General features: G+C 34.1%; 5 protein-coding genes and 2 non-coding genes across 11 annotated transcripts in view; 3 read left to right on the forward strand and 4 right to left on the reverse strand.

Moving 5' to 3' along the window:
• Positions 1–11,315: 11,315 nt before the first annotated feature.
• Positions 11,316–12,656, reverse strand: LOC144555808 (uncharacterized). The gene has a single exon (XM_078304236.1). It carries the CDS (start codon positions 12,560–12,562, stop codon positions 11,423–11,425), a length of 1,140 nt encoding a protein of 379 aa, XP_078160362.1. The 5' UTR covers positions 12,563–12,656; the 3' UTR covers positions 11,316–11,422.
• Positions 12,657–23,019: 10,363 nt separating this feature from the next.
• LOC144555755 (7-dehydrocholesterol reductase-like protein) lies at positions 23,020–25,157 on the forward strand. 2 transcript variants are annotated; one of them, XM_078304176.1, is made up of 4 exons: positions 23,020–23,176; positions 23,864–24,021; positions 24,610–24,662; positions 24,717–25,157. In XM_078304176.1, exons 2-4 carry the CDS (start codon positions 23,868–23,870, stop codon positions 24,945–24,947), a joined length of 438 nt encoding a protein of 145 aa, XP_078160302.1. In that variant the 5' UTR covers positions 23,020–23,176; positions 23,864–23,867; the 3' UTR covers positions 24,948–25,157. The 2 variants fall into 2 exon arrangements, with proteins under 2 accessions (XP_078160302.1, XP_078160301.1); XM_078304175.1 differs by having other exon boundaries at positions 24,610–25,157.
• A 12,826-nt stretch (positions 25,158–37,983) lies between these two features.
• LOC144556204 (small nucleolar RNA R160) lies at positions 37,984–38,066 on the reverse strand. The gene has a single exon (XR_013512229.1). It is a non-coding gene; the product is annotated as a small nucleolar RNA R160 (small nucleolar RNA).
• A 99-nt stretch (positions 38,067–38,165) lies between these two features.
• LOC144556347 (small nucleolar RNA R160) lies at positions 38,166–38,243 on the reverse strand. Its single transcript, XR_013512354.1, has one exon. It is a non-coding gene; the product is annotated as a small nucleolar RNA R160 (small nucleolar RNA).
• Positions 38,244–46,578: 8,335 nt separating this feature from the next.
• Positions 46,579–50,358, forward strand: LOC144555659 (transcription factor bHLH49-like). The gene is made up of 7 exons (XM_078304061.1): positions 46,579–47,708; positions 48,359–48,565; positions 48,654–48,719; positions 49,001–49,069; positions 49,158–49,229; positions 49,635–49,826; positions 49,920–50,358. The coding sequence occupies exons 1-7, from the start codon at positions 47,241–47,243 to the stop codon at positions 50,028–50,030; spliced, it is 1,185 nt and encodes a 394-aa protein (XP_078160187.1). The 5' UTR covers positions 46,579–47,240; the 3' UTR covers positions 50,031–50,358.
• Positions 50,359–52,038: 1,680 nt separating this feature from the next.
• LOC144555660 (putative U-box domain-containing protein 42) lies at positions 52,039–58,172 on the reverse strand. Of its 4 annotated transcripts, none has more exons than XM_078304064.1 (9): positions 58,093–58,172; positions 57,084–57,502; positions 56,377–56,768; positions 55,908–56,113; positions 55,462–55,771; positions 54,347–54,762; positions 53,587–54,077; positions 52,706–53,213; positions 52,039–52,453 (listed from the first exon to the last, which is right to left on the reverse strand). In XM_078304064.1, exons 2-9 carry the CDS (start codon positions 57,500–57,502, stop codon positions 52,172–52,174), a joined length of 3,024 nt encoding a protein of 1,007 aa, XP_078160190.1. In that variant the 5' UTR covers positions 58,093–58,172; the 3' UTR covers positions 52,039–52,171. The 4 variants fall into 4 exon arrangements, with proteins under 4 accessions (XP_078160190.1, XP_078160191.1, XP_078160188.1 ...); XM_078304065.1 differs by lacking the exon at positions 58,093–58,172 and adding an exon at positions 57,650–57,997 and having other exon boundaries at positions 52,706–53,198; XM_078304062.1 differs by lacking the exon at positions 58,093–58,172 and adding an exon at positions 57,650–57,997.
• A 12,349-nt stretch (positions 58,173–70,521) lies between these two features.
• The window catches only part of LOC144555662 (amino acid transporter AVT6A-like), a 3,245-nt gene continuing 1,677 nt past the window's right edge, over positions 70,522–72,089 (forward strand). The window contains exons 1-3 of the mRNA XM_078304066.1: positions 70,522–71,328; positions 71,691–71,843; positions 72,063–72,089. The exon at positions 72,063–72,089 is cut by the window's right edge and continues 177 nt beyond it. Coding sequence (XP_078160192.1) covers positions 70,899–71,328; positions 71,691–71,843; positions 72,063–72,089 — 610 coding nt within the window. The 5' untranslated portion in view covers positions 70,522–70,898. The remainder of the gene's footprint in view (positions 71,329–71,690; positions 71,844–72,062) is intronic.

The following is a 72,089-nucleotide window of genomic DNA, read 5'->3' on the forward strand; positions in this document are numbered from 1 at the left end:
CATAAATATGAATTGAGGTAATTAGAATGATTTTATCTAAAACCCTAGAGGCTCTCTAAACGTGGCTTGCAGCAATTAGCATCTCCACTTATACCTTCGCCAGAGTAAACTTTAAAATCACCATTTTATTATTATTATTATTATTATTATTATTATTATTATTATTATTATTATTATTATTATTATTATTATTAATTTATTTATTTATTTAGTATATACACACTATCAAACAAATCCGAAGAACCTAGATTAGTGCTAGCATTGTTAAACTACTTAAGATCTATCCCTGTGAATCGACATCCAACACTACTACATGGTAGGATTATGCGTTTGTAATAGCATTAGGGTAACTAAGTATATATTTATATATACTAAAAGTTAGTAGTCTCATTTAGAGTCATCAACAATATGGGTATGGGTCGAGAAACAAATAAACAAATGCCATTGAATAGGGATATATGATTCATGAATAAAACTATATTACATCATCTATCATTTCATATATATAAATATATATCTATCTATATAATTTTATATCTTATATTTTTAATTATTACTGTATATGATAACGCTTAAGAAACAGTATTTATTGGTACCTCTATCCATTAACATAACAAAAAATCTTACTCTTAACTATATCCAATAAGCTAAATGAAAATTTACCCGTACTATCAAATATGGTACAGGTCGGTTGAACAGGTAAAAAGGTGTGCATTGACACCTCTATTGGTAAATTAATGATGGCGATGATTAGCAAAAGTCATCATCTTCTAATTAGGTTGGTCCTCTGTCCTGGATGTTCTCCTTAATACCATATGATAACTATTATTTTATTAAACTAATAATAGTATTTAACGGTCATAGTTTCGTGCTTAGTTAAATTTGTAGCATGTGATCGATCATGAAGAACGGTACTGTCTTGGCATACAGCATCGGGGATCATGGATTTTTCACATTTGACTTCATAATTTCACCTCAAGCAATTTAAGTTTGTGGTAGAGCTAATTATATAATATTTATCTATTGATAATAGTTTCTATGTATTAAGTAAAATTCCGTACTTGTTCGCTATTATTTCTTAAAGTAAGTACTGCTTACTAACATCTTTATATCGTTAAAAAATATATATATATATTTATATTGAGATTTTAAAAGAAGTTTTAACAACATTTAACATAGTGGTGTTATTTAACAATTTAATCAATTAAAACACTTTTTAAAACTTCACGTTATAACAACGATGTGTCTATATATAGAGGATTTTAACATGATAGGAGCTCCATTAAGCGGTTCAACAATTAATAAGCTTAATTATGTTTTTTTTTTTTAAATTCATACCTGATTTTTTGCACTTAACAAATTGATAGCCATTTTAACAGATAGGATGTAAAAAGGATAGATATATGCATCTAGACCTTCATGCTATTGTACGTAGTACGTACTTCGCACTTAGGTTTTGTAAATAATAAAAAAGGCATTTTACATTAGCACAACAATTTTCCACTCTCATATTCAATTTATACAATTTGTTAAGTGAAATGGCTTAAATCTATACAATTAATTTATATTACTAAATATCTTAGTCGTGGTAAATAAAGTAAAAGGTATCACATATTTTGAACAGAAAAAATTGACTAAAAGCAATGTTTCAAAATAACAGTATGCATTCATTGGATAGGCGGATTACTTTCAAGTAATTAATCGGTATGTAATTGATAACCGATAATACATATCGGCTAATTCGACACTTGAGGTAACATTTTCTCCTCTGAAGTTTTTGAAATAATTGACTAAACGGACTAATTAGTCCAATAAATGATAGACTAAACGAACTAAATGGAAGTTTAAATAGAAATCTGATGATTAATCGAGACAAATCAATTAATTAATTTGATGTTGTCATACGCAAGCAACCTTAATTTGACTCCCTCTGTTCGTGACAATATAATTATAATTTAATCACTGCTATCGAGTAAATGAACAATTAATTAGTAGAGCGACCTGACCGTTGTTTACCACCCTGCAGGTTAAAAGTACTCTCACATAGTCATCGTACAAAATCAGTCACATTAATTAATGTTGGGTGTGAAGACAACTTGTTCACCAAGTAATGCGATAGGTTACTTGGTCACAAAGCAAGGTGATAGACTACTTAGCTGCCACTCTTCTTTGGTTTAGGAATGTTTGGTAGAGGAAATATCTTGTAATAAATATTTGCATTAATTAGATTTTTTTTACCTCCAAGTTGTTCTAGGCTATATAAAGAAGTCTAGACTCTCTCTTGTAATTATCACTTACATAATAGCTTTCTTAAGATTCTAATTTATTTCTCCTCTATAAACAATATTAGGCCAGCGAGGTTTGTGGTTTTTCACCACCCGTCTGATTTTTCACAATTCTAGTGTTCTATTATCTCTCTCTCTCTCTTGCTCATCTCGGTATCGTGTTGTGTTATTGTACGGCTACCTCAAGTTTACAATTAATTGTTGAATGACAAAAAAAATAATTGTTGCACTTTTATTGATTTATCGCATATGCATGTAAGAACGCAAGTTGGAGACTTGGAGTGGCATTACATGCCAAAGGTAAAAGGAAATGATCCACTAACTCAGAGTTATTGGGTAGGAGGGGGAAAGAAAAGAAAAAAAATATAAAAAAAGAAAATGCATTAGAGATATAAAAAGGAAACACTTGGGGAAAAATTAAAGGGAGAATGAATTAGAAAATGGACATGAAAGAAAGAACCAATGGAATTTGAAGAAAAGAGATGCGGTGGGTTTGTCGCACACGCGTCACCTTTCAGCTTTTAGGTGCACGGCCACCTTTCTTTTCTCTGCTAATGCGGTGTCGAGTCTGGGACAGACGACTCTTCTTCTTCTTTTTTATTAGACTTAATTTCTTTTCTTTTTAATTTGAGAGAATTTCATATATATACCGCTCAAAAACGGTAAAATTACATATTTACCATCTAAATTTCTGTAATTACATATCATCTAAAAATCTAATAACTCGCATATTTACTCAATTAATCAAAAAATAAGATTAATCAAGTTTAATATTATATAAAAAAAAGGTTTATTTAGTCTCTTCCCTTTCTCTACGCCTTCCTCTTTTGCACATATATTTGCCTCCCATTTTTTTTGGCGTTACTTTTCCTTTTCCGCTGAAATTCACTCATCATCTCGTTTCTCCCGCTCAAACTCAGAGAGAAGAGAGCAACAGACTCAAAGATTACGATTTTAGCTCTAGCTTAATCGTTTAAAAACAATATAATCGCTCCACCTTTTCCAACATAATTAACAACTCTAACTGAATTCGATGTTGATATTGCAACTCGTTATCAAAGTAGTAATTGAGTTTGAGAATCTATGTTTTGTTAGTGTCTCAGTTTAGATTATCTGTTTTTAATCTATTATATTGGGTATAAAGGAGAACAGATCTAAGAAAAAATATAGGCTGTTAAGTTAATCATTGATTAATTATAGTTTTAAGAATATTAAACATAATTAATCTGAGTTTTGAGTATATTTGATATATACTAAAGTTATATTTGTTAAATATGTGAGTTATTAGATTTTTAGATGGTAAATATGTAATTATAGAAATTTAGATGGTAAATACGTAATTTCACAGTTTTTGAGTGGTATATATGAACTTCTCTCCTTTGATTTGCATTCAATTTTGCTTGTGGTTTTCTGTGGTGGTTTACGATTACGTGCATGGTGTGGCGAATGTCTGGCATGTATTGTATGTGAGGCCTTAATTGTATACGATTTTCCAATCTTTTGGAGCGCTTTTGTGCCTTAGTTTCTGATATTATTTCGAATTTGAATCACATAATTATATATTTTAGTTCATATCATCTAATTGAGGCATACTTTCAAACTATGAGGGAGTCAAATACACATAGTGGACCAATCATATAATTTTTTTTAATCTAAATATAAATGTTAATTTTATAGTAACCATAACAGTTTAATCTAAACTGTATATAAAGTTATGTATAAATACAAACAATTTGAAATAAATAGAGGAAATTGAACCTTGTTCTCTTTTATTGAATCTGTACCTGCTAATATTGCCAAAAATATCATTTCAAATAACACACTGACATATAGATTTGTGCATACATTTTAGATCAGTCCGGTCTGATAAAACAGAATTAATCCTACAATTCGAGTTTGAAATAACTATAGACATGAATATTGCACGAGTGGTAATGGAATGCCTATAGCTACCACTTAATTATATGCAACATATATATGTACTTGGCGCACAATATTTTTTTTGTTTTAGTTTGTCAAGTTTTTGAAGGCTCTAGAGATGGTGGTACATGCAGTAGATCCATAATAGTTTTTGGGAAATCATGAATCTATGAGATTTTTATGACTACATATGTGTGTGCATTTGATATATACATATATAGTCTTGTGAAGTTTGTGGGCTAAGGATTGAACACCTGTCAAGACCATATATAATATATATAGCTTAATTAGTTTCAATTAACCATTATATATATAAGATAATAATTAAGAAGACGTGAAAATGATCATGGATTTGATATCTAATTGATTATTCTAGCTAGCTAGTATATATCTAGACTTAGGTTCAGTTGTAGCATATATAAATATACTACTAAATACTAATGAATGAGAGTACTTATTCTTAAAAAATTAGGGCATGGTGGATAGCCATTAGCGACCCTAGGAGGCACCTAGGGACACCCACTTTAATTAGTTTGTGATCCGTAGTCTAGTTGCACCAGTTTATTTTTATTTTTATTTTTATTTTTATTTTTATTTTTATGAGGTTTGAAGACAAATGCTAGATCCAGTATGGTACTAGTCAACTTGTTATAGTTCTTCATTGTCAAAAGGAAGGAGAATATATATGCTTTTGACAAACAAACAAAAGTGTGTGCAAACACAACGAGTTTATGCATATTGTCTCCGTCAAGAATATATATATTCAGACCAGTTAGATCCGGATTGTTTAACTTATTTTAAGTTTGTACGAAATTTTGAAGCATGTCTTCTTATATTTCAAATAGACTACAAAAGAACTTTGGTTCGGCTGAGAGTATTCTATTCTGTATATATAGTACTGTAGAAATACTCACTCCTCCGATCGACAAAAGAAGGATAAAATAATATTGACGAAAGTTCAAATGCTTGTATCCACTTTTTAATTTTCTAATAATAAATTTTAAAACTTATATGTCAAAATAAAATCATTAGATCTAATTTATATTATTTTTCTTTAAATGCATATAAAAAATTTATTCCTTTTTCATTTTATTTTTATATGAATTTAAAAAATTAATGTCCAGAATTTATCAATTTCAATGTATTTTTGCAAACACTTGATACCGATTAAAACAAAATTAAAATATCATACATTTTTATATATGAATAGAGAAAATGATATAGATCAAATTATTTAGTCTTATATTTGAGTTTTCAATTTAAGTTATTAATGTTTAAAAAATAAAAATCTTTGAACCCTCCTAAAAAAAATAAGGCGCAGTTTAAACAGAAATGGTACAATGCACTTGCCAAATGATAACTGTACCGGGGATGGAGCTTTTTCATGGGCCAAACTGGGCTATAACCTCTCCAATAAAAAAATATAAGAGGAAATAGTTTAAGCCCATTTATTAAAGAGAAAAGAGAAACCCAGTCCAAGTCTCTGCATCTCAAATTCTCAATACGTATACTGGTAAATACAAACCATGCCTGATCTAAGTCCATATCCACTGAGGTAACAGAATATTTCTGTTTAGATCCGGACCGTTAGATTAGAATTCAGGCCAATTCGGCATGTGGATTCTGATCGGAAGGTTCGGATCTTTAGAAAAAAATTATGTTCGCCTGATCTTATCTTATAGCTAGGTGTGAGATGGAGACAAGTCTGGTATGAAACGATGACATGTAAATTAAGCACATAGAATTAGCAAAGCTAATGGACTTTGCAAAGGAGCCGGAATTGATTTTTTTTTCTAAAAGTAATAGGTTTCTCCATGAAACATAGCAGTGAAGTAGAAAAACACAAAATATTATGAAACTTTTGCTTTTCATACTCCATGAGAAAACACAACGGCATTGCAACATGGTTAATGTTTTTTTTTTCATAATTTGTTGTTGTTGTTCTTATTATTATTATCTAATTGTACAAGGGCATATTATTTTTGGAGTGAGTTTGTCCTGTTCTATCAAATTCATTATCAGATTCTGCAAGTACTTTTGCAAAATAGTATTTTCAAATCTCATTTATATTATCATCTGATTTCTGCACCTTACTCTCTTAACTTATCAGTAATTGTAATATTGTCTCCTTCCCCTGGGAGTCTTGATCATATGAGATGAATGCATCAAGAAAAAAGAAAAACAAATCCACCTTATGAGCTGTGGATTCGGAAAGTGTGATTCTAAAAAGATAAAAAAATGTGATCACATGCAACAATATTGTGAAACATTTTTAATATTTAGATGTTGAAGATCTATGATTTTTACGAGTTATTTATAATTACATGACTTCTCAACAAAAAATACATTGCTAGAATCCTTTAGTATATTATTAATAAAATAAAGAAATTACCGTGTTTTTCTCATATATGATGTTGGAGAAAATAGAAAAATATTTTCATTGTAAGTCATATTATTATCCATTGTTTGTATATGTTTTTGGAAAATATTCCAATTTTATACAAAAAAAAGCGTTTACAAAAAGAAATTTGTAACCGTTTGAGATCGACTTACAAAACGCTCATAATTACTTAATTTGTTCGATTCAGATTTGAGCTGCTGACGAGTCTATTGTCCAACTTGTTTTGTTAATGTTCTCAGTTTGAGCTTGCCTTAGCTCGGCTCGTAATAGCCCAATTCATTAACGAGATGATCTGAACCATCAAAATAGTTATTTAATTAATCACAACCGTTGAACTTGACATGTTAATGATTGTAGTCCCTTCCTTCCTAGTCCATATCTCCCTCTTCTCTCTCGTCTTGTGTGATATTGTCACAATGACATTTTTACACAATTTTTAATGCGTAAACTAGACATCAATTTATCTTGAGACAAACTCTCTACTTTTGTTTAATTTTTCTAAGATGTTTTTTTATATGAAAATTCTACATTTATTCAATTTTTTTAGGATATTATTGATATGATTTTTCATATCTCAATAATTATACAAAAAGTATAGAATTTTAGCATCTAATTTTTAACATATTTGATTTTAATTTTTTTTCAGATGGGCAAATAAAAGACTTCAAGTCTGTAAGCAACTTTGTTTTTCATTAATTTGAGAATTTTTATTACCATTACAGTATTCAAATTTGACTTATTGTGTAGCATCTCAACAATTATTTATTGTCATTTTTGTGGTTTGCATGGGAAGCGTTGATATTATGAGCTGAATGACCGTTGATTTTATGAGCCAAATGTAATGACAAATAATATATATTTTTTTTAATTCTACTAGTTATTGTTTTGAAACTTATTAAAAAGGTAGATAATGTAGTATACAACAATCATGTAAAAATTTCCAATATTTAGAGTATAAACTTGGGGAATTATTTATAATTAATATTTTTTATGTTAAAAAAAGAAGTAATTATTATTATTTATTATGAATAAAAAAGTATGAGTAAATCGTATATATGATTATTGATATATTTAGTGCTTAATAAAATAAAGTAATATTTACATTTAAATCGTTAAGAACATCTGTACATATTTCCATTGTAAGTTCAAACGAGTCAAGTCGAAATGTGGTAACTTAGTCGTTTTCATTGCCCGGACTGTTATGTTAATCATAGACCATAATTAGACCTAATTAATATATATTAGGATAGCATTCATGTACTCAGTTTTAGGGATGGCAAAAAAGCCCATTACCCGGTCGGCCTGACATTGTAGCAGGTCAGGTAGGGCCGGGCCTACAACCAGGTCAGGTCAGGTGTGGGATTCAGCTAAAACCCACATGCTACCTGTTGGGCCTAACTTTTAGGTTATAATTTGGCCTGTCTCAGATTTTCGAAAATTCTCACTAGGTTTAACCAGCATCCAGATCCAGCCGCTCTCTTTCATTCTCTCCTTCTCCCTTTCTTGTTTGCGCCTCCACACAACTACACGAGATCTCCCATCTCTGAGTCTCTCTACTCTCTAGCCTCCACACGACTCAGAGATCCGCTTGAGGACTGACCGCCGGATCTTCCTAGTGGGCTCCTCCACGCCTCCACGCTAGCACGAGAGAGGAGAGACAGACGACACGCCGGATCTTCCTAGTATGGATATATATCCCTCTCTGCATCCTTATTTGGATAATTACATGTATAAAAAATAGTTGTACTCGTAATTATTAAATATATTATCCATTCTTTAAAAAATGCAGAAATCAAAATTATTTAATTATTATGCAAAGTTCATCATGCATGGTTGCTTAATAGAGCAATGTTTAACTCATAGTTTCCTTAACATAATGCAATTTGAGAACATATTTGCATTGAGTCTTCAACCTTCTTTTTTTATATGAATATTGACTATGAGGTGTTCGACAAAATGCAGGTAGAGAATAAGCTTGTTTGAAGAATTCTTTAAAGCTAAAGAATGGGGATCGAGCTGATTATGTTTGATGTTTTTTATTTGTTGTTAAGTATACTTTGATTGTCTTCTATATTTTAACCCAATTGTTTGTATTATTATTTTGCTGTAAGTATACTATGTGTGATGTTAAGTATACTATGTGTTGTTAAGTATATTATGTTTGCAAATTTTGTTTGTATTTGCTTAAGAGTTAAGATGTGATTATTGTTTGTGTTTGCCGTTAAAATGTTGTTTTGTACTGTTTGTATTTGCTGTTAAAATGCTGTTAAAATATGTGAAGAATGCTGTTAAAATGAGACCAGACATAGTTGGGCCAGGCCGGGTAAGGCAGCCCATGGGCTGTGGTAGGCAGGCACAGGTAGGCGCAGGTTTGTAGAAATTGCCCACAGGCAGGCCGGGTATCAATTTCTAGGCCCGTTATAATGGGCCAGGCAGGTCAGGCATAAATTTTCATCAGGCAGGCCGGGTATGGGATTGGTAAAATACCTGTGGGCTCGGCCCATTGCCATCCCTACTCAGTTTAGGAGTAGAACTTGTTATGTTAATCATAGACCATAATTAGACCTAATTAATATATATTAGGATAGCATTCATGTACTCAGTTTAGGAGTAGAACTTGTTATGTTAATCATAGACCATAATTAGACCTAATTAATATATATTAGGATAGCATTCATGTACTCAGTTTAGGAGTAGAACTAGGGTGTTCTTAAGCTCACCAAAGTTTTGGTGAGCTTAACTCTAAAACTCATAAAATCGATTTCAAATGACGAATCCGAACCGTTGAAATCCGCCTACCTTACGTGTGATGCATCTACATGTGAAATTTTTAAATATTCGAATTAATTTAGTATAAAGTCAAGCGGTCAAAATTAGAAGGTTAATAAATTAATTTTAGTGCATTCATTTTTGAATGTTTTTTGACCGCTTGACTTTATACTAAATTAATTTTTCGTCTACTTGTGAATTTTTCGTCTCCATCACACATAAAAATGAAAATAAATCCAATTGTAAAAACTAATGAGGAAGCCATGTAGTATTGAAGATAAAAGGCTTTATGTTCTGCAAAACGAGATAATTCCAGTTTTGAAATTGTTGAAACCTCTTGTCAATACGGTTTAAGCAAATTAGTCATAAGTGTCATGTTGATGAAAACATTAATGAAGAATTCCATGCTATGTTAGATTTAAATATATATTTTTATTTAAATGCAAGTCTGAGTATGTAGAATTAAATTATAAAAATACATGATTAAATTGATACTGGATTTTGTTACTTTATTTTTATTTGAGGATGTATCTATTCTTAATTTAGATGTTCATTAATTCTGTCCAAGAATTTTAAAGGATAATTCACATAATTCTTTGATTTTTATACGTTGTCGTCGGTTTAATGCTAATATATTAAACGGTAAAAATGGTATAAAATGCTAATATATATAGATTCCTCTGCACTAAATATAGAATTTTAAAACCTAAATATAGCACCCTCCAAATTTATACACGCGTAACTGCTTCAAACAAAAATAAAAGATATTTAACAACGGTAAAGTTAAAGTCTCATTTGCACTGAATATATCATTTTAAAACCTGAAAATAGCATCCTCGTTTTATTTATTATCATTGAGTAACCTGAACGTAAAATTTTATTTCTAAATTTTCTCAATGTTCAGCCAGAGCTAGATTTACATAGTTAGATAAAGGTTGACTTTGAAACAGGAATAAACATTTTTCACCAGATATTCACTACGCAGCAGCATCGACTAGACTAGACTTCCCGATGGGCTCTGGAAGACTGGAACTGCCTCCTGCGTCATAGACTGATAGGCAAGGCAGGCAACAATACAAGTGCACCCAGACAGCATTAACCATACCAAAAATTTATTCAGTGTAGCGTGTTGTGGAGGTACCAGCTAACCATGCCAACTGCCAAGGAAAAACAAGGTCCAATGTTGTGGACAAAACTGACTTTCCAAAGAACACACTTAATTTTTGTGTTTAGCACGACAAAACAAAATTTTAACCAAAATATTTGCTTTTATACCGATCCTTACTAATTTCCATAAAATCAACACACAACATTTGTTAAACAGCTTGTAGACCAAAATGCAAGATTGCAATCGACCATGTTTCTCTTGTTTCTTTAATTTCTTCTACTCTTTCTTTCTCCTTTATCTTTTGTTTTTAGTCATTTTTCCACGCTGCTTAAAATTTTGTATTTGCAAAGAAGAGTAAGGGAAAAAGAAAAATTCTTTTTGACAACCACAAGCCAGAAATTTTGATTTGATTGCAAAGAGGACTATTATGAAACTGGTCAAGTAATTCAAGTTCATACTAGCTTTAACTAATTAAGGTAATTATCAAATTATAATTCTTAGAACAAGGAAACCACTAGACAATAAACCATTTCTTTTTCGTTAGACATACAAGACAATCACTGATAACTGCAATCAATGTTGGCACAATTCAGCAATACAGAGGCCTAAATTTTTTCTAATCTTGAAAGAACAAACTGGTCCCAAATCAAGTTTGCTTAACTTCTTGATTGCTTGATAAAATAATTGTAATTTTCATTAATCACACCAAATACCATGCCTCTTTTGCTTTGTTTAAAAAACATAACAATCCTGCTTGGCCATTAAAATTGCTGGCACTAAATTGAACTTCAAACAACCATCTAAATCCTTAAAAAGAACCAAGATATTTGGATAAAGAGCAACAACCAAACCAACAAAAGATACTTCATTTATATTCACAAAGTCTACATAATTTCAGGCTAAAACTATAACCTTTTCATACATGAAAACAAACCAAAATCAAACCTGATTTTCCTGCCTAGTCCTCAAGCTCTCATAATTTGGGTCATCAGTTGGCAATTCAAATCGGCACAATGGGCATGTGTTTCTAATCCCTAGCCATGGCAATATACAATTTGCATGATAATCATGCGAACAAGGCAACCTTCTTACGGATTCACCGACCAAGACCAAATCTTTGCAGATAGCGCACTGTAAATCCACCATGCTATCATCTACTGTAATACTCAGGAGGCTCTCTACCACAGATTTCGAGGCACCTGGACCCCCTTTGACAGCACTGTCTTGCTCCATATACTGCCTGAAGAAAGCCATTTCAGGATCACCTTCATATATGTTGTTCATGGCTAGGAGCACTTCCCATTCCATATTTCTCACCGTTTCTTCTAGGTCAGGGATACTACTGTCAGTGGATACTGCCTCCCAATCTGGCTCAAGTTCTGTATTGAGGTGTTGGTTTAGATCCGGTATGGGTAAGCGATTAAAGGGTTCCCGGGGTAAATTGTCTAAAGTAAACTGGGTGTCAGGCGATAAGGGCCGTTGAACCTGACGTACATCCGTAACCATTTCTTGAAAGATGGGGAATTCCAGTGTGTCAACCCAAAACGGATCCGGGGCTCGACCCACTCCTATCTCATGCGGCGCCTCAAAGGCCATCCTGAGAAGTTCACCGGTGGTGACCGTCTCTGCCAAATCGGATTCTTCTTCAAAGCTTGAAATTCCAAACTCGTTTAAATCGGGTAACCCGTCAGAACCTGGAGGGTCCCTACCAGTATTCAGGTCATCTCCTTGCTCAGACACCACCTCCATAGAAAAACGAGTCTCCCTTTCAGTCTCAGTCCATTCACCCAAATCGGGGTTACAGTGCGACTCCAACTCGTCATGAGACACATCGGTCTCCATGGGGCACGAATCGAAGAAATCCTCGGAAGAATTGCACCGAAACGGATCGAATTGAAGCGGCGGAGATGCCATGGGAGATGGAGGGAGGGAGTGGTAGTCGTCCTCGTCTGAGACTGAGAGGATGGAGAGATTGGTGCCGGTTTCGGATTCGGGTTCGGAGTCGTAGAGAGGGCAGAAGAGAAATCGCAAGAGATCAAGTTCTTCGACGGTGAAAGGAGGGGTTTCAATTTCATCCATTAGAGGTACTGTAAGGAGAGGAGAGGAGAGGAGAGGAGAGGAGAGGAGAAGAGGGACGGTGCTGCGTCGGTTTCGTAAAATGCGAGGCTATGTCAGTGGGGAATATTTATAATTTCAACAGGTTCTAGTAGAGCAATTCTAATTGACAGCTGGCACATGGTATTTTCCCTATACAGTTATATACACCGCTCTCTGGTGTATGTGAACCTAGACTATGTTCGAAATTTTACATTACAAGAGGCCGCGGGAACCTAGACTATGTACCGCGACCAGTCATTTCACGTGTACCTGGGAGGATGTGAATTCCCATAAAAAGGAATCCATATCCTGCGAGGTAATAGAATATTTATGTCTAGATCTAGACCGTCCGATCGGCAGCCAGGAACAATCCGGCCCAAATGGAAGGCACGGGAACTCTTTAATATTCACGTGGAATCTAATCGAACGGTTAAGATCTAAAAATAAATATTGTGTTACCTCAGGTGATGTTAATTCCATAAAAAGGACCAGGTCGTGGGCCGCCACAGGGATCGCAAAATTGAAAACTGGACAAAAATAGTGCCTCAAAATCTCAAATGCGTCCGGTGTTTTGTGGAAGATTTTTATCACAGCCAGTTTTTGTTCGGTTCTTACATTTGTAAATTATAATGCAAATATGTTTATGACCCATGAGGTTCAACGTTATTTATCTTCATCAAAATTTAAAAAAAAAAAACTAAAATTCATCTTTCTCTTTATAAAAGATCACAATTACAGAAATAATTTTTAAATCAGAATTAAGTGAATAATTACATTTAAATGGTGCTGGAGATGAACCATAATTAAGTGAAGAATAACAGCTTTTATGAACGTGTTTTCCGTTTGACTGAGGGCCTGTTCGGATGTCAAGGAATTATACGGGATGGGATTTGATGGGGATGGGAATCCATTTTTGAAAAAGCGGGAACCCATGAGTGCGGGAACGCACAGGATTAATTATAGGAATGTGTTGAAATAGGTGTTCGGTTGTACCATAGAATTAATTGTGGGAAGTCTTATGTTATTTCTAAAATGCTTGATATTTTATAATTATTTTTGTTAATAGCATTATTAGTAATGTAATTAAATAATATAGATTAAAAATTAACATAACACTACTTATTACTTATTATTTTATAAAATATAAATATTTTTATAATTAAATAAAATAAGAATATAAGAAGACGGTACAAATAAATTATAAAATATTTATAAACAAATAAAAAATAAGATATTAATAATTTAAAAAAAAAATTCTTATATATATATATGAGGAGGGTTCAAATGCCTCCATGTTTTTGTGCCTCCATTATGCCTCCATCTTTCTCTATTATTTTCAAAGTTCAAACAGTCGATCCGAACCACTCAACCTAATCTCCATACTAAAATATGTTTGGAGACCAAATTTTATATTTTTAGGAATTTTTTTACTATTTTTTTAGATAGGTACAAAAATATTGTTTTTAGATGGTTCAGATTTACTGATTTTGTACCTATCTAAAAAAATAGTAAAAAAATTCCTAAAAATATAAAATTTGGTCTCCAAACATATTTTAGTATGGAGTTTAGGTTGAGCGGTTCGGATCGACTGTTTGAACTTTGAAAATGATGGAGGGAGATGGAGGCATGATGGAGGCACAAAAACATGGAGGCATTTGAACCCTCCTCTATATATATATATATATATATATATATTATGTGCTAAAATTTGAAACTATTAGTTAAATCTAGTTTAATATTATTAATAATTATAATAAAATAATATAATCACATTAAGCAACAGTTAAGCCAATTGAAAAAAAAATATGAACTCCAACTCAATTTGTTCTTTCCCATGAGAACAGTGCTATTAGAAGACAAAAAGCAAATCCATCGGAAACCCATACTGTACAATCCTAAGATGCCGAACACATATAGGAACAAATAAGAAAATATTGACTTTTCCTACCTAAACCCAAGCTAACGAACACGCCCTGATTGTGCATTTGTGCTGCTCTTCGTTCAAAATGGTGGGATGAACCTGCAGGATCACTTCTTGATTCCAGTGTACATTAGTTTTGCCTAAGTTCGTGTAGCGGGTCCAAATGTATGAAACAAAAAAGAAAGCACATTTTTGTTACAGAGTAATCGACCATAAACGTAAAAAAAAAAAAAAAAAAAAAAAGAAAAGGAGAGAGTGGGGTGTCACCGTGTCAGTATACGGTCGTTAGGGTTCCGCCCAAGCATTGATTCGATATTCAATCCTCTCTGGTTGCATATTGAAGAAATCCTCAAACAACTTATTTAAATCGAATGGTGGCAGTAGGAAATCATATTTATGCATACACCAAACATTGGAGAAGATCACGCCGGAATTGAGTTTCTGTAGTAATCCCTCGAGTGCGTATCCTCTGTGATATCTCATATTTTGCGTGACCGACGTGGCCGGTGCCTATTCGGGGGGTGACGTAGGGGGCCAGTATTATTTGAGCTTTGAGATTCGTGCAGAACGTATTGCAACGGTTGAGATTTTCCAAAAAGTCACGCAAAATATGAGATATCTCAGAGGACGCGAATTCAATTCCCTCTTTATTGTTAAATTGCAAAATATTTGTAATATTTATTGCGTATCTGCGTTTACAAATTTGAGGAGAATTAGAGTAGTCTTGAGCTCATCAAGTCTTTTCTGAGTTTAACTCTAAAAATTATCAGCATAATTTCAAACAATAAATTTAAATTATTGAAACTAATATTCTTTACGAATACTGAATTACATGTCAAATTATAAAATTTCGACTTAATTTAGTACAAAGTCAAACGGTCTAAAAAGTAAGACTTATAAATTAATTTTAATTATATTTTTAACTGCTTGATTTTCTACTAAATTAGTTTGAAACTTATAATTTGACATTAAACACATCACTCAAGAAACAAATCGATTTCATTCTTAGTGAACTGCTTTTAAGTGTTGTTCAGCTGTTTGAATAATATGGTCAAAAAGATAACATTGACAATAATGTTGTAAAACCAGAATTGAGAATAGAAATTCAGAATAGACGGCTAGAGAGTAGAGAAGGTGAAAATCCGTCAAACCGAGTAAAGCCTGACTGCAGGTGGGGCCTACATGCATTAGCTTTTGACTGATCCTGGTGCAAAGAAATTTTGTTTAGGAAACGGAAAAAATAAGTCCAGAGAAGAATTGATGTGATGTCTGATAACGACCTATTGGCTCTTTTCCAAACGTTCTTCATAATCATGGGTAACCAATTCATGTTATTTGCAAATTTTTAAAACCAAAGTAAATCACACGGACTTTTCAAATCAAGAAAAATATTAACTATATATTGTCATCATAAGTAAAATAACCATTAAATCGGAATATTTATGGGACATCACTTTTATAGTTTGTTTTCTATATGAATATATTATAATGCAAAAAAAAAAATATATAAATGAATATATTGACTGTATATATATTTTTGCCCACTCGTGGCCTCAGTCTACACCATCCCATAATATAATCATGCGAATAATAATTGAAAATAAAAATGTACGAATAGTCTATTGCTTGCTGGAGAATTTATTGGAATATACTTTTGTGCTGTTTGCCTCAAAATTAGGAGAACCATTCATCTTTTGTTTTCAAACAAGTAACATACTACGGATTCAAAGTACGTAGTTTAATTATCAAACCTATTTTTTTAGCATTTTATTTTTAGTTAGAAAATGCAGTCATCAGTCAAAACTATATATTTTTCGTGATCACATGTTCTTGATTAAAATAATAAAAACTTGATCAATAAATTTTATCTTTGCTGCCCTTCTTTTTTATTCCTAGTTTCTCATAAAAAATATATCTAAGCTAACATAAAACCCCAATTATACCAAATACAGAGAAAGATATAATTTATTTTTAATAATGTCATAAAAATTCAAATGAATAATAATGTACCCCAGGTCCTTACCCTTCAAAAACGTGACACTGTTTTTATATTTATTTTTAATTTATGGATAAAATGCACTATTTTTATTTTTATTTTTGCATATCATATGAGTATCCATGGTTGGGTCACCGCGTGGCACATAGCTAGCTAGGCTGTTCAACAACTTCAACGGTGACAGTAGACTATTCAAGTAGATGAGGTTCCATTATAAATGCTGCAACCTTTCTTGTTCTTAATTTCACAAGTTCCTCGGTAAACTCATGTCTAAAATCCGTCAAATGGATTTTAAATGACGAATTCGAACCGTTGAAACCTGCATACTTTACGAGTGATGCATCTGTTAGTTTTGTGTTCTAAAAGTTATTTTATGTTGATTACTTTTATACGTTATGTTTATGAATTGGATGTTATATGCATTTTGTTCCATGAAATTTATATTTATCTTTAGAAGTGTTCAAGAAGATGCTCTTGGTCTTGAACCATAGAACTCTATCTATATGTGAAAATTTTAAACATTCAAATTAATTTAGTATAAAATCAAGCAGTCAAAAAATATTCAAAAAATAAATGCATTAAAATTAATTTATTAACCTTCTAATTTTGACCGATTGACTTTATACTAAATTAATTTGAATGTTTAAAATTTTCACAGGTAGACGCATCACTTGTAAGGTAGGCGGTTTTCAACAGTTCGGATTCGTCATTTGAAGCCTATTTGACCGATTTTAGAATTGAGTGAACTTAAGAACACCCTAGTTCTATTCCTTGTATAGAGTATATATATATAGTTCAAAATTTATAATTTAAATGTCAAATTGTAATCATTAGTCTGTTCTTTTACAGGAGAAGATACATTCACGTAAAATTTTAGAATTTATTTTAATTGTTTCAAACAAGATGAGAAATTTATAAGATCAACAACCAAAATTAATTACGGTGGATTAATTTTAATAGCAGGATTAAAATATACCATTAGTTTGTGCTCCAATCATGTTTCTCATTTTTTCTCCGTTTTCAAATTAAAATGTATTCAGAGACAAAATTTATATTTTTTTTGAACTTTTTTTACTATTTTTTAGATAGATACAAAATTATTGTTTTGACTGGTTCCCTTATATTTTAAGTTTTTATGGAGATTTATATGTTCGGACAAACTCCCTCCCCCCTTTCTGGAATTTTCTTTGCCCTTTTTTGTAGTTTTGATTTGTTATTCGGATTAAACTTAAGAGTTCAAATTAGAATATATTTTTTAAATTATGATTAGAAGTTAATTAAAGCATTGAAAATTAGAGATCATAGCAGTGCAAATTTATAAGTCAGAGCATTGTTTTTTATTTAGCACCCGATTAGCTATTTAAATCTGATCCTCTATTTTTTTGCCCCTCTCCTCCGAAAATCCCGGATCCGTCCGTCTCCAAGCACATTTTAATACAAAGGTCATGTTGAGGTGTTCAATTTGACTGTTCGGACTTTGAAAACGGAGATAAAAATGTAGAGCATGATTGGAGTTCAAAACTAATGGTGCATTTTAACTCTGAAATTATAAACTCTAAAAAGTTATAAAATTTTGCATATATATTCCTTATGAAGGAAAATAAAACCAATCGTTAACATTTAGTATTCAAATTCTAGATACTGAAGTACAATTTTAAATGAGATGTTGTGTGTTTTGTGCATAAAATTTTTGTGGCATCAAACCCCGCTGATAGATATTTAAGTTGAATTTACATCATGTTTGAATGGACACATTTCATAAAAAATTGATGCATACGATAGGTAAGAATTTAGTAGACCTTGAAATAAAAATAAAATAAAATGAAGGAAGCAGTCGTGTATAATAATCTAAGTAAATTAGTGGGGAAAATGCTACGATAGTTCCAATAATATCTCTTAGATTGATAGTAGAAAATTGGTTATAGAAGGCCAGCTGTAAACTTTTTTTTTTTTTTAATGTATGTTCCTAATTAACTCGTTGGCCTAATTATATGGTAGTTGAAATTTATTAAAAACTGGTTCAATGTCACAGGGATATTAAAGCATCCAGACAGTATACTCTGTACATTTGACAAAAGGACCATCTATTATTTTGTAATATTTGCAAAATGACAAAAAATTGATTTGAATATGTTGGATGTACAAAAACATAAATATACATAAACTTGCACCATTCACATTTTTGTTATCCATCTTATCTTGAAAGAAAGGAAAAAAAATTGATGGTAGGACATCACATTTTTGTTATCCATCTTATCTTGAAAGAAAGGAAAAAAAATTGATGGTAGGACATCACATTTTTCAATTTTACTTGCCATACCATTGATCCATGGGTCTCTCTTGTGGAAGCAAGGAGGCTTCTGACTCCGGACATAGGGCTGCTAATGAGTTGAGTGGTTCAATATTTTATAACGAATTAGACTCGAAATTGAAAAAAAATCCAAACTCAACTCGGTTCGCTTTTGAAAGAAAAAAGCTCGAGTCATTTTGTCTTTTATGTGTAATTAATTAATTTATTGCTATTGTTGACGTTATTGACCAACGTATATTTTAAAATTATAATCCAGTTAATTAACCCATGATCCATCTCAATTCCGCTTCCCTTCTCCACCTCATTTATATTTTATTTTATGAGTCAGTGTTTCTGTTTGATGGATATAGTTATCTTTTTAGTGTTTTCGTCTAGTGGATCTAGCCACTGCTTATTTCTCCATTGTCGTTCAACTATTTTTTTGTTCTTCCGCTTCATGAATTTGGTCATCGTCCTTCTAGATATTTTATTCTCCAATACCAGCGGTTTTTTTTTTTTTTTTTTTACCTCTTCTTAAGTTCTTATTCTCCTCTTTGACAATAGAAGAGTGGGTGGAACGAATGGTACATATAGTTACTTACTATGTAGTGAAATAAATGTTCAGTTAGATAATAAAATGTTCAATTTTTGTGTCACACCCCAAATCCACCGGGTCTGACAGCCTGCCGCGTGTATAAATCAAGCGTCACATATACACGCAAGGCAGTGGATCTTTTATATGCATTACCAGTATCCTCATTTGCTTCAAGATCCGAAATAAACCTGAAAATAATCGGGAGGGTGGGGGTGAGAATAAATTCTCAGTGCGAATTTGCCACAGTTGAATTATTGGACTTGCAATCAAACTCTATATTCAAAAATGAAACCCAAACCAATAACAGTTCAAACAGATATATATTCGTAAACATAAATAACATAATGCCAATGCACGACAACAGTTAAATCAACCTGCAACACAGTTTACGGAATTTCCAAGATGAATTTCAAACACAACATATATTTTGGCTTAACTCGATTCATAACTCAGTTCATTAGGGCTTGTAGCAATTACAGATGTTCTTTCGAGCTGAACCTTTATCAAACCCACATCTGTAGGGTTACTGACACCTACAGATGGCCAACCGCTGGACCCTTTATCTGACACCCATCTGCAATCGCTTGGCTTAACAGTTTATTAAGGTCTGGTTCGAATCATATAAAGAAAATCCACTTTGGAATCATTCCAATAGTCGTAACATTCAATTGACCTTTCCAAATGCATTAACACGTAGGAAAATGCCACCGAGCCATAGACGTTACACATGTCACCCACGATTTCCAATCACACATCTCATAACATAATCACCCTCCCTCGTCCCAACCGGTACTGGGAATATCGAGGGCCGTTCACCTAAGGCCATTTAGGATCCTGGGAATCCAAGTCAGCATACAGCCCGACTTGGCAAATTCATTGGATCCAAGTGCTTAACTTCGTAAATCCATTCACATACATTCACATATTCAATCCAATCGTGGTGACTTTCAATCAAGATCAGATCACAATAGATCAACATAACCTATAACCATACCAGCATGCAAATCATTCAATTCAGATCAATTCCAGTTAAATTTGATTGGGCTATGCAAATGCTTTACACAATTCAATGATGCAATCAATGATATTCAACATGACAAACGAATAACAGTTTAATTCCTGAAAATAAAGTATCAAACAAGTCCAAGAATCCCGCACCTTATTATGACGAGCGTACCGCTTAATTTAAAGATCAGGCGTCTCGAATTGCCTCGCGAAATCTGGCTCGACTGAGCCTACACCTATATTATACGATTTCTTGGTTTAGTTCGGTTACATTCTCAAAACTTAAATTCCAAAAGCCGTCTTTCAATTCGTCAATTCTTTTATACCTTTCGGCTCATTTATAATTATTTTAATTCAAGTCCAATTTAATAAGGCCCTTATATAAACTTTCACCTTATTACACTTTGGTCCATTGGACGTATCAATTATTTTATTCCAATTCAATTTAATTAAAGACCCATAATTTAGTAAAGGTTTAAGCCTCCTATTTAAAATTTACAATTCATTTCAGATTCATTATAACTATTTTCACTTTCAAGGCCCATGTATAAAATTCTTATGCATGTCATACATTTTAATACAATGGCTTACTTATTTAATTTAGTCCAATGCATACATAAACAAAGGCCCCCAATTCATTTAATCAATTCATCCACAAGCCAACAGTAACGGTCACGGCCTAATTTATCATATATACCAATTTGGTCTTAAATTACACAATTTCATTTCATTTATGCCGTATTCTTTTTTTTTTATCACTTAACCTCCACAAAAATTCACACACTTGCACCTTAGTCATATAAACCATACACCTTTCCGTATATAGACACAATTTGCAAAATTTACCAATTTAGTCCTTGTTCAACCCAAGGCCGAAAATATAAAAGAGATGAACAAGAGTTATCAAATATACACATCTAATCAATTTATTCTCATACTAATTTGGTGGTTGTACGTATAAAAGATTTAAGAGGCACCCAATAATTTTCCCCAATTACACAAACCATAAATCAATTAAAACCAAATAAATTTCAGATTTTACAATATAACCCCTTATACTTAATTTATTCGAACAAATCGATCGAGTCGGGAAAATCAACAACCCGTACTCGAAACTTAACCAATTCACATCCTACGACATTAATCAATTCATCAATACACACAATTCACGAATTTTAGAAATTAACCGCAAGAGAGGATGTCAAGAAAAGTGATCGGTTCCGAGGGTTTCGCCTCGCCTCGCGGTCGTCTAAAATCAGCGAGCACCACATGAAATGAGCACTTCCAAGTACCGGGACAGCACCAATCGAACCGAGGCACCACCAATCCTAAACCCTAGTTTCTAGGGTTTCAAGGAAGGGGAAGGGGGCAGAAACCGAGAGAGAGGATGGGGGCGGGCTGGGGTCTTCCGAACCGAGAAAGAGAGAGAGAGGAGAGCAGTGGGGCGGCAGCGGCGCTGCTGGCCGTGGCAGCGGCGGAATGGGAGGGGGCGGCCCTGTTTTTGGCGGAGAAAGGAGGAGAGGGGGCGGGTGGTGGTGGGGCTCACGGGTAGAGAAAGAGGAGAGAGCGGGGTGAGGGGCTGGTGGGCGGGTTCGCCGGCGACGGGAGGGGGCAGGGGCGGAACCCTCTTGGGTTTTGGCGTAGACAGAGGGAGGGAACGGGGCTGGGGTGGGGGTTCTGTTTTGTCACGTAGAGGGAGAGGAGAGAAAGAGAGAAGGAGAGGGATTAAAGGGACAGCATCAAGATTCGTGCTGGGTTGAAATCCAAAGGTTCAAACAAATCAGAATTTCATTATGGTCTCCTTTAATTGATTTCAACTCCGTTTCTTTTATAAATTCGAATCGAAAATTCATAATATTTTTGGAACTATATTTGTACATAAAATTCGTATATTTATTTCTCAATTTAATATTCGAATCATTTGATTTCCTTTTATATAATTATGTATATTCAATTAATTATCTAAAAGTTCTAAATGAACGAGCTTTATAAATTCTATATTTTATTTGCACGAATATTTTCGTATAATTATAATTTTATTCCTAGTGCTATATTTTATTTTATTTCTAAATCTCTAAATTTTATTATACATTATTTTATACATTATTTATATTACGAAATTTTTGTTTCGTTTTAGTCGGTCAGAAAGTTTCTGAACGATCGTTAAGTAAATTAAACTTTTCATTTAAGCAATTTGATCGATTTATCAATTTAATCAAGTTTTAAAAATTTCGGAATGTAACATTTTGTGATGCTGATGTTATGTGTTGTTTTCTGCTGCTTTCTGCCTCTTTTTCTTCTCTTTCTATTTCGAGGTGACTGTCCTAAACTGGTTGATTTAGTTCCCAGTCTGATTTTATTCAGTGCCTTTTCAGCTGATAGGTGACTGTCTTGGTCCGGTCGATTAAGTTCCCAGTCCGGTTTGAATTCAGTGCCTTCTCAGCTGATGGGTGACTCTCTAGTGATGCTTTGTATCTACTGAACTATTGTAATTATGTAAAATACCGGGTGCCTTTTCTGCAAAATCAAATTTTAAAGGCCGCAAAAATAAATCCTTGTGAAGCTGATGTCGGGCTTTGAGGCCCATATATATTCGGGCCTCCAATTTCCAGCTCTGATTTCTTCACTTAACGCAATGATTGATTTTTAATCTCCTCCTATCTCACAATGCCCCCCTCTCCCTCCGTCGCACGCCCGTTTGGAACTGGGGACTCGGGAGTGCTGCATCTCTAATTCTCGACTCTTCATCTAAATATTTTGTTGATTGGAGAATAGATCTTCCGAATCAGGTACTTGATCCATCGGAGGTTTCGATAGGGGTTTCTTGTAAAATAATGATCTATTCTTTGTTTGAGTTTGATGCGAGGCTTCAATTATGAAATTAGGGTTTTCTTGTTTTCTTTGTTCTCCCCGATCGGTAGTTTTTCATTACTTGCTAGCTATTTTTTAGTCCGAGGAATATTAATGAAAACCAAATCAAATATGTTGCTGCGAAATTTGAAGGTAATTTTGTTTTTGGGAAAGAGAAAAGGTAGTATTTTTTATGTTTGTTCAAGATTTCTGTATCATAATTGAGGTTGAATTGGGCCAGTATTTCCATTTCTGTAACATATTCCATTGTACTTGACCTGCATACTGGATTATCAGTGTTTCCGTTCAGGTATTTAACTGAATTAATCCTACTCATAGATCAATGAAGATCAATTGAAAACCTTAACCCAATTCATTATCAATTTTCGCCCAATTTCCTGGGCCTCAATTACAGAATTAGTCATTAATTTACGGACACTTTAGTAACAAAAGAGAGAAAAGTTATAGTATGGCAAACCAGTTGTATACTGGTAGGTATGTTGATTCTGATCTCAACCCCATTATCTTTAATTGTTGTGAGAAATTCCTTGATAGTACATGAATTGCTTATAGACTGTTTGTTTTTGGTATTTGGTGATATTAATTCGTCTCTTTTCCTTTTGTAGAGAAATGTCTTCTTACCAAAATGTAGTTGTGGGAAAGCTGAAGCTAAAGGGAAAAGCACTAGATGTAAAGTCTGGTGGGGTTAAAAAGAAAAAGAAACCAAAGCATCATAGTCGCATTGAAGAAGATGTACCAACTGGAAAGAATGATCTTGTAGAAGGTTTGTGCATAAATGCCATGTCTTTCTTTTCTCATGGCCTATTTCTGTGGTTTTTTTGTTGTCTAATTCTATGAATTGGACTAAGACATAATTGATTTTATCTGCTGTTTCTAGTTGACCTGGTATTCTGCGAGCAGTGAAGTCTGGACCTGTCACTAGTATGCATAGGAAACGATTGGGGCTTAATGAATTGATAATATAATTTCACTAAATTTAGGTTTAATTGTGCACTTGAGGGTAAACTGAACCTTGATTAGCTAAAGTAGGGTTTGTTTGATCAGAGTCAGAGGGGAAATTGGATGCCTTGATCTGTGCCTTTTTAGTCCTAATTTAATAGTGCAAATACTTGCCAACTTTTTTATTTGTTCGGTGATTAACTGGAAAATAAACTGTAAATTACGGCTTTGTTGAGGACTAATTGGGAAAGATATGAAGCTGCATGTGCATAGATCAAGTCCGAATTGATATTTTGGATGAAAGAGTACTCTGTAGTCATTAATGAATTCCTAATTCTGGTAGGATGTATCATGCTGAATACATAATGTGACACGTATGAAGATAAATTTACTGATTTGTTTCTACCCATAGGAGGGAGCTCTGACCTAGCAACTGAGTTGGAAAAGCAAGAGAGGGAGGGCGACCTGACAGAGTTGGAAAAGCAAGGAGACTTGTCAGAGTTGGAAAGGCAAGGAGACTTGACAGAGTTGGAAAAGCAAGAGAGGGAAGGGGAGGAAGGGGAGCAACGGCCAATCGACGACTTCCTAACACCGGCCGAGAGAAGGTATCTGGAGCAGAAGGAGAGGATTGAGTCACACCGCCTGGCAAAGACTGCTGACAAGTCGCACCGTGATAGGATTTCTAAATTTAACCAGTACCTCGCCAACCTTAGTGAGCACTATGACATCCCCAAAGTCGGCCCTGGCTAATCAATCATGCTTTTTGTGTGTGTAGCAGCGGGAAAGGGATTGGTGGGCTAAGTTAAGTTGTCTAGAAATGATGTTTGATGTCGTCATATTTGGGATTCCGATGTTTTTCTGCTGTATTAGAAATTTAGTATGTTTTGGGACATAATTATGATTCTAGTGGTTTTGTTGCTTTGTCATTGACGCATAATGTACCATGATTTGTCATTATCCCACCCAGTGTTATCAGAACCGGACCGGACCGGCGGTTTGACCGGAAAAAAACCGGACCCGGTCAGCTGTCCGGTCTGGTCCAGTGGATAGATCGCTAATGTTATTGGACCAGTCAGAACCGGTTTAACCGACCGAGTTTTATTAAAACCGCTGAACCATTTCAAGAAACGAACCCGGTTTAAAACATATTTTTTAAGCTTCAGATTTTCGAACTTTTCAAGCTTGGTGTCGCGAGGAGATGTCTGTGGGGATCAGCCATGGTAAGAGAATACACTTGATAAGTCATAACCACGACGAGGGGTTGTGCTCGGAGCCGAGGCCAGCAAAAGCACACAAGACAAGATCCTCTCCAGAACCCCACAGCCTATAGATCAAAGTTCACCAGCTATCGTCTTGATGAAAGAGTGTTAGATTGTGCTGCTCAGCGATCCTTTCTTCACGATTTGAAAGTTGCAACTTGATTTCGAGAACCCTCGCCTGAGGTTTGTTCAGTATGTGCGATGAAGTGTTTCTAATAAGGTGGCTGACGTCGTGCATGACACAGCTTGACTGAACAAAGATGGTGCGAGAGAAGAGAGGAGCCAAGCGCGTATGAGCTGGTGTTAACGGTGCCAGTGGTTTACATCCGAATTAGCCTCAAGGCAACAAGACAAACCATCAAGAAAGTAAAGAAGACCTTGACCTCGTAAAAACAGGAACAATTTGGGATTTCTATATGAAAATTGAGCTGATTTAATTATTTGAGAGGGGGATTGGTGACAATCAGGATAGGAATAATAGTCTATTATCAGTAAACATGAGGCTAATACAATTGATTGCTTGAATCAAAGTTCAATCAAAGGATCTGAGGTGTTGATTTGGATTTGGGGAGCTTTTGGAGCTGAATTCGAGGATGCCTCATTATTTCTGTTGTTGATAAAGAATCTGATTCGAGATCAAATTTGTCGATTCTTGTAGACACAAATTTGCCTGATCTTTTTAGGTTCAAGTTAAGTTTTTAAATTTTGCTGGATTCGTGATCTTTTTTTCCTGGTGATTTTCCTGTTCTTGAATTTAAGGCTGAAAATTAGAATCAGAGTCTAACGGTTTTGATATCAGATGAATTTGAAACAAAAATAGTCAACATGATTAACAATATCCCAAATCAGCATTCTTCTTCTGTTATGTATCTACACATAAAAATCTGTCCAATATTATATAGTTTATCTCTAAACAACAATATAATTACCTTGATTAAGTCAAATATACTAAACAACCCTATTTCCGGTGAAATTGGAGCAGTTAAGTTTAGGCTTTAGGTTGTTGGGTTTTGAAGCTATAATTGTTTTAAAAAATCAACAGTTGAACCGGTTGACCCACCGGTCCGACTAGTAAACCGTTGACCCGAAGGTTTTCCGAGTCGATGTCCAGTCCGGTTCTGATAACATTGATCCCACCCACTACGTCACCGCCAAGGAAATACCGATAAAAAGGGAAATTTATTAAAAAAAAATATTAACCTTTCTAAAAGAAACAATGAGACAAAAATAACCCTTCTAGATTTTCTGAAATTCCCAGAATTTAGTGGTCCTTTTTTTTTTTATGAGGGTATTTTATAATTTTCGGCTTTTGTCCAGTCCGTGCCTCTCTGCTGGTCAGTTCTTGCTGCTATTTTGACGCCTCTTAAACTTAGGCTTATTCAAAAGCAAACTTAAAATGTTAACTAAACTAATTGAAGTAAGAACGGAGCAGGAACCATATGGTCATGGAAAATTACAACTCATAAAATTACGGTTAAGCTCATTCACAATCTATAAAACATAAATAAAATTAAGCCTTCAAATTCTGTACTCCTGTTATATATATATATATACGCTCTTATCCGTTAGATTTTGGCCATCTTCTTATTTATCTTAATCTTATGCTCATAACTCATGCTTTTTACTCCTCATTTTATAAAAATATATGTGTTTGACGTAATGCAGCTCTTAAAAATAATACAACCATCCATGCTTTGTGATTAAATGTTATTCAAAAGATTTTGGCCATCTTCTTATCTTAATCTTATGCTCATAACATCTAATCGATCACAACCATCCAATTCTTTTACTTTTTTTGAAAACCATGCAGAAGCTACACAGTAATTACAGAAATATTAAAGCCCTATTTCCTTGCATTCTAGCAATATGATAGCCATAGGAGACCCTCATGTAGCACCTTCTCCGGCAGCTTCTCCGGCGGCAGAGCAAGCCCCCTGAAAATTTTCTCATTTCTTTGCTTCCAAATCCCCCAGCATACACTCAAAAAATACCAAGTCCATGAATGTTTAGACATGGTTCCATGTTGCCCTTGTGTGGTCCCATGTTGCCATCCAAGTATGAGTAACAGTCTCCTTTCAAATAAGCTTGAGCAACTTTAATCTCTGATGTACCATCTGCCATACCTGTATTGCAAATGGACATTCAAAAAGTAAGTGTCTAACTGTTTCAAAAGGGCATGAGCAGAGCACACAACTAAGATCACAATACATGTTTCTCTCCCACATGTTATCATGCGTTAAGATTTTATTAGTGAGCACAAAATATCCAAACATCTTGACTTTTAGTGGGGCTTTACACTTCCAGATCTCTAGATTGAGGTAAGAGATGTATTTGTTGGTCATGAAGACCAAGCTGCAACGCCTCCTGCACATAAGCTTTTGCATGTTTCGGTTTAGGAGGGGGGGTCTAGTTGACTCTTTAGTGGTAATACCATCCAGGAGTTGTACCAGTAAGATATCGTTGACCCGTCCCCTATGATTAAGAAACAGCTCCAAATGAAACCAGACCTGTATAGACAAAAGAAGGAACCTTGCTTCATCCAAATTTTGAGTTTGTTGTCCTGGCCTCTTAGTTTCGAAGCATACATAGTCCATAGTGAATTGGGGTTCTGATATAAGAGCCACCACCATCTCAGTAGAAGAAATAGGTTCTGTGTTTCCAAATCCCGGAGCCCCATACCTCGCTCCACTGTGCCTAGGCAATGTTACCGTTGGCCAATTAACCAAATGTACTCCACTTGAGTCTGAAGTTCGAAGCATGATCTTAAAGGATATATATGAGGGTCTCATTGCTACCTTGTATGATAAAGGCCGTATCGTCTGCATATTGAGGAGCTATGATCACATCTTTCAATTTGGTTCAGATTGGGTGCTGCAGGACCTCATTCAAACCCTTGACCATGATCTGTATTACATCTACGGCAAGGATAAAGAGCATTGGGGAGGACCCCTCTCTTATGTAAGAAAAATCCGAGATGTAGAAGATTTAAAAATTGTTGCAATCCACTCGCACCATATGTTTGAGAATCCTCTAGCTCCAATCACATGGTCCAGGAAGGTCCAGTCAGTCTAGGGAGTCAAACGCCTTAGAAAAATCCACCTTGACCAGAACTGTCGGTTTTTTTTTTACTCGGTTATAGACGACAATTTCTCTAGTTGCAATGAAATTTTCTGAGATGTATCGACCCTGTACAAATGTTGTTTGATGGGTTGAGATCAGTTCCGGCAGCCTACATCTTAGCTGATTTGCCAAGAGCTTGGAAATAATTTTTGGCATCAAATTAATGGCGCTTATCGGCCTATAGTCAGTCACCAATATTGGAGCTTCCTTTTTTGGTATGACTACTATGTTTTCCTTGTTGAAAGGTTGCATGTCAACCTGCTGGATATGAAATTTTTGTACCATGGTCCCAGTATCATGGATTATGAAATTTTTGTACCAAGGTTTCACAACCATCCATTTCTATAGTACTGTTTTTGCATTATCATGGATTCTAAGAATTGGATTATCTTATATATTTTATTGTTTCTACACCAATCAACGGACAACGGAGCATTCTAATCAGATTTCAAAATTCCAATCATTTGTTCCAATCGCTCATTTACAATTTTAAGTACTTTTGTCTTTGATTAATATATGTTAAATTTATCTCTCTAAGTACTGTTCGTTTCTTTCTTTCACTGTGCTAAACAAGAGAATTAAGAGAGAACTAACTTGAGCCCTCAAGAGATTATTCTTCGTTTTCCCTTTCTCTATGTTAGAAATGTTTGCTAATATGTTACAGGAGGAATTTACTGTGGCAGCAATCAAATGCACTGGCATTGTGCTTGGCAACTTTCATGTCAAGCAGGGACGAATGTATATGTTAGGTAGGGGGTCAATTGACCCGCATTAATTTTCAAAATTCATATACTAATACATAATTTTCTATATAGTTTAGAATAAAATATTATGGATAATGTAAAAATAACTCCCATTCATGACAAGAATATTTTATATAATTGATTTTCATTCACTTTTGACTCTCATAGCTTGAAAGTTTAACTCCGCCTCTGATATCAAGTATACTTCTTTGTTATTTTCTAGTTTCTCATATGCACTTTTAATTTCAAGAAGAACTTACGTACGTGTATGACAGCTTAAACAAAAGTAATTATACCAGAAAAATCATGCATTTTTCTTAAAGAAAAAGAACTTTCATACGCTCATCTAAAACATGGGGCATATTTCTGATAAAGTTTTATATCTATTAATATACCAGAAACAAGACTAAGATAATTGTGAGGGAGGTTCAGTGATATTTTGAAGGGTAGATGTGATATTTCTTATATTCTTTTGGGGATATGTATGACATTTCTTGTTTTGTAGGGATAAACACTACTAGAGAAAACACTTCACTATCGGTTGAAATCGTGTTCCGCTATCGGGTTCTGGACCGTTGCTTATCGCCCCGATAGAAAATGTACACATATGCTATCGACTCAAATCAATGGCGTTCAGCTCCAACACCATCGGTTGAAATTTTAGGGACCGATGAGAATAATAGTTTTTCGGTTGTTAAATAAGCCGTTAATGTAGAAACACCATCGGGTTTGCTTTGGTAATAAACCGATGACGATCCTACATACGGTGTTTGATATTTGACGCCGTTGATCCTTTAATGCCATCTCCTGCATTGTTCAACCAATGACAGATGTCACTTACACCATTTGTTTTACTGCATTTGGCATTTGGCATTTGGCATTTGGCAGGTCTCTTAATTATTTTAGCTATGCCATATGTTATAAACTAATTTTGAGCCGTTAGTAATTTATGTGAATATTTTTTTTAATTATGCTTTTATTAGGATCTAGCCCCCGTATGTGTGTATATATATTATATATCCATCCATTTATATTAAAAAACACTCAATAGTAGGTAATAACAAAAATATAAAACCATGCAAGCTAATATAAATAGAAAATTAACATAAACAAAAATAACTAATTGTATCATATATATAACTAATACATGCAAGTTGTATTCAACTCATACAAGAGTAGTTACAAAATTAAGGACCCCCTAGACACTGATAACAAAAATCCAAAACGGGGTTGTTGTTCCTAAACAGACACATATTAATCATCATCACTGATAACAAAATCCAAAACAATGTTGTTTTTCCTAGCTAAACAGATAGATTAATTAATCATCATCAGAAGGAGAATAATCTCTGCCCTGAGGTGCTGCAATGTTCAATTTTGTTAGTAGCATATATATGAGTGAAATAGATGTTACTATTTAAGTTATGTATTAATCGTAAGATTGTACCTAGCAAGTTGTAAAATTGGGTTGTACCATGCTAGTAAGCTTGCTCCTCTTGTACCTCTTGTGCCTTCTCCACATCTTGTGCCTTCTCCAGCTCTTGTGCTTGCTCCTCTCGTATCTCTTGAGTGTTTAAATCATCAATACATTTATCAAGAATTTAAATTATAAAATTGTAAACTTGGTTAAGTGTTTTTGATGTTGTTACAGGGAGAAACGTTGGTAACATTTGATTAAACATTATAACAATTATATCAGTAAAAAAGCACTGAGAAATCAATTGGTCAAAGTTAAAAGAAATTACAAACGTTGGTAAAGTTTGTGAAAAAAGTTGTAACGTTTTAAATAAATCCAAATCTCAGAAATTCATGTTTTTGATCAAGTGGTTCCAAGGACCAATCGTTGGTAACGTTTATCATAAGCTACACAGAAAAAAGAAAACTCTAATTTGTGATCTGAACTTACCGTTCAATGTTTATGACAAACGTTGTAACATTTTAATGCAAGTAGCTCATTTTGAAGCTGCCACTATAAATAAACATCTGGGCTTCTCCCCAAAATAATTTTTAGTCGCCCTTAACTTTCAAAAAGTTATTTTTTTGTGAGCTTGAGTTTCTCCATTGTTGTGAAAGCTTAGAACATCAAATCCCTCAAACAATCTCAAATTCACTTCACTAATTTTGAGTTAGATTTGATTAGAGTAGTCATTAGAGTGAGCTTTTGAGTGTTTCTCTTGCGAAATTGACTTAGAGACTTCATTCTCTTCTTGAATTGGCTGTGTGACTTCCCGTTGGTTATAAGGGCTCACCGGTTCACAAGTTGTAAACCTTTCTCACTGGGTAATAGAAAGCACATCTAGAAGAGGTTGCGACGCCCCGAAGACATAGGCCTTTTTGCCGAACTCCGTTAACACCCAGCGTATCAAATTTCTCCAAATTTATCTATTTACTTTTAATTGCAATTATTTTTTATTTTAAGTATTAATGGTGCATTAAGTATAACAAAAAGGAGATATACATTGGAGAAATGAAGCAATTCACGTTGAAGTTCTCCATTCTCCAGTCTCGGGTTTTTCATCCAATATCACGTTGAAGTTCTCCATATCAGACACTAAAGATCATTAATTAACAAGCATTACCATTATGTTATAATTTAGATAACCGTGAAAATGAGATATACATTGGAGCAATTAAGCAATTCACGTGTCAAGCTCTGACTCAAGGAGCTCGAGAAGGTAGCTTATGATGCCGAAGATGTGCTTAGCGAGTACTGATACGAGGTCCCACGTCTTCAAGTAGAGACAAGAAAGACTTCTCATGCTTCTAGTTCTCACAAGGCAAAACAGATGAAGGTTAGTGCCTTGTGTTGTGCATAAAGATGTAATTGTAAAAAAGTTATATAGTGACCGAATACGTCACAATACGTACACTGGTCACGTACCGTGACTCACGTGTCACGTTGATAGGGCCATGTTCCACGGCCCATATTGTCACACCCCGGAACAGGGGGTCGCGCAGTTTTCGCCAGTGTTTTAAAATGCGGTTTTGTTCATGTAGATTTATATATATATATATATTGTTATGTTTATGTATGTGGGCCCGCTTCTAGGAGTATGCGGGGGGTGGCAGGGGGGCGGCAACCCCCTGTGAGCGTTGTCTGAGGTTACGAAGCACCACTCAAAAGAGCCCGGAAAATTTTATTTCGGAGAACTCAAATTGCATTAAAATCCTTTAACCGACGGCCCAGATTAGTCAAATTACCGATCAAGATGGACGGTCCAGATTAGTCCTTTTTCACATAAATTTTAATTAAAATACAATCATACTATCATATGATTTGATTTAAAACAAGTTTGGTTCAAATCCGATTTAATTTGGCTAAGTTATACCCAAAACAGCATTTTTCAGAACCCCATTGCGGCCCGCAATAGGGCTGTTGCGGCCCGCAACAAATTCCAAAATTTCCAGCCTCTGCAAATTGCCTCTGCCTCCATTCATTGCGGCCCGCAATGAATTTATTGCGGCCCGCAATGAATTTATTGCGGCCCGCAATGAATTTATTGCGGCCCGCAATGACCTGGTTGGATTTTAATCTGCGAATTTCCCTCTGTCTACTCTCATTGCGGCCCGCAATAAGGGTACTGTTTTTCATTCCTTTGCCCATTTTCGTGAGATTTCACCCTGTTTTCAAACCCGATCAAATCCCCGTATAATTAAACAATTATTCCCCATTCACTAGAAATTTTAATGACATTTAACATGCAATTTCAACATTTAAGTCATAACAACAATTTAAAACATACCGTTAGGGTTTTATAACATAATACGTTTCGATAATAACCTATACATCAAAATAACCGACTACGGGTTCAACTACACATTCAAAATGGGCATAACAGGGTTTGGCATAACCTATTAGCTCGGCCTATACTCACGTGTCGAGCCCGAGTCCCACTTCACTCGCGTTTACCTGCACATATCAATTTCAAGGGAAAAATTCCCCGAGGGGAGGGGGTGAGAAAAATCTGTCATCCGTTTTCTCAGTGCGGAATTTAAAGGGCTATTGGATTTGTGAGAAATCCATCACCAGAACTAAATACACTAGCAAAAGGGTATCTATTTATTTATTCACCAATAATAATAAATGCACATGTACCGGGAATAGATTCAAACGGATTTCAATTCACATCTCATCAACATCAATCAACGAATTTCCAGAAAGGTTTGGTTTCACAGATATAATATATATATAAGTCTGGTTATGAGGTACAGATATCAACTATCGATCACCTCCGGCTTAACAGTTCTATTTTCTGGTTTCAAGTCATACAATCTCATCAATTCATCACTTAAAATATATACGGGCATATTCCACGAATATGCAACAGAATATCACTTTTCTCAAAAAGAAATCACTGACACTTTCACTGAATCACCGAACCACAGTTCTACCTAAAATTACATTGCACTTCCCTTACCCAACCGGTACTGGGTTCACTAGGGCCATTCTCCAGATGCGCATAAGGGTCCTGGATGAAAGTCTAGTAGCTAGCTAGACTTTCCACTATGATACACTGTTCACTTCACACAATCAATCCAAGTCATACTGTGGTTCCACTCACTTATTCAAAACGACAGATCAACAATCGATAAACCGTACCAACATGAGAATCATAACAGTTATACAATTCAATTACACTAATATCACAATTAATGCAATGCGGCAACAAATGCTTTCAATCAGAGATTCAACATGCTATGCACAGTTTATTTAAATCAAGCAATCAACATAAATATAATAATATGCACCGTTATTTAGTTCTACGAATAAACCCCAAAACAGATCCCGTGAACCCCCGCACCTGGTTACGTAGGGCACGTAGAGGGTCCGCGATCTCGCGACTCGGTAAGCTCGTCAATCCCGCTAGCCGTGCTCGTTAGGATCTATACATAGGTCAATTTATTAAATTCCGGTACTTTTACAATTTAAACCCTAATCAATTCTTTTGGGAAATCCGTAAATTGGAAATTTGGTTGCACTTTGGAACACGGAATCAATCAATTTACACTATAGAAACAACAAAGGCACGGAATAATCAGTTTGGTACGATTCTACGGGTTTTCACCGAAACCCTAAAAACACGGAATCAAGAAATGAGAGAGAAATAGAAATGGGAATTACCAATGGAACGGATGGATGTGTGAGGTTTGAGCTCCTCTTCCTAAATCTCCGTTTTCGGGCAATACGGTCACCGGGGGAGGGTTTAGGGTTGTCTCTCTCTCACTCTCTCGTTGTCTTTCTCTCTTGGCGGAAACAAAGGAAAAGAGAGAAGAGATTGGGGGCGCAGGAAAGGAAAGGGAGGAGGGAAAGAGGAAGGAATGACAAGGGCCCCCACTTGTAAGTGGTCTTTTTGCAAAATAAATCCTCCACTTGTTCGATATTGATTAAATGATTTATATAACACCTATTGCTCCTCTTTCTTAACACAATTAATCGTATAATTATTGTTCACCATCCACGTCACTAATTTCGTATATACGTATATATATATATTATTCGATTTAACCACTTATTATTTTAATTAAATCTGAATTTTAAAAGTTCACAGTGTTACACATATAGCTTCAATCTGGACCACAAATAAGGCCAGGATTAGGACCTCGTTTTACGGGGCCAACCCGGGATACAATGGATGGTCCATGATTGAAGCCCATGATAAGTTGGCCCAATTGCGACGAAACAGCCTACGCATGGGGCTGTAAGGCCCAAAGTCGATCCCGAGTCATTAACCGCTCGTAACCGGCAACCACGTCGATTACCGACTTCGTTCACACGATTGAACGAGACACGTGTTATATCCATTTGTGTGGTGTGATTTTTCTTTGAAAAAAATGACATGACATGATACGACATGCGATCTAGCATGATTACGATACGGCATCGGGGCATGACACATGATCACGTTTAATATTATATTTCTTTTAATTTTTTCACATTTTTCTGATTTTTTTTTTACCTTCCACAAAAGAACATAAAGTTAAAAAAAGTAGTTAAATGTAACTAAAGTGATTATGGTGGCCAGTCATAACATGTGTGGGGCATGCAGTGGTGGAATTACATTGAATCAGGGGTAAGTAAACTATCTACCTTTGAATTTTGAAAATTAAATATAGGTCTATATATAATTATTGGGTTGTTGCCTATCTTTGAAGAAAATTTTGTCTATTTTTGGACAATCCAATGTATGAATTAGTTAATTCATGGCAATTCGCAATCTGTTAGTCATACCAGTAATTTTTCTTTGCCTACACACGATAAAAATTCTAACTATGTCATAGGAACGTAACTAATGTGCCTTGATAATTTGTGTGCAGTGATCGTTCCTCACAATTAATCACGACATAATATGTGAAAAATTGACTTAATCACAATATGACACATGAATTCAGCAACAATCACTGGTCACGAATTTACATTTCTACTTGAATTTTTGTTTCTTTAGCTGGACTGGCATCCACTGGTGATCAATTGTTTTATAACCAACTTTCAAAATTTAACATCATAGTATTTTGATCGGAATAGGGAAAAGGTTCGAATCAGTTACGCACAGTGACAAATGAATTATTCGGGTTCGGTTTGGCAAGATTAAAAATTTGTGATTCAGAAATAATTCAAGTATAATTTGGAAATGATACATAATTATTTGGATCAGAGATCTCTGTCCTGCAAGAGAGAAAAAACAAAAAACAAAAATTATGGAAAAAATTTCAGGAAAAATTCGCGAATAATTTGTAAAATTCAGGAAAAATTCGTAAAATTCACAAATTATTCGAGTTTAATTCGGTCAAAGTTTGGTTAACTGAATAATTCAGCGTTCGGTTCGGCATCACAAAAAAATGAATTATTCGGATTTAATTCGCATATAATTTGCAAATAATTCGTGAATCTTGTGACTATGGTTGTATGTACCCAACGAAAACTATCGTTGTTGTCTGGACTGCGCGTATTGAGTATAAAAGCAAAAGTATTTTTAAATTAATATGTTCTTTGAGCATGAGAATATCAGTAAATTGATCTTTTAAAATATAAATATACTTTTAGAGTTTCTTCTTCGACTGTATTTGTTTAACGAAATTACAGGGGTGAGTTTAGAAATATTTGTATTTTGAGAACTAAAATACAAATATAACCATCCCATCCGAACTTCCTGGTCATTAGCAATTTTCATTTTAATCCATCATTAATATGAAAAATACATCTGAAGTTGAACACATTAATTGTTTACATTATATATGATACATTAATGATCAATATGTAGTCCAAACCTTAGTGATCACTTTTTTAATTGATCAACAAATTAATTAGGCAGTTAATGGACTTATTTGTATAATTGCAGCATAGCATGTATAATATTGAAACCACTATATGATGGTTATTCTATGTTTTTACATTTGTACGTGTAATATATACAAATAACAATACATTAAACTACAGCAATTATTTTTATTGAAAAAGAAAGGAACTAGATCGAGTAGCTTATCTTCGAACAAATTTGGTTTTTGTATGCATGAAACACATTAATGATTAAAAAGTGAAATTTGGGAGGTTAATTTGCCACATGACGATGTAGTTGCTCACAATTGTAGGCTTGATCCCTTAATTATAGATTTGCCATGCTTATGAAATACATTTCTTTGGTGGACAATGTATTGTTTTAATTCATGATGGCATGTTGGATCATTAACAAAATCAGAAGTCGATTTGATGAAATAATGAATTATCACAACGCTTTTCAATTAAGGGAGAATGATGGATGAGGCGTCCAAACAACAAAATTTGCCGACCTCTAACAGGTCCCATGGTGGATAAGAAGAGCATTTTCGAAAGAGATGTCGAAAAGTAGGAGGTCATCAGTTTTTTACTATCTAAAAAAAAAAGTCATTTTCGATCATTTCAATTGTTGGCAAAGTGGCCTCAGTGAAACCATTATTGCCCAACTCATCTTCAAAGATTGAAGGGTTTCACGGTGCTTTGATTTATTTGAGTGGATATGTGTCTCTGAAGAATTTGATGTCATGAGACTCATCAAAGCAACCATTGAATCAGTCTTTAAAATTAATTACGATGTGAGTGAGTTGAGCCCATTACAAGAGCTTGCAAAAATTGTGAAGGGAGAAACAATATTGCTTGTTTTAGATGACGAGTGGAACGAGAATCAAAGTCTTCGGGAGTTGTTTTGGGTTCCTTTTAAAGATGCAAGATAGCTAGAATTCTCGAAATAAAAAAAAGTTGTAGAGGTCATGAATGCAACGGTCTTTTTTAGGCCCACCAACTTACTTTAAGATTCGTGCTGACAATTGTTCCAACATTATGCATTTAGTGGTACAACTTACTTTAAGATTTGGAGCATGAGTATTGTCTAAACAATACAGAGGCAATGGACCTAAATTTGAAGCACTCATGGTATTAGAGTTGAAAGGGTATGTAACAAAGATCACTCGCTCCATTTTCAAGTTGAAACATGTTGCCTATCTTGCTATTACTTCTTCGCGTCTTAAATTGTTGACATCATCTATTGGCCTCCTTTACAACCAACCTAACCTACATACTTTAGTTCTTGATTGCTCTTTCCTTGAATATCTACCTAACCTAAAAGTATTGGTGGTCTTGCTAATTTACAATTTCATTTTGTTTCACATTTTTACATCCTATGAAATGAGGAATTTAATCAGAGAACTTTGAAGACACTTATAATGACGTCTTCCCCATCATGATTTTTCGGATTTTAAAATCTCATCATTTTGCATTCCTCTTAACAAATATATGAAAAATAAATCAGAGAGCAAACCAAGAAATAGCAAGTTCGTATTTTATTTGAAAAAATAAATATATACTGAAACTGAAGAGGGATCAGAGAACTTTGAAGACCATTTGGTAATTATCAACATCCATTTCAGATCGAAATAATTTCTCCTCATTTGCTTCTTCAGTAAAGAGAAAAACACAAACAAACCATATACTAAATCATATATACAAAAATAACAAAGCATACTATTGATAAATACACGATAACAAAAAATACAGATCGCACAAGAATTCCGCACCAAGTTTTGACAGGAGAAAATTAAGGGGCAAAAACGCTAAATTGCCACCTAAAAATGATCCATCTCCTGACAAATCATTCATATTGCACCTTTGTACCTCCTCGCTGTTTCCTTGGTTCGATACCACCACGATCCAAGGGGCTATTGGTGCTATCTTATATCTTATACAAAAAAAAAAAAAATACTCCGACAAGAAAATTGATTTCATAAAATAGATCCAAAGTTAACAAAATCAGCACAGAAAATTCAAGTAGAAACAAACAGTAAAAGAACAGCTCATCTCAATCGAGATTTTGTGCTTCATTTGTAAAGCGCAAGAGGATGAATTTGGGATTTTTGTACTGATGGAGGCTAGGGTTTTATTTTGGTCGTCTCAAATCTCAACTTATGATGAGGGTTTTATTCTGTTATTCTGCTCTATTGTCTGTGATATAAGAGGCCGATTTTTGGATTCTAAAATGAATGAATGATTTCGGCCCATATAAGCCTACACAGTGTACTTATTTGGGCCTTTTGAGCCCAAGTAATTAAAGGCCATATGTGGGCCTTTGTGAAAGTATTTCCTACATAAATGAAGCCGTATGCTTCAATTTTTTTTTTTTTTTTCTTAGGACAATTGTAATTTTTTTTAGGGGACTTAAAACCTTGAAATGTGTCATCGAAAAAAGGAGAAGAAAACGGTAGTATTTCTTTCTTTCTTTTCTTTTTTTTTTTGTCTAAAAGAAAACATTATTATGATTCGAAGCATGCAAAATTATATTTCAAGCTTATAAGCAATATTTATAAGTTACTAGTTATTAATATTTCAAGCATGCAATATTAAATTTTGCCATTTAAAGTTAATTGAACAAAATTAAAAGAAAATAGATCTTTAAAACCAAATAAATTTTATTTGCTTCAATCCACATCATATTGCATTTGGATGAATTAAGGAATAGCTCGGAATAGCAGCTATTCCTGAGTTCAGAAGAGCCGCTAACCCAACATTTCATAAAAATAGCAGCTAACCCGAACTATTCCTTTGTTAAAAATAGCGTTTTTTTTTCACCCAAACGTGTTGAGAATAGCTTGCTAGAAATAACAGCTATTCCTGAGTTAGCGCTATTCCTGTGTCACTTAAACGTACATGATTCGAAGATTTCATGTTTCAGGCCAACTTACAAACATTATCAATTTAATTGAAATTCCATATTATCAAATAAATTATTAAAAAATCTACCAAGGACTAGCTCTATAATTTTAGAATCAAACATTGTTCAATCTAGGTATTGAATTGTGTTGATGGTGTGTAATTAAGTTAGGAATGCAAATTTGTGTCTTGATCAGTTATGTCATGTCATGATTAAGTCAAATTTTCACACGCCGTGCAATAATCAAAATCACAGGGAGTGGCTACAGCGTTCCATGAGCACAAGTGATGTGAGCGATCACATTTTGTCCCATTAGTAACTTTTAAATACGTATAGTTACGTTTGATCATGTTTAACTATTTGTTCAAATTTTAAGTTTATTTAAAAAAGAAAAAGAAATGTCAAAAATATAAATTACTGTAAACAATTACAAAATAAATAAACAATATTTAAAAAATATATTTATTGTTTGTTATTTGGAATAAATGATGGCTTAAATATATATTGCTGTAGCCATGTATATAGTTAATTCACGTGACGTATTATTTCATCGTGAAACAGTATCGTGCCGTAATTTGTGTACATTCTTAATTAAATTAAGTGAGACCAACAGAGTAGTACCTAGGGGTGTCAAAAAAGCTCGTAGCTTATAGTTCGATTGTGATTCGCATCTGACTCGCTCACTAACAACTTGCTTGTTATTGGACCGAGCTGTTAACGAGTCAGCTCGCCACTAGCTCAACTAGATATCAATTTGTGAATTTGTATTAATTTGTGTCATCTAGCTCGGTCCAACTCGATATAAAAAGTTTGCATAATTTATTTTATTTTTTAAACAAGATTCAGTCAGACCCAGCGAGGCAGTTCGCGAGCTAGTTCGGACTGGTTTGTCACGAGTTCAAGCTTAGATTCAAGCTCAGATGCCCTAGCTAGATCCAGCTCGCTCGGCTGTAGTTCGGTTTAGAATTAACAAGCCGAGCTAGGACCTAGCTCGGATCGAGACAACTGGTTGCCACCCCTAGTAGCATAGTTTATATGTCCGATAGGTATTTTATGCCAAATGCAATGCATTGGAAATTTGCAATTGTGGGGTAGTTGCCTTGTCTTGCTCGGAACATAATTGCCCAGTCCCATCAAAATTATGAAAATTTAATCATTGCTTAGAGTTATGATCATTATTTCTCTCTTTGTTTTTGCACCAGCCACCAGGCATCCTTCATCCAGATCCAGATTGCACAAATAGAACTACAATTAAAAATGCAGGTAGCGCATTGAGTTTGGAAATAAAAGTTGCATAGAAGAAACAAAACTAGAAAAAAAAAATTTGCACTCGAGCTCCAATCTAGAGATTACTTTTACAAATAACACAAAGGTTCTTACGAATATTTTTTTTGTCTATCATAATATTTTAAATCTCTAACAACAATATTCAATATTCTTGATTTAAATTGACTCATGCTATGAATCTATATATTTATGTTTAAAGTTCAAACAGTCAATCTAAATTGTTAAACATAATATCCATATAAAAATTTACTTGCTGGCCAAATTTTATAATTTTTTTTATATTTATTTTACTATTTGTTTAGATAGATAGAAAATCACTAGACTGTTCATAATTTTCAAATCAAGTTTTTATTCTACTTATCTAAAAAATTAGTAGAAGTATTTAAAAAAATATAAAATTTGACTTGTGAGTAAATTTTCTATAGATCATGGCTAATGGTTCAAATAGACTATTCAAACTATTTATATGGGTATATGAGTCCATATATAGCGTGGTTATTCTATGTAATATGCATAGTTAACGTAGCCTTCCTCAACATTTAATGCATTAGGAGGTGATATACTAATTTCACTGTAGAATCTGGCTATTGTGATATCAGTGTTATTTTAATTGTAGTGGTACTAACTCTAAAATTCACCAAATAAGCTTTAAACAATGAATTCAGATCACTCAAACCAATTTACTTTGCAACTCGCAAGTGATGCATTTATATGCAAAATTTATAAATTTTCAAATTCATTTGATATGAAGTCAAGCAATCAAAAAAATAATGAAAAATGAATGCAATAAAATTAACTTGAAATCCTTTTTTTTTTTTTTACCGCTCAACTTTATAGAGAAATGAAATTAAAAATTTATAAATTTTACATGTAAATGCACCACTCTTAAGGTATATTGATTTGAACGGTTTAAATTCATTATTTAAAACTTATTTAATAGACTTTAAGTTAGTATTGTGGGAACCTTATATATATAATTATATATACTACTATAGATATCACATGACTGGCCAATCCGTTGTACTACAATCTTCTGTGTTCTAAATGCCAAGAACCCGAATAATAAAAGTGAATAATACATTAATGTGAAAAATAAACATTCCACATAAATTAGTATTCATTCTATGTGCTTTATTATTCGATTTAAATTATTGACTATTTAGTATGTGTCCTTCAGTTTGTTTTAGTATCAAGTCTTGTATATTTTATTATCGAGTTTAAATATTTTATTAGTTAGCTTAGCTTGTATATATATAAATACTTAAGAATTCCGCTTAGAAGTGCATCAAAGATTCAAAGCCCCATCGAATTTCAATTCAAATGCTTTATTAATTGTTCAGTTTAAATACTTACTTTATGTTCACTTTGTGTGGTTTATTATGCACATTGAATGCATTTGTCTTTCGTCAAACAAATTCAATGTATCTGTCGGTGGCCCATCGGACACTAAAGGTTGATTATTAAAAGCATCGATTAATCAAATAGAATTATTGATCAGTCAAAATATCAATTGATCAATTATTAACTTGAAACAAATTATGATATTTTGTGCCCCAATCATATCCATATTTTTATCTGTTTTGTCAAAGTTCAAACAGTCAATTCAAAATATTTATATTAAAATGTGCTTACAGGCCAAATTTTATATTTTTTTCAAAATCAATTTCCGGTGTTTTAGATATGTACAAAATCATTGCTTCTAGACCATCCAATTAAAACTAGTGATTTTGTACATGTCTATAGTACAAAATTTTCATAAAATATAAAATATAGTCTCTAAATACATTTTAATGTGAATATTATTTTGAGTTATTTAGATCAACTATTTGAACTTTAAAAATATAAATAAAGATATTAGAAACACAAAATTAATAGAGCATTAACTCTATTCGTGATATAATATACAGTATAACAGTAATATCAATAATATTATTATTGGCCCCTAGCATTTTTCTAATTCTTTTACACATCACTCAATAAAGTTATAGTTCAAGTAAAAAAATTGCAAGTTGCAAACCAATCAATGGTTAAGAATTTCGGTGGTATATAGAGAAAAGAAACCTGTCGGCCTTTAAATTGTAAAAAAAACAAAAAAAAAGGGTTATTAGAGCTAGAGAGAAAGAGGTTCAGGTGCGGACTTCTAAACCATCGGATCTGTTTTTTGATCCACTTGATGAGAGCGCTGATTAAACAAAGTTATAAAAACTTTCCGTTCCGTGAAACAAAAATAATTCTTCCGTTACTGAGTTGTAACCTTTATTTAAATTATAAATCTAACCATAAAGTATGTCACAAAAGGTAGACTTTGATTAACCTATAGCATGCCATTACACCTTCCAATGCCAACTAACGATGAGAGAGATATAGTTAAGCACCTCCGTTTAAGATTATGGTAGTAATTAAAAATAATGTTAAATTATTTCTTATCATTATTATATAACATGTTATCAATACACGCCTCCCTGTGAACATTGGAGCTTTCAATTCAACTTATTACTTCACCAGTAATAATTTCTTGATTTCATTGTAAGAAAGAAAATGAACACAAACTCTAATCCCTCCGATTTTTTTTAATATCCAATATTAAATATTAAAAAAAAAATTAGCTAATCCCTAATCCCTAATCCCTAATCCCTAATTAATAATTGCTCAAACGAATCTTTGACAATCGAATGCGAATATAAAACCTGAGACTACGTTACGCTGTTTCGCACACATTTCTAAATCTCTCAAACTGAAACCCATGCACAATCATATATTAACATAGTATATTGACTAATAAAATTTAATTCGAATTAAAACTGGAATTGACCGGCCAGCCGAAATAGTACAGAACAGCTAGCTGCGGGCTGCCTAGCTCTTATTTTTGCAGAATCCAGATTTCTTGTTGCAAGCAAAGATGCACCACGAAATGATACATCGAGCTTTTTTTTCTTCAAAATTCAAATAATGAGCTATTTGCAGTTTAATTTGCACTTTTGTAGGACTCGTTACATCACATGGTAGCATGTACCCAGAACAGAGGATCTGGACATCTTTCAATTTTAGATTGCAAACACTTCATTATCAAGTACTTCAAATCTGTTATCATTGTCGGTCTAAAATTCTAAATCTAGTATTTGATTTGAAACGAGTTTGAGCTACGTGTGAAACGAGTTTCGAATTGCTTGCTTCTACATTTGACTCGCCAAAAAAAAAAAAAAAAATGGACTTCGATTATTAATTAATAAAGATGCATTGAAAAAATAGAATTAAAAATGGCTTAACTTTTAATTATTATTAGATAAGAACTAGCATTTGATTTTTGATTTAGTAATTAGTGGTATTGTTCTCAAAATGATAACGCATGTTTAAAATCTGACTGAAGATTTTTTGTAGATATTATAAATTGAAACTTAATATTAATTTTTAACTCAGAAAAAATAATTATGTATTAATACGGCCTAAAAACTAGAGCTGTAGATGAGTTGGATTTGAGCAGGTTTTATCTTTTTAAGGCTCCGATATACTCGTGATATCTTTAATTAAATGTTATTTTAAAAATAGAATATGCATCTCTACAGAGAGATGAGAATTTGTACCACTACTATACTAAATCTGTATTTTTAACAGTTGATGGAACTTGCAATAAAATAAATTTGTCTATTTAAAAAAATGAGTAGTTTTCGTTATATAAATGACTGGATATTGTAAATTTTAAAAATAACGACATTTTGATTACCCAGGGGCGGATACTCCTCCACTGGATTTCGAGTTTTAGTGGTGAACTATTGGTACCGATCGATTTTGTCTCTCTCTGGAAATTTTTTGGCCCCCCTCTAGATATTTGATTTGTAATTCGGGTTAAATTTAGTGTTAAAATCAAAATAAATTTCTTGAATTATGATTGGTAATATTAATTATAAGTCAGGGTATTGAAAAATATAAATCAAAATATTGTTTTTTTTATCGAGTACTCAATTAGTTAATGGATTTAAACCTGATTCAATATTTCCCCAATACCCCCCCCCCCCCCCCCCCCTTCTCCTGACAAAAATTCTGGGTCCACTCCTGATGTTACCAATGAGGCGTTCAATTCCAATTGATACCGCAACAATTTATAGTGAAACATTTAATTCCACACAAGAATATATATATATATATATATATAGAGAGAGAGAGAGAGAGAGGCTACAGTGCTATGGGCTGCATAGAGGGCTTCTATGCAACGGCTCAATATTCGAGTTTTCAAAATTTTAACGGTCGATCCGAACCGTTCAACATAATCTTCATATGAATATGTACTTGCAAACTAAATTTTATATTTTTTAGAATTTTTTTACTATTTTTTTAGATTTTTAGAAAATCAAATATCTGAATGGTGCAGAATTTTTTAGATCAAGTGATTTTCTAAAAATCTAAAAAAATTCTAAAAAATTTGGTTTGCAAGTACATATTCATATGGAGATCATATTGAACGGTTCGGATCAACCGTTAAAATTTTGAAAACTCGAATATTGAGCCGTTGCATAGAGACCCTCTATGCAACCCATAACACCGTAGCCTTACTCCTATATATATATATATATATATATATAGTGTGGAGTTGGCAATGCCAGAGTTGCAGCCCATTGGAAGTTAATTAACAATGGCATGTTGAGTAAAAGTTACAAAGTTGAACAGCATAATTAAAGGCTTCCCAAAGCAAAGCCAAAGCGTACTTAATTAAAATATTAATCCTCGTAGTTAGTAAACAAATATCCCAGGTAGCTAAGATACAACCTCTATGTGTCCTTTCTTTTCTCCTTTAGTTCTTCATCTATGTACCTTTTTTTTTCATTTTCTATTCCCTTTGTTATTCCCTGGTTTCAAGCCTCTAGAATCCTTGCAAATTACTATAAATTAATCCAAAATTTGTTAGCTAAAAGTTGGCAATAAATGGTTATCAACTGTATTACTGCCCTTGTTGTTTTGAAGAAGATTCCAACTATTAAAATTATTTGATGCGAAATTAATACTTATAATGTTAAACCTGTTTTAATTTAATTGAGACGCTTCGCTTTTGTAATTATATTTTATAGGCAAGATTTCAGCCAAAATGAATTGTTATTTTATTCATGAGCTTCTTGGGCTTATACAGAGATTACATCTTATAATCAAGTCCCTAAATTTCTCTATAATCTCCTTTTACCAAAAACACTCTAACAAAGATACTAATATCAAAACATACAAATCTCAACGTATAGTTTCAACTTTCAACTGAAGTTTGCTCCCTTTACTCCAAAAGTCCAAATCCTCCTCCCTAGAACTTTGTTGAGTTTGACCAAGTTAAAACCAATTACAAATTGAGAGAGTTTCCGATTTTTTTTTTCTACAATAAAATCTGAATGCCAATAACGAGGAAACCGACATCAGTATTATTTTTTTAGTAGTTAAATTATTTAATTATTTAATATTTATAAAAATTTATTTTTTGAATATATTTGCTTTCTCATATAGAATTAATAGTGGAGTCAGATTTACAAATTATGAGGATCAAATGTGAATGAGAATTAATTATAAAAAAAAATCATACTATGAATGACGGTCAATTATATAATATCACTAACATTATACTCTAAACTATCTAAACTATATATAGAAAGTTACATATAAATATCAAAATTATGAAAATAAATAGAAGTCTATTCCTTGAACAGTTGAACTTCTCTTCATCACTACATAAAATGAAAAGGCTGATTTTTACATCGTCAATTTTGTAATTCATAATATTTATTATATATTTCAAAAAATAAAAATGAAAGTTGGATGCAGGTAAAGGATTCTGGAGTACACCATCTCTCGTATCAAAGAAAGCATGTGTATAATTATAAATACCACCAACCTCTCTCGTATGAAAGAAGGCGTTTTAGTTTAACTAGTTTCCAATAGGAAAGGCTGAAACAGGAAAAGGAATCTAAAGTTGGTATCTTTTTCTCGCCCCTTTTTCTCTCTCTCTCTCTCTCTCAGTTTTACCTGACGAGGTAGGTTCATGGTTGGAAGAAATTAAAGAGAGATCAAGAGAGAGTGGTTGGTTAGTTTCTGTTGGTTCCACTTCAATAATTTCTCCTTTTTGTACATAGCTTTACAGCTCTGTCTAAACGCAGAGGAGAGAGAGCGAAAGAATAGATCAGAGAAGAGATTGGATTTTTATTCCTGTAATCTCTGCGAGAGAATTGTTTCATTTATCAGACCTTTTTGAGATTCTCTCTTGGCTTATTCTTTTCACCTCAGCTGGTTACAGCTGTTTCCTCTGTCCCCTTTTGACCTCCTATTTTATTTCAATTCCCCGTGCTTCACCACTGGCAACTACATATTATACAAAGCAGAAAGAAAAACAACAAAAAATATTTGAATCTTTCCCTCTTCAATCAATCCTTTGCTTTCACTGAGTTCATCAGCAAGCTTGCTCTTTTGTATTCAAAGATAAGTCCCAAGTAAATGGAAATAAATGACAAGGATAAGTTTGAATTGGAGAAAAATGGGTACAGGCTAAACTACCAAAATGCTGGTTTTCTAGCTGGTACCAGTATGCCAGATCTCTCTTGGAATGCAATACCGGGTACTTCAGGTCCCAATTTGGGATGGGATCAAAACCCATTGGGTCAATTTCCAAAACTGGGTTCTTTTCTTCCACCTAGCATCTCTGACATACAAGCTGATTCGGGATTTATCGAACGAGCCGCAAAGTACTCGTGCTTCAATGGGGCCAATGTGAGTGCAATGTTGGGGTCCATTAACAATTCTGTGCTTGATCAGAGTAAGAGATCAGAGAATTTGGTTGAAGATGGTATTAACAGGAGAGGATTGGAGAGGAAAGAAACTGGAGAGGGTGCTTCCAGTGGAGGCTGTGGCCAGGAAGAGGGAACCAGTGTGGCTAATGCTAAGAAGAGAAAGAGATCCAATCAGGTAAATTCCTTTTCAATTGTATTACACGCTTATTTTGTAGAGAAATTCAATGAAGGGTCAATTTCAGTGCACCTAAAAATAAGGTAAAGAAGGCATTGAAAATGAAACTAAAAAAATTGAGATCCATTGACTATAGAGTGGTTTGACAATTTTGACAATTGTAAAAGTAACTTATAATTTTGAAATTTAAATTTAACATGTGATATATACTATATTTATATCATGCATATAAAAATTGATATTGATGCAATTTTACCATTTATCAAACGAACTAAAAATTAGAATGGTCTATATATAGCGGACTATGATAGAATGTGAAATGAAACACAAATTATATGAAAATTAATACATAGCCAACCTAATGATCTATAATACTAACAACATGTGTATAAACATTTTCTAACATTGAACATTTTATCAGTTAATTTGAAATTTGTTGTTTAAATTGTCAAGTCAATCCATTATAAATGAATCTGTAAACAATAACATAAGAACCATTATACCCAAGGCATTGTACATAAAAAGAGTATAGGACCCATAAGAAGACCAATAGTATGCTATATCGGTATATCCTGTTGTGCGCAACTTAAAATTTAACAAATCCAAAGATAAAAAAACTGAAGTGTACAAGCAATTTTGGAAAAATTAAGGGAAATGGAGTGAACCAAGGGGAGGAAGCCCAGAGATCTCCAGTTGCAAATTGTACAAGAGAGATTGCGGAGAAAGATAAAATAGAAAAAAAGAAACCTAGTGAAAATCAGATAAAGGATGAATCAGATATGGCTAACAAGGATGAATACGTTCATATCAGGGCTCGTCGGGGCCAAGCAACTAATAGTCACAGTCTTGCTGAAAGGGTAATTTTTTCTTTTCTGTACATAAATTGTATTTGCAACTCAGGATGTCATATTAGCTTGATAGTAATTTGTGACTGTTATTATATAGGTAAGGAGGGAAAAAATTAGCGAGAGGATGAAGTATCTCCAAGACCTAGTGCCTGGTTGTAGTAAAGTAAGGTTTCCTTTTCTTTCTTTTTTTTACTTTGATTCAGCTTTGTTGTACCTTGCCTGACTGATACAATGCTAGGAGTAGGACCATAACATAATTATTTAAATTTTAATATTAAATTTTGTTAAACTTGGATGAGACCGAATTTTTTGTTCTTGCTTAACAACTAGCTGACAGAAAAATAAGCAAAGAACACGAAATTCAATAACTTAATTTGAGTTTGCAGAATGATATGGTACCAAGACAGGTGTGATATAATTTTAATAGAATTTTCTGAACTTAAGGTGACAGGAAAGGCTGTCATGCTGGATGAAATAATCAATTATGTGCAATCTTTACAACGGCAGGTTGAGGTAAGAATTTAATTTTTTTTTCTTGTACGTACATTGTTTCCAAATTAGGTTATTTATATACTTTTCTTTCCTTATTTTTCTTTTGCAGTTTTTATCAATGAAACTTTCGGCCATAAACCCACGACTTGACTTTAACATAGAAGGCATTCTTTCCAAAAGTGTAAGTAAACTATTAATATAAGATTCTGGTATTTAAAGATACGTATTATATACCAGCTAATTTCGTACTATGCCAGCCAAATCTAGGTTTGTTTCGAATTTGCCTGCATTGTTGTGATATATACACAATGAAGGTTCAATAACTGCAGTACTGATTTAAAAAACAGTTTCTCATGCTTTGGCCTAATTACTCTAGTACCATCGGTATTACAATCTTGGTTAGGAATATAAAAATAAAATAATTACAAAATAATAATAATAATAATATTAATATTAATAAAAATAATAATAATAATAATAATAATAATAATAATAATAATAATAATAATAATAATAACAATAATAATAATAACAATTGATGAAAATTAAATAATATATTTATCTTATGAACCCTTATTGCAAGCAGTTATTTGACCCCCATGTGGGCCCATCATCCTCAATGGCCTACTTGTCAGATCAGAGTCAAACCCAATTGCATCGTTCTCAGCAGAATCTGCTACATGGTATGGCCGGTATTGTTGACTCAGCTGATGCACTTAGAAGAATAGCTAATGCTCAACTGATCTCTAACACTGGATTGAAGGAGCCTCTGACTCAGGTTCTTATAGAAAAATGCACACACAACACACTCACAAATCCAGAGAATATAACTACGTAAATGATTTTTTTTTTCTTTTTCTTTTGTGAGCAGATGTCCAATGCTTGGGATGGTGACTATCAAAATTTAATGCAAGTTGCTTTCCAAGATTTAAACAATTATGCCCGAGCTGAAATGCCAAATGCAAACAATATGTCTAGTTGAAGTTTTCACAAAAAGAGAACTCAATTAGTAATAAAGTATTGAGCCTCTTAGTGCTATCTCCTCAAAAGACCCGTGTATAACTTTTCTAGTACCTTCTTTTTTTTCTAAAAAAAGTTAGAGATGCAATTAAGGAGTACCTTCTAAATTCATGAAAGGGTACCAGTGTAGAGAGACAGAATTTCTATTTGCAATTACAAAAGGGTTTATCATGAAAAGACTGTCATGTGGATATTGTTGGAACCATTTTCTATACATAGCTTAGAATGAACAAAAATGATGTTAATCTTCTTTATCAAAATATATATTTACTGAATTAAGTATTCAATTCTTCATGATAGCATGTTGATGTTTATGTAACTTTTGCTTTTGTTTCTTCACAAGAAAATCTTTTGAGAGAATTTTATGCCCCTATATTATGTGAGTTTGATTATTTTGAAGATTCTAAAGAAAAAGCAAAAGGAAACAAGCAAAGCAAATCCATATTTACTTGTACAGGTTGCTGCCAAAACGGTAAATTCTCGATCAATTTCATCAACAATACACAATATATGGATTGCAAGGGTAGACAAAGGTATAACACAAACTGGTTTATGTGCAGAAAGAGAAACCCGATCTAGAAAAACCTTGAGAATGAACTAATTTCACCTAACTGTAGAGAATCATGGCATGCATGCCGCTTGACCACTAATTACTGGAAAATTCAGAGATCAATGAACTTTTACCAAAACATGTTATTTGTCCATGGAATTTTTTTGATCATGTAGTTATTCTCAAGGATGAGATCTAAATCTAAGCTCATTCACATCGAAAACATAAATGTATCTGTTAATAGTGGACGCTTTTTGGTCTCTTTCTTTGCCAAAATTAGTCGTTTTGAATGGTTACAAGGGTATGGTACCGATGCTGCTTTGTTTATTTAATTATTTGTCCTTTTGTTGTTTCATTCGATTGACAAGGACAACCGATGCTATATAAATTTATGATAGAAATAACAGAAATTCATGCACTTATGAAAGAATAATTCCATCAATTGAGCCAAATAATAAGACAGGATTTGGGATCACATGAACCAGAATTTTGCAGGTGGTATTATTTAGCAAATGACCCTTAACTTCAGAATAAGATGTGTCTGAATATCTCAATATTAAATAGAAACAAGGACTGGTATATATTCCAAAAGTAAATAATAATGAATTAGTAGAGGGCTTCAATTTCCTTGGTCTCTTTTGTGCATTGGAAAATAGGTTTCACTAAAGAGTAAAGAATTCTGTTTACTATCCTGGCTCCTTATTTTGCATTGTAAAGTTGTGAATAATCTTTTATGAATATGCATAAAAAATCTCTGAAAATAAGCAGAATAATACATAAACAAAAGCAAATCATCAATGTACAACAGAATCACAGCAGAAGTTGAGTTAAAAGTTAAAAAAGCGCTCCTTTCACAATGAATCTCCCTTCATTCACCAACCGTTCATCCTAAAACTACCACAAACTTGTAGTCCAACTGTACAATCAATTAAAAAGAAGAAGAAGAAAACATTCAAAAATGAACACATCACATCCTAAGATGGCAATTTGCAAGAGTACTCTCCCAATTCTTGAAAAAGGAGCAATAACAATTGCTCCTGGCATAGCTTGCTCTAGGCTCAGCCACCAATAGGCGTGCGCAGTAATGCCCACAAGCATCAACCTAGCTTGTGTTAGGTTTAAGCCATGTATAAGAATGATTGGCACATGTAGATGACATGGCGTATGCCCATTGATGGGTGAGCTTCCCTGAGTGAGCAAAATTATAACTTCTCTTGAAATTGCTTAAATTCCTCCATAGATGTTAAAAGTAGATGCTTTCAACTAGTTCATTATCAAAACCCCCAAACCTTCCCCCTCCCTCCTTTGAGAAATTCCCTGTTTTTTACTTTTCCTCTTTGCCTGTGCCCACATGCACTACTTTTTATTGCTATCCAAGTATGTTTCAGCATTGTTGAATGCCAAAATTTAAAAAATAGAATACAGAAAGGCAAAATTTACTGATAGCATTCCAAACCAAATTGCCAAACGTACCAAAAGAAAACAAAAACTATATACATATACCAGTGCTACAATACATACAACAAAAGCACAAACATTAAGTTCTATTGATTTTACATTTCCATGGATGCGAAGCTCCTCGAGTGATCGGGTATGTGGTGCAACCGCTGGAGTATGTTATCAGTCACTTTCCTCATGTCACCATCCCCACTGTGAAATGCAGTCACAAGCCGACCTGGCAGCATCCGATTGGTACTTATTACCTTGACCACCTCTTCACTGCCTCTCAACAAACACCTCTCAATAATCCAAAAGGCCTTGTAACAAATTGACTCATCTTTGTGCTCCCTCAAGACCCTCAACACACGGTGTACCCCGTCTCGCTCATGTATTATCTGTTAAGATTATAAAAAAAAACAGGAAGACTAACTTGCTCACTTTGTCCAATTTTTTTTTACAAGTTAAAACTTTGTAAAAGCTTTAATTTGAGCATATAATTGGCTAATCTGATATTGAATCAGGAAAATATCAGTCCAAAATGAGGCCTTATGCGAGAGTCTAAGGCATAATATTATGATATTCCATATGTAATATTCATGTTTTAATCCATAATTAATTCAAATAAAAAATTAATTGATTAATATTACCTGTATGCCCTTCTCAACGTCAACCTTATCCTCAAGTAATGTGCTAAGTGCACCCAAGGCTCCTACGACAACCTTCTCATTCTCGTTTTCAAGACAATAGAGAAGCCTCTCAACTGAACTGGCCTCTATGATGCAAAAGGTGCCGTTGACGCTGCATACACCACGGTGAACCGGGCACAGCACCATGACTTTCATGACGAGTTCTTTTTGTGAGGTTTTTGAGAGCACCTTGTTTAAAAATCCCTTCCTTTTGACAGGTTGCTTCTGTTCCTCCATAGGCTTGGAGAGGTTGATGGATAACGAAGCGAGGTTCATGATCCCACTGCATGCAAGCCCCTGGACCTCTTCACAGTATGTGTGGCGAACCATGAGTTCATTGAAGACATGCATCAGGTGGTTCTCCATGACAGCTGTCATTATCTCGGGGTCATACATCGTTGTCGTGAAACGAACTATGATGCCGACTAGGCCTTCCATGTAAAGCTTTGCAAATCTAGAAAGTTTGCAACTTCAGAGATGAAAAACTTTGAGTTATGAATTTTTGAATTCGTATTTATATCAAGATGATGCAAAGCATAAGGAGACTAGACTTATTTTATGCTAGATAATAGATTTTAGCATAGAAATGTGTAAAAATAAGTCAATTCAGAACTCAAATGATGAGAACCAAACCCTCCGAACTTTAAATATCCACAAGAGATCTCCAAATGGATTTTGAAACTATGATCACACAGAGAGCGTTGCCTTGACGTTACAAAGGCTGGTTCTTGCACTCATTTGGTTTTTATATTCTTAACGTAATGCCTTAAACAACCATGAAACAAAACAAAAGAAAATTTAAATCCAACAAAAATCAAGGTCAAATAGGACTGCAATCTTACCTGCCTGATGCTCCATGCAAAATCTCGTGAATTCGATTGACAACCACGGGGATGGCGCCTTGACGAAGCAGGTACAAATTAAATGTTATATTTTGATGCGGAAGCTTGGCCAAAAATTTAGACCATTCAGCATGCTTCTCCTTGATTCTACCAGGTCCCAACCTGTTAACCAAATTACGTTGTCGCCCCTGTGCATTGCACAGGTGATCTGCTATGGTATTACCAATGTGAGGGCACAACACGGCTAGTAGTTTCACTGCAGCCACAGAGAGATCTTCTGATGTCGCATCCAGGAGCTCGATAACTGTTTGGACCATCTCGGTTTCTCGTGCAACGGCCACAATTGAGGTTAGCGGTTTTGGTTTTGAACTTAGAGCAAGAAGGATACGGACAATGTTGATGTTGAGTTGTTCTGGCATTGAATTCTTGAGCATATGAGCAAAGTTATACATAGTGTACTGAGAGCTGAGCTTATGGCCATTCTTGTTAACCTGTTGTACAGGCACAGAGAGGTGAGATCAAACTTAGAAAGATTCAAGTACTATCCTCGTCAAATGCAGTTGAAAAGGACCATGTGAAATAAAGGGTTATTTTGGTGATATCTATAATGGGCGCTTTTTGACAAATCGTGAACTATTTTTAGCCAAAAGAGTATTTAATTACTAGCAAAGGAACATTTAGATATGAGAGTCAGGCATATATTTTAGTAAGTATGTCTCAAAAGTTAAAAATCAAATACATGAGTATTCAAGTATGATACCTGAATTATGTTTGGATCGATGTCTGGTTCAGACTCGAGCAAATTGGCAAGAACGCCAGAAGCAGAGATTTTAGGAGGGAAGGGGTTGCCATCTCCAGGAGTTCTCAAAAATAATTCCTCTACCATTACCGGTACAACCCCAGCATCTACAAGGGACGTCGCATTAGACTTGTGAGAGGAAATAGAAAGAAGCACGTCAAATGCCGCCTTGCGCACAGCTGACTTCTTGGTGTCTATAGTGGCAGCAGAGACTTCACTTTCGGTTGTGGCGGTACCTGTGGGGGTAGCCTTGGTACGTACCATGTGAATCAAGGTCTCACAAGCACGTCTTTCTTGTGCCACTGTGAAGCATATATCCTGCTTCTGCGCCAGCTCACTTAGGTAACCCACCATCTCCATTTGCATCTCCTCAGTACCTGATTTCAATATTTTATTTAATTGTCAAGGAACATTAATTCTTTTTCCTTTATCTTTGACCTTTTTCCGGCCATTTTTTGGTGTTCTTCTTACTTTCTGAAATTAGATCTCTACTGTCAATGTCAAAGAAAGAACAAGTATAACCGCAATAGCCTGTATTGGTTGGGTTGTTCTGCATCATAGATGTCTATGAAACAATTCGTCAAACACCTCACAAGCACTCTAAGAAAAAAATCATCAAGCACTTTGTAAGCGCCACCCACCATAAAATTCTGATTTTTTTTTTTTTTTTTTATTGCCGTCCTGCAATGTTTCAATAGAGAGGTCCCAGCACTCATATTTTTCAAGGTTCAAATCAAAATAAGCACTACAAATGGCAGAGCATGCGAGAAATAGAAATAGACAAGTCTTCCCGGTCTCAGTACCTCACAGTATTTTATCCATAGGTTTGTAGGCCTTGTTTGGGCCGAACCAATTTGGGCCTGATAAAACCCATCAGCATATATTATGTACCTCGTACTGCTAGCCCTGGCACGTACCGAGATAGCAATACCAGGTACAAATTGTACTTGTAATCAGCCTATATTACCGCCAACTTATTATATATTTTATTTGAAACTACAGGGGAATAGCCTAATATTTAAACTTGGTACCTCATTTAACCTGACCCACAACTGAAATCTAACAAGTAGATCTACCTTCCACAAAATTAGTCAAGAGGGGATCCAAGTAGCCGTTAAGCGCCATGTACTTCATATTTTTTGCTCGTTTCTCCATGTTTTTTAGTATCTCTGATGCTTTACTGGCAGCCTCGAGATCAGTGGATTCGTTGAATTTTGTGGTGACTAGCATCAAAATCGCACTGTTTGTGTGCCCGACCATTCTCCCGAGGAACTCCGACTTGGTGGCCTCTTGTAAGAAAGAGAGTGCCAAGCTCTTCTCTGTTGAGTTGCTGCTCGATATAAGCTTTGCTGCTGCTTGGATTGCTTTTGTTTTACCCATCATTTCCTAGAAACGGAATGACAGCCGTATGCTCGATTACTTGACATAGTAATTTGTGTCTGGTATAATTTGGTATGAACTAAGAAAAAAATCAGTTATTTTTTTTCTCTGTTTTATTACTTTTACAATTGCATTATCAAACCTTTCCTTCTTTATCTTGAATCAGCATAAATAGCAGCTCCAAGGTCTCACATCTTATAGTCACATCGATGCTCTCCAAGTACTTTGTTAGTATCTTTGTTACGCCGGTGCTGTGCATATGATCGATGTTCTTTTTTCTTATCATAGAAAGCGACTTCAGTTCTTGTATGGCATCATACACCCTGTCTCCTTTTATCAGCTCATTACCTTATGTCAAAATATAGTTCTGGCAATCAGAATGAATAGTAAAGACCAAAGAGGAGAAATTTTGAAATTTAGCACAACACGGATGTTAGCTAAATCCAGAACTTTAAATTAATGCTTGTTATATACATCACATTCTGAAAATATGACAAAACATTATATACTGTAGACAACAGAAACCGCACATATGCCAAGTTTTGGGAGTCACTGGCAACACTGTTAATTCGTTTCGATGGAACTTTTAGAAAACTAAAAAAGTTATTCACCTGCTACTTTTATCCTGGTGATCTCAGTTCTCAGAACCCACTCAGAAATCGTTGCCTTCAAGGCCACATTCGTGTTCAAGTTCTTGCTCTCCATCTTCATTCCAGTAACAGGACAAGTCAGCGGCTCAGATGCAGTCTCCTGCTTCTCGAATAGTTCCAAAATCGCAGATTTTTCATATGTTATGCCGCTTTCTATCGTCGCTGGGTCAATCATGATTTTCTTGGTAATTGGGCAGAAAAAGGAGTCGTACAAAGGCTCGACATGCTCCGCCCCCCTGTAGCTGCTTTCCCTGGGGATGAAGTCTCCCAATCGCGGGTCCCGCATCTGTACCGAGTCAGACATGGATTGAGCCTCTGAAATAAAACTGCTGTTCTTGTAGAGCTGTGTGCTCCTGTCATGATTAATTTAGGATATTTATTTATTTACTCATCATCAGTTGCTACAAATTGATTTTCTATATATTTTATACTGCATGAGCCAGTTTTATATAAAACTGAGCTGGTATGTTTCAGCAAGTGTAAATTGGTTAATAGATTAACAAAGGTTTAATTACCCTTTCAGGGAAAAGACACCATATATACCAGATAGATTCAGCACCTGCTATGCCGGTTTGCAATTGTAACTATGGTACTTTGCAAACTACTGAATTTTTATTTTGTAAAATACAATTCCTTGTCAGTTAACAAAAAAAAAAAAAAGCACTTACTGCATTTCTTGTGCGAGGGAATTGAGTGCTGTACTGGCATATTTGTTGTCCTCGAAAGCGGATGCGGGTATCTTACTCAGATCATCCCCAATTGCCAGGATTACCTTCTGCAGATTCTCGATAATGGACCTCATATATTCATCCGGGTCGAATTGTGCTACCCGGCTGCATTTCGCAACAAGGTCCTTGGCGTTGTTGACGTTAGTTGATAGGGATTGAAGAATCTGAGCAAGTACAGGAGGCGGGTTTGGGTTTGATTGGAGCTCTGTTATGGAAGGGGAAACCCGGTGCAGGTAGCTGCCTACTTCTAAGAGCTTCTCTTGTTCTGATTCGACCGTGGCAACCGAGTTCATCACTTCTGATATCGTGCTTCGAATCGATTCTGAGACTCCCACTCTTTGACGCCTGTCGCCATTCATCTGGAATAAATGAAAATAAAAGAAGAAATCATAATATGTTTGTACTTATAACATGATAAATGTCTCTTTTTGAACATTTTAAAATATAATCAAAATTTTAAGAAGATTGAACTCGTAAAAATAAAGAAAAGTGATCATAAATGTGACCTATTCAATGGCAGATTTTGCGTACCACTGACCGGAATAGCATAAACCCTTGCTTACAACCAAAGGGGGGGGGGGGGGGGGGGGGGGGGAGGAGGGAGGGAGGGGGAGGCAGAGAGAGAGACTAACACATACAAGGCAAGACAGAGAAGAAACAGGGAAATAAGTTCCACTTGAGTAGCTGATGAAGATTTAAAAGGATGTTATATCAATTTGCAACACACTTCTATCAGATTTGGTTAATGGGTAGTAGAAGTGATATGGAGGGAGAGGAAATAACAAAAATAAATTATGACTAATGGATAGAGCCCGTTAACCTCTTCTGAACTTCAACAACATAATATTTTCTAAATTAGGGTATATACAAAGAGAAAGATTAGAATATAACAATCAACAAAAAGTAGGTGGTAAGTTCAAAACCTCTATTTGATTTTTTTCTTAATTACCTCTCAATGTTAACCTCCCCTTCTAATTTGACCAAATAAGTTACAAGTCTTATTTTCTTTATAATTTTGTACCCTCCATCAATGTCTGCATTGACACAGTCAAAAAACTAGAACGAAAGAAATCAGGAACATTTTTTAATCTCCTTTTTTTAGTAAATGTATTGCTCTGGCCCGCTTTTTTTTTTTATTTTTACCCTTTAGTTCCTGATTGGTTGAACATCTTATGCAACTTCATCTTTTATTCCTATTGAACAGAATAGGTCTTGGTAATTAGACTTCTTCTACAAAATTGGATGGTGTAAGAACTCCTTTATGACATTTTTTTAATAAACCTAATTACAATGTCAGATTGTTGTATATTATGTGAAAACATTAATATAAATATAAATTTTGAGTGAGGCTATGATAATATGCATATCATGGCGATCCGTGCCAGGGCTTGACCACATCTTAATGTCAGATTGTTGTATATTAAGCAACAGTGCTTGACTACATCTTATATATGTAACTAACGGTTTATAAATTAAGCAGGTCCTCGATCGAGACAAAGCTCCATTACATCGGGAGACAAAGCTCCAAACACAAATAAGACGAATATTTAGGTACTAGGAAATTAGTGACCAAGCCTAGCTTGAACCATATTAAAAATCTTTGAAGCAATGTATTGGTTAGAAAAATACAGGTTCCAATTATTCCATTGGAATAACAGCAGATTTAATTATTTTCCGACATTGTGGTAGTTGATTCATGACTTTGTGGATTTGATTTACGAATATGTTCCATTGAGTTAATGATTCTTTGACCTGATGAGATATATATGGATTGGTTCCTGATCCGTTTAACCCCCGTTCGACCCATTAACTATGTTTCGCTTTCTGAAATATTGTTAAAAAATTTGGAGTAGGAAGGAAGGCAAAGTATTAAATCTATTTTAAATTATTTCTTAAATCCAAATTGACCGGATCAAATTAAATTTTTGACTCGATCAATCATGATCACACGCGAGTCAGAATTATCTCTAAATGAATTTAGACCAAGTCTGGTTTGATCCTACACAATTTTTTAGCATACTCTTGCAAGTTGCACATATGGGCCTCCACAATGAAGTGTCACATATGGGCCTCCACAAGTATGAGTTGTAAATGGGACGATACGGGCTTTTTGGGGCTATAACAATTTTAGAATGAATTTCTCAGATCTTATTTTAGAACAGTTAACCATATTTCATACGCCACATCAATCATTGTCTACGACGATACCTGACCTGACATTGACAAGGAAGGTCTGAAACTTCAAAAAATGACAAACGCGAAAAAGGGTTGATAGCTGAACCCACAGGATTGTGATGCATCCGACTGGACTGGGCCCACAGGAATCTCTAATGACAAATGAGCGGTTCAAAATCATAGTCAGGGATAGCAAATAGCAAAGATCAATTCTAGTTTATGATTCGTTTTCGTATTAAATTTGTCTACGTAAGATGGCCCACCTGGCAACTCATTTTATTTTTTCTCAAAACTAATTACAGAGAACTAATAATTTAATAAAGAGATATGCGCCCAAATTTTTATTTGTAATTTTAAAATAAATTAAATTACATAACATATCACTAGTTTTTGAAAAATCTCAAATATAACATTTCCGTTGGATTGTCATGAAATAATTGCAGAGAACTAATAATTTAATAAAGAAAAATTGACCGAATGTTTTATTTATAACATTAAAATAAATTAAATTGCATAACATAACATTAGTTTCTGAAAAGAAAAAAAAAATCAAATATGACATTTCTATTGGATAATTCAACGGAATGCATGGCCAATTCCGCTGAATTATTCAATAAAGCATCATGGATGTAATTCCTATGGATACGTTTCTATGTTAATCAAAAATTGTTTTGATAATAAGATAGGGATCAAGTCCGTTCTCCACAACAAAAATTACAAGGTTATCTGTGTTCTCATTTTTCAACTAGCATTGAAATTTATAGTAAATCAAAATTGAGAGAGATCATCTCCAAGAATGAAGAAACCAAACAACATTTTTTTTTTATTGCTGTTATGGCGTGTTTTTCGAGTAAAGAAAAGGTTCCTGTTTTTCGAGTAAAAATGTTCTGCATTATTAAAAAAAAAAAGAAAAGATAATTTAACAATGAGTGTAATCTAGAAACTGTTATGACTAGAGTGAAAAAAAACGTGTCGTGTCGTGACTAACATGATGTGATTTTGATCTTGTACCGTGCTATACTGTATGTGATTAAGTTAGTTTTTTATGTGTTGTGCCGTGCTGTGATTAAAATATCAAGAAATGATCATATCGCGCGAATGATCACGCCACATGAGTCATGCTGTGTCTGATCGTAACGTGATCAAACATGACTCGCGTGACCATTTAATCATAATTTATATTAGTTTATTTAAAATTCACCATTTAGTCAAGATCTAACAGTCCTAATTACACGTGACTCGCGTGACCACGTGCCATGCTATGCCGTGACTAGATCTCGCATGATGTACCGAGTTTTTAAAAGATGGTCACAGCACACGCATATTGTACCGCTCCGTGTCGTTCCCTCTCAGTTTGAGTTATTTTAAATAGATAAATTCATATTTCAAATTGAAACAATAGGGAAGCAGATCACCTTCGAAACAATTTTGGAACTTTTATATTGCTACTCCTACTCATGACGTGACGTCAATCCACAATCCACAATCCACAATCCACAGAACCGCAAAATAAATCGGGGGGCAAAAGAAAAGATGATGTGAGAGAGACGTTTTGGAACGAGTCAGAATAAGACAGAAATGGAGAGGCCCCAGGACTCAGAGAATCAGGAGCAAGTGGATCGGATGCACATCGGACAGCGGTAAAACTTTTTCCTATCTCTTTTTCAAAGATTTCGCACCACTTCATTGCACATAATCAGAATACTGCTGTATGTATAGTTGTATACTGTGCACATGTCCAGTTCGCACCACTTCACTTCACTGCATGTGCACATGTTCAATTCACACCACTTCATTGCTAATCACAAAACCTTATTCTAATCTGATTTGATCTGATCTGATCATGAGAGCAGAAATTCAGGTCCAACCCAATAAGACTTGATCCATATTATAACATTATAATTAATTATTAGTATGGTCCAAAATATTCTGTCATGTTAATACATTTCTAACATTTTCATTTTCGGATGCATATACATATGTAATATAAATATTAGACTGATATGAATACATATATATGAGATAGGCTGTCATGCTTTGCAAATTAAAGTGGGTGTTTTAATTTGCGCTCATATCTCTAGTTTTAAAATTCAAATAGTCATTCTGAAAAACACTTATTTTAAAAAATTCTTAAAAAAAATAGTAAAAAAAATTTCAAAAAAAATGTAAAATTTGGTCTCCAAGCACATTTAAATATGAAGAACATGTTGAGAAGTTCGGATTGACTATTTGAACTTTGAAACTAAAGATATGAGTATATACTAGTATCGTGCTCGTGTGTTGCAACGAGAATATATTATAAGAGAAAGAAATCTCATATAAAATGACATATTTTCATAAAAAATAGATCGATAAAAAAATAATTACTCAACAATAAAAGAATAGACCAACGTAATCTCATACAAATAAAAGATGCAAGAGATGCATATAGATATATGAAGAGGAGAAACAAGGAAACAAAGAAAAAAATCGCTAAAAGCCAAACAACTTCTTATCAAATATCATGATCTGTATAGAGACAAAATTGATAATATTTCTAGATGTCTCACGGCAATAGCTATAAAAACATAGAAGAGAAATAAGAAATGAAAGAAATAAGCAAACATAATTATATCGCTAAATTGGAGAGGAAGAAATAAGGAAACATGTTATATTGCTAAATTTCAAAGTTTATTTAATTTTAGTTGTAATGCATCGTGTAGCGGTACGTGTGGCGAGTATGTTTTTAGTTAAATTTAGACTTCTACACATTATTAAAATGCATTTAATAAAAAAAGACAGATTATGTAATTGGAGGGTTGAGATTAAATCTGAAATTTCAACTTTCAATCGTAGCCGTTGGCGGATCGGACACCCAACATGCTTAATAATGGAATGGAGATATAGAGATAGATTACCAAGTTTTGCAAATTAAAGTATGTGTTTTAATTTGTGCTCATATCTCTAACTTCAAAGTTTAAATAGTCAATCCGAACTTCTCAACATGTTCTTCATATTGAAATGTGCTTGGAGACCAAATTTTACATTTTTATTTTTGTAATTTTTTACTATTTTTTTAGAAATTTTCAAAATCAGTGTTTTTTCTGAATTTTCCAAAATCAGTATTTTATTTAATGAAAAAAAAACACTGATTTTGAAAAAATCTAAAAAAATAGTAAAAAATTTTCAAAAAAAAAAAATGTAAAATTTGGTCTCCAAGCACATTTCAATATGAAGAACATGTTGAGAAGTTCGAATTGACTATTTAAACTCTGAAACTAGAGATATGAGTGCAAATTAAAACACCCACTTTAATTTACAAAGCACGATAGCCTCCCCCCCTCTATACACACACACACACTTTCTATAATAATGAGGTACATGATTTTTTTTATAATATATATTGAACTATATAGTATATATCTGCTATTTAGATATAAATAATTAAAATTTAAAATCATATTATGTTCGAAAATTTCTATATCAAACTTTCAGAATTATTCGTATACGGACGGATGATGTGTTTGCACCCTCTAGCTAAGGCCAGGTGACCGAAATTTTTATTAATATCCAAAAAAATTAAGAATTTCAAAAATTATCAAGGTTTTTGAGTTATTCAAAATCTGTCCAAACTGCAATTTTTTTTGCGGTTTCGGAATTTCAAATCGCAAATTTTTTTTTGTAGTTTAGACCTACTTTTCGCAAAAAAAAAATACAACTTTTTTTTTCAAAACTCCCTTTCCGCAAATAATTTTTGCTGTTTGTCCTTTTTTTTAACAGAAAAATTTATAATTTATTTATTTTTTATATTGAAATATTAGAAATATTTACTATATTTCTTTGAAATTAGATGAAATTTATATAATTTGATTTATTAAAAAGACTATGACAAATAATCCGGATCAACATTTTTTAGGCCAGATTTTTCACGGCTGTAAGAAAAATTAATATATTTCTTTGTGTGTTATTGAAAAAAAAATGCTTGAATTCCGAGTTATTGATCTCAGTTCAAAAGTCACTTCTAGGTAAATACAAAGAATATTGTGATCCATCTAGTATATTTAATTTCAAAAATATTGTATCTATTTTTGAAAAAAAAAACTTTATTTAATGATTGTTATTAAAAAAAGAATTCTCAAAATAAATACAACTTTTAAAAAAAATAAATGTACTAAAAGGATCACAATATTTTTTGTATTATCTAGAAGTGACTTTTGAACCGCGATCAATAACTCATAATCCAAGCATTTTTTTTTCCAATAGCTCACAAAGAAATATATTAATTTTTCTTACAACCGTGAAAAATTCGGCCAAAAAAATGTTGAACCGGATTATTTGTTGTAATTTTTCTAATAAATCAAATTATATAATATTCCATCTCTCTTGCTGCGTAGGAAACTAGGAATCATTGGATGGTCCAAACAAATATCGGACCGTCCTGGTTGAATTGAACTTTGGGATACCATATGATTTTTTTGTAGTGCTGATATCGAACATATTAGGGATGCACCGATCAGATATGTATGTGTTATTGATCTTCCAATTTAAAAATTGAGTGCTATTATGGTAATATGTATATTATAGATTTATCTATGTTATGGATTTATATTTATATTTTTAAAATTTAAATTATCGAACTAAATTATTAAACATAATATTTATATTAGATTGTACTTGCCGACCAAATTTTATATTTTAAGTATATTTTACTATTTGTTTAGATAGGAAGAAAGTTGTCAGTCTTTTAATTGTTCATGATTTTTTTATTAAGTGAATTTTAATCTATTTAAAAAATTAGTAAAAAAATTCTAAAAAATATAAAGTTTGATATGCAAGTACATTTTCATATGAAAATTATGTTGAAAGGTTCAAATCAACTGTTTGAACTTTAAAAATATAAATATAAGTTCATAGCATTGACCGCTGTGGAAAGTCCTAAACAGCCATAGTCCCTCTAAGAAGCTAGCTACGGAGGGATTCCTCCGCATAGCTAGTTAGCATGATAAGGTCTCGTTCGTTAATAGAATTAACCAGACAAATCGCTCCATCAACTAAGAACGGCCATGCACCACCACCCATAGAAACAAGAAATAGCTCTCAGTCTGTCAATCCTTGCTATGTCTGGACCTGATAAATTTTCCCGTATTGAGTCAAATTAAGCCGCAAACTCCACGCCTCGGTATAACAAAATCCGACCCTATGCTGTTGTTGTCATAGCTGGTACTATAAATAATTATAGTAACGCAAATAACCAGTTCATAAATTGAAGTTCTGTCAGAATTTCAAAAATACAAACGAAGACTATAATGTGCATATCTACATAATATGCGATATGCATCTTGAAATTTGAAAATTATTGTACACTAACAAAATCTGTGCATTCCACATGTGTCATGTGTGTGAGTTGTATTTTTTTTTTTTTTTGAACTGTTATATCTTCCAGTGACAGACTATTTATTATACGCATGCAAAATATATATATATATATTATTTTTCTTTTACAACGCACTTTTCTCACTACAGAGTACAGAACACATGCTATTTATTCTTCATGTTCATGCCCGCCCTTTAAAACAACGAAATAGGTACCTTCCCATGATTTCTCACCATCCTCACCGACATGAGCAAATTGGCAAATTGGGGGATCTGATTTTTTTTTTTTTTTTTTCAGAAATCACATGACCTTAATATGCACAAAATAACCTGGCCAAAGTTCGTTTAGAATGTTCGGAGATAGTGTATTGCACATTTTTTCTTATTTGTAAATTAATTAATCAAAATTATAATTTTACCAAGTCTATTTTCTTGCGGGGGGGGGGGGGGGGGGGGGGGGGGGGGGGGGGGGTAAGGTAATGGGATTTTTATGATAAACCATAATTAAGAAAATATTTTTTACTGATCCAGCATGATTGCTTTTTTTTTTTTTCAAAAACCAGAAGGACCGGAGGAGCCCTCCGGTCTCCCAAAATTTTAATCGGTTTGGTCCATTACAATTGCATTACAATTCAGGTGTCACAAAAGATTCAAAAGTTTTAAACAAATCAAGACTGGATGGCCGGTTCGGTCTTAACTAATTTTTTTTTTTTTTTTTGAAAATTATAGATTTTCTCAAATAACAAGATGGGGTGTATATCAAAATAGATTAATTTGAAAGCCGATCAGTCTTCCATCAAATAATTTAAATTTTTAACAGTGGACCTTAATAATTTTATGATGAATAATCATTCAAATTTCAAATTGACTCCAATTTGATATACATCATATCTAAATAAATGAGATGACATATACATTTTTTTTTTATTTTGAGCAATATTTCTAAATATACTTACCATAAAAGCTGAATGTATCTAAATATTATTTTTGTTTAATGAAACATATGAGCAACTTGAAAACTTAGTATATTTATAAAATAAATTATTATCTTGTTGTCCAGTTAATTTTGATGATTATTATATCTGCTGGAAATTCGTGATTGCAGTTTAGAGTTAATAAACTTCTCTTTTTGAAGGCCAAGACTTATGATTAGATTAAAAATAGAAAAATATACTTATGATTATATTAAAAATAGAAAAATATTATTGCTCAAACAATGGTATATATAGAAAATCAATTACTAGCTATATAGTTGAAGTTTCATTTTATTCAATTCCAATGATAATAATTTTACTTCATATAGAAACTTTCATTAATTGATTTCAAATTTCTTTTTAAAAAGGGCAAAAATACCCTTTTGATTTATTGAAACATTAATTACAAAATCGTCACAAAACCAATAGATTTCAACTTAGCCATGCTAATTTATGTGCATATTTAATTTACATGCCATTTCGCCTAAACAGTTAATAACTTAGCATAAAATAAAAAATCTACCTCTGTCAAGAATTTTACAAAATTGGTGAGAATGGAACCTCCCGGTCTTGAAAAGAAAAAAAAGTGAAAAAAAGAAAAAAAAAATGAGTCGCTACACAATCCGCCGCACCACATCAATCAAAAATGTGAGAAATTGTTAAGACCGGAGGGCTTCTCCGGTCTTGAGGAAAAGCAAAATTTGAGACCGGAGGAGCCCTCTGGTCCTTCTGGTTTTTGAAAAAAAAAAAACAATCATGCTGGATCAGTAAAAATCATTTTCTTAATTATGGTCTATCAAAAAAATTCAAGGTAATGTGCACAACCTGTATTCAATTCCGAGTCAGTTACTAAATATTTTATTTATTTTTCTTTCTTTAAAAAATGTGTAGCCGGTTCAATTGGACAGTGTAGCTCAGTAGTGGTTTGCTGAAACCCGTTTAAACCCGGTCCGATATGTCCGTGCCCGTGCCCCGGGTATGCATGGGTACGGATTTGAAACGGGCCGGTCACGGAATTTAGGGATCAAACCCGTGGAAACCCAGATCGAATTATGCCCGTGCCCGCCCGGACCGGTCCACGTACCCGTGAGCCCGTGAACCAGTGACCGTGAACACGTGCCCGGGTACCTGTCCTACCCGTGACCCTTTTTTTTTAAATTCAAATTTCATACCCCATTTGCACCCCCCCCCCCCCCCCCCCCAAAACAAAAGCTATCCGGATTTGACCCTTTTTTCTTAATTCAAATTTCAATCCCTCCAAACAAAACCCTTTTTTTTGAAATAATAAGTACTTTTGATTTATATTTTATTATAACAAAAATTATTGAGTTCAAATATGTAACCATGTCAAATGAATTTGGATTTATAATTTATTGGTTTACAAAGAAAAAAAAAATAGAAAAAAAGAAACAAACAAAAAACCAGAAAAAAAAACTCGGTCTACCCGTGAATCCGGACCGGACTACCCCCTACCCAGACCGTCCTGCCTCCCTACCCAGACCGCTCTGCCGTCGAACCCGATGTTCGCACATAATATATGCTACAAAGTTTCGGTATAGCAAGCTATACCTTTTAAACCTTTGTTATACTCTGTCAAATCAGATAACAAGTGTACTATCCTATCGATGAGTATGCTCAGGTATCGATCCACAGGGACGGAAGAAAACGACCGGACTTATCCTAAAATCACTTAAGATTCTAGAAGTGAGAGAAATTGGTTTGGTTTAGTTCTAACAATTCTACTGATTTATGACAAGTTTAAAAGACAATAAAAGAGAATTAAAGTTGTTTTCAATTGATAAAAAGGCGTTTCCAGGGTTCAGATTTCATTTCTGTTCAGCCCGGAGGCATACGGCCCGTACAGATTCCCGTACGGTCCGTATGGGACCCCGAGTTGATGTTGCAGCTACTATTTTCTGCGTTGATACTAATGTTTAGGGTTTCTATCGACCAGATCTAGATATCTAACCTCAACTTTCGCATTTTGGCCTAGTACCCGATTACCGGACTCAAATACTTCCCTCTTAGATGCGTTAAACCTCAACTTTCGCATTTTGGCCTAATTTATCTAAGTTACTTGTCGGTTTACTAAAAGTATCCAAGGACTTTCGCCTCAAGGAAAGTTTCACCTTTCGGGTACTCCTTAGTTTCACCCTACTTCATATACTTTATTCGGTTGGATTAAATGTCATAGACTTGGCTCCTAACACTTAGATGTGCGCATTCATCTAACGTGATGACTAATCAATTCAAGTAAGCACAAATAAAGCAATCAAAATACTACACAACAAGGTAAAAACAAAGCATTCAACACAAAACCCAAGTAGCATGCAAACAAAGCCAAACTAGAAACTACATCTTAGCCCTAGAAACTACATCTTAGCCCTAGAAACAAAGTAAATTAGCTACCCATGTTCACAAGATAACACAAATAACAAGAAATGAAAGAGTTCATGACAAAACAGTGGAAAATCCGAAGATCCGTTGCAAACTCGCGTTTTTCACCTCTCTTCCACTTTTCCTCGTCTTGTTTTTGCTCTAGGAAAGATTGTCCAGATTTAATGACCTAATCCCCCTTTTTCTGCTGTGGAATATCTCCTTTAATGCCTTAGATCACACCCCCAGAGACTTCCTTTTCGGCCTCCTTAAATTATGCTCATTTCAGATTCCAGCTGGATTTTCCGAATTAGCGTCGTACGGTTCGTACGGGATCCGGTACGGACCGTATGCTTGTGCTTTGACTTGGAGACTTTGTGCCTCTGTTGTGAAACCTTCTGTGTGGTTGGGCATATCTTGTACGGTCCGTACAAAATGTCATACGGACCGTATGAAAAGTAGTCAGATCCAGTTTTTCGTCCTTTTTCCTGCAAAATATCAAACAAAGCATAACAGTACCACATTTCATCGAAATACAAGTAAAAAGTCCACATTCATAGGCTTTAAAGCACAGGTTTCAGTGTAAATCAGGGCCGTAATTTAGATATAATATGAAGATATCACCCGAGATGGGCACGGATTTGAAACGAGCAGGGTAGGGTTTTTGAAAAAAAAGCCGTTCTACCTGGCCCGTTGTACCCGTGTGTCCGTGCCCGGGTTTAACCCGGACCGCCCGGCCCGACCCGTTTGCAAACCACTATAGCTCAGTACTGAATGACAAAAACAAAAAACAAAAATGGAAAGTCTGAGCTCCCATATTCTACATTTCCCTCTTTCCAATACTCTAGGAAATAAATATGTTATGATTCTTCGGAGTAGCAGAAACCGTGTTATTTCAAATCCATTCTTTTATTTTTTTGAAATGTACAAATTTTAAAAGGAATTGTTATTTATGTACAAATCTTAAAACATATGAAGAAGTGGATTTCGAATGTGGTCCGTAATTAAAATCCATCCATTCCAACTCTCTACTGTTCCTATCAAATAAATTTATTTTTAAAATGTGGTCCGTATATACTTATCTAATAGAATGTCCAATTTTTTTTTGTAACATGAAAACAAAACTAATAAAAAATAGAATTCAAAATGGCATGTATTTAAAAGTAGTGCTAGTTCACATTTATTATCTGTAAACATGCTTTATAAATATGCAAATTCGCTATACGTAAAATAGAACACAGAGATGTTTGCAAACAAAATCCTGCAACAAAAGAATTAGTTCACGTACACGGATGTACATGTATTCAATGGAGTCAACTGTTCTCTATTTTTTTGACGTACTTTAGAGTAAAATGTGAATATGCGATGAAAAATATAAAATCAACTCTCAGACTCAACATGAAAAATTAATATGATTGATTTTTATTCATGTTTGACCCAATAACTATTTCGTTTTGTAACTACAAACTTTATTTTTTATAAAATATTTCCAGTTGAGTTTTCGTGACTTTCCAATTTCATTTCTAAATTCAGAGTGTAGAAAATCATATGCATAAAAAATATGTACTTATATTCAATAATAAATTCCTTTTTGAATAAATTTTATTTGATAGGTATACAAATAAATTTTGATTTGTCCAATAATTAAATTTTTGTTAAGAAATACTGATATATTTTTTAGTTTCGACTGATTTTTTTAAATATTCAAAATAGTTTGTAAGTTTCGAATTTGTTTCAAAATACGTATTTTCATATGCTACATTTCACATTTGCCATGCCTCCCCCCTCTTCTTCTTACATTGTCTTTTTTGTCGTTAGTCTAAGCGTCTGTTCAACTCATTTATTTATTTACTCAATTGCTGATGAAACTGGAACCAGAACATGTACTCATAAAAAGAAATGAACCGGACAAACATGTCGCTATTAGTACACCGTATAAAACCCCTCCATTTCAGTCGGACAAAAGGTCTCACAAATGCTGTCATAGAAACTGGTGATATGCACCGAGTCCAGACGCCTGAAGCATGTGCACGAGGTTTCTTTCGTTAGCCGTTTACTATTCCTACCCTCCCGGCTACGAGTGCGTATCCTCTGCATTAACTCAAAAAGGAATCTTACTAAATATTAACCGTCTGATTTTAAACAGAGCCAATCCGGCCCCTGCTTATGATATAGGGGGTCCTTTAATATTAGTGCGGATCTAGTCTGCACGAATTTTATAACAAATTGAATGGTCAGAATTTATTAACTCAAAAGATTCCCTTTTGAGTTAATGCAGAGGATACGAATTCCCCGGCTAGGGGCTCACAATCAAGAAAAAGAAAAAATAAAAGTCTCTCCTTCAATATCAACAAGGCACCACTTGATTGGCCACCTAATAGTCTATAGCCACGTCATCCGTAGTTAACTTAACCGTAAGATATCCGGGTGAAGTTTTATGAGCACGACACTCGGGTCCCACGGTTGGTAACGTATAGTTCTTGTAGAACGGGTCCACCTAATAGTGTTTTATGGAGGCCGAATTTACATCTTCACCCCTCGACCTCTTCTTTTCTGATGGAAACACCATTTCTGACCCTTTGAGGGGAGAGGAGCTGGAAAAAGGAGGAGAGAGAATATTTTAATCGTAGAACAGACGTCCCGTATTCTCTTTTCTCCTTGACAACCCTCCAAAATTCCTCAATTTATCGCAAATTATCTGATTGGTTGTCTAATCAGCCTATCTCAATCAAAATCAAGTATCATTTGACCTCCATATACCTTGTACGGTACGGGAGGCAATCGATTAGGCTATTAGTATAATCTATACACCAAAGCTCGAGTCCTTTCAAATTATTTTTCCCCCCTGATTCCCAAAACAGCAATTTAGAAATTAAGAATGACCATGGGGAGCACAAATCCAGTTGAGAAGAGGGGGAATCGCAAGAACAAACAGATAGTAGAAGAAAGGACACCTCTTTTACCAACAAAGCATGAAGATGGAGAAGGTGGGTATGACGAATTCGATGGCGCCTCATTTGCCGGCGCCGTGTTCAATCTGTCGACTACAATCGTTGGTGCAGGAATCATGGCGCTTCCGGCCACCATGAAGGTTCTGGGTCTCGTGCCGGGGCTGCTTATGATAGTTTTCGGGGCAATTCTGACGGAGTCGTCGATCGATTTGCTTATCAAGTTTAGTCGGGTTTGTAAGGCAGTGTCTTATGGGGAGGTTATGGGAGACACCTTTGGAAAGGTGGGGAAAAGTCTGCTTCAAGTCTGTGTGGTGATCAATAATGTGGGGGTCATGATTGTCTACATGATTATTATTGGTATAATTTTCTCTTGCCGTTAAATATCTACTTCAAATATTTGCCGTTTTTCTAGTTAACTCAGCTGGACAATTTCTTGGTCAAGTTTTATTACTATCATTTAGCATAAGCTGTCTTCTTCACTCAAGTTTTTCCTAATACATGACCATGTGAAATTTCAAATTTGGAACTGTAAACTGTGTTCAAATTCTCAGCCGAGTAGCATTAAAATTTAGACAATTATTCAAAATTCAAAGAACCATTGTTTATCTAAGCTGGGCCTGTATCTTTTCTCTAGCTATATATCAAAGTTGATGCATTTGCATATAAATTTTCTTGTTGCTTCGCACTATAAAAAATTAACTGAGTGAGGTTGCTTTCAGGGGATGTGCTATCGGGAACTTCTGCCAGTGGGGTCCACCATTTCGGGGTGCTAGAGGGCTGGTTCGGGTCCCAGTGGTGGAACAGCCGTTTTCTCATCCTCCTTGTTACCACTCTGTGTGTATTTACTCCTCTTGCCTGCTTCAAGCGTGTCGGTAAGTGCAGCTTGAGAGTAATTAATTGTACAAAATGCGAACTGTGTTTTATGCGGTTGTAAAGTATGTCTATTGATGTCCCAAAATTACAGTGTGAGCTCTAAAGTTGGATTTATTTTACAAATTGCACATGTGCTGTTTTTTTTTACCCAGTGAAAAAAGATCGCCTCGTGAATTGAAATAAGGCCCCTAATGTTTGACACTTTGGTTGCTTTGCAGATTCACTGAGATACACTTCAGCTATCT

Source organism: Carex rostrata, chromosome 6, assembly GCF_964058835.1.
Source record: "Carex rostrata chromosome 6, lpCarRost1.2, whole genome shotgun sequence".
NCBI lineage: Eukaryota > Viridiplantae > Streptophyta > Magnoliopsida > Poales > Cyperaceae > Carex > Carex rostrata.

What these genes read in the sequence shown, in the direction of transcription:
- LOC144555808 (XM_078304236.1), bottom strand. Translation starts at nt 12,562, where the DNA reads ATGGATGAAATTGAAACCCCTCCTTTCACCGTCGAAGAACTTGATCTC.
- LOC144555755 (XM_078304175.1), top strand. Translation starts at nt 23,868, where the DNA reads ATGTCTTCTTACCAAAATGTAGTTGTGGGAAAGCTGAAGCTAAAGGGA. An exon ending in AAAGAATGATCTTGTAGAAG is followed by an intron (nt 24,022 to 24,609) that starts GTTTGTGCATAA and finishes TTCTACCCATAG; the next exon opens with GAGGGAGCTCTGACCTAGCA.
- LOC144555659 (XM_078304061.1), top strand. Translation starts at nt 47,241, where the DNA reads ATGGAAATAAATGACAAGGATAAGTTTGAATTGGAGAAAAATGGGTAC. An exon ending in AGAGAAAGAGATCCAATCAG is followed by an intron (nt 47,709 to 48,358) that starts GTAAATTCCTTT and finishes GGAAAAATTAAG; the next exon opens with GGAAATGGAGTGAACCAAGG. An exon ending in CTTTACAACGGCAGGTTGAG is followed by an intron (nt 49,070 to 49,157) that starts GTAAGAATTTAA and finishes TTTCTTTTGCAG; the next exon opens with TTTTTATCAATGAAACTTTC.
- LOC144555660 (XM_078304064.1), bottom strand. Translation starts at nt 57,502, where the DNA reads ATGAATGGCGACAGGCGTCAAAGAGTGGGAGTCTCAGAATCGATTCGA. An exon ending in TCGATCCAAACATAATTCAG is followed by an intron (nt 54,078 to 54,346) that starts GTATCATACTTG and finishes CCTGTACAACAG; the next exon opens with GTTAACAAGAATGGCCATAA. An exon ending in ACGTTGAGAAGGGCATACAG is followed by an intron (nt 52,454 to 52,705) that starts GTAATATTAATC and finishes TAATCTTAACAG; the next exon opens with ATAATACATGAGCGAGACGG.